General features: G+C 40.5%; 1 protein-coding gene across 2 annotated transcripts; it reads left to right on the top strand.

Moving 5' to 3' along the window:
- The first annotated feature begins 650 nt into the window (after positions 1 to 650).
- On the top strand, positions 651 to 36,663 carry EHF (ETS homologous factor). Of its 2 annotated transcripts, XM_054201478.1 has the most exons (10): positions 651 to 703; positions 1,559 to 1,576; positions 20,025 to 20,124; positions 22,910 to 23,155; positions 23,461 to 23,520; positions 25,888 to 25,956; positions 26,048 to 26,116; positions 29,153 to 29,212; positions 32,210 to 32,405; positions 33,226 to 36,663. In XM_054201478.1, exons 3-10 carry the CDS (start codon positions 20,028 to 20,030, stop codon positions 33,323 to 33,325), a joined length of 897 nt encoding a protein of 298 aa, XP_054057453.1. In that variant the 5' UTR covers positions 651 to 703; positions 1,559 to 1,576; positions 20,025 to 20,027; the 3' UTR covers positions 33,326 to 36,663. The 2 variants fall into 2 exon arrangements, with proteins under 2 accessions (XP_054057453.1, XP_054057452.1); XM_054201477.1 differs by lacking the exon at positions 651 to 703 and having other exon boundaries at positions 1,465 to 1,576.
- The last annotated feature ends 19,057 nt before the right edge of the window (positions 36,664 to 55,720 follow it).

The following is a 55,720-nucleotide window of genomic DNA, read 5'->3' as shown; positions in this document are numbered from 1 at the left end:
TGGTGTTAGCGCGGATGATAGGAACAAAGGTGACATTTCTAATCATCTTGAAATCAGGTTCGGCATAAATTACATGTATGAAATGTTTCCCCTACACTGACAATGAGCCTTGATTAATAATTAATCGTATCTCTGGATGTTGAAGGGCAATTCATTCCCTGTGCTTGGAAAATCTAGCATTGAGAATACTTGTCAGCATCTGTTGGGAGGGAGATTTATGATGAGCCTGGAAGCAAAAGTGGACAAAGACTGGAAAATTCACTCCACACTGATGACTGAACAGTCACTGTATATTCAGCACTTCTTGTGGTTTATGTGTACAAATTAATGAAACCTCAGAACCTTCCTACGTTACTACTTTTTTAGCTGTTTTCAGGTGAGATGCCTTTTCTGACTAGTGAAATAATGTGAGACAGATGAAGGTTCGTATTTTCATTTAGGCACCTTGTTTCCTGCTCAGGTTCACGGTTGCAATTATGGAGGAGTAACTCACACATGGTCAAGGAAAACTTTGGACTCAGCTCTTAGAACTGTCCTGCAAGCACAGATCTTCCATGAGGAAACAGCTTTTCCTTGCTCTTCACTCCGTTTGAGAGTTGAACTGTCGACTGAATCAGTGAAAGGCCTCTAAAGCAATGCCCACGCTGTGGCTCAGAGGAACAAGCAAAAATATTTTGCCTGACTTTCATGGACTGCGGAGCAGGTGTCTAAGGAAAAGTTTTAGCTTTCCTCTCCTGATTTTAACCTTCATAATTAGAAAGGTTAAAAGCAGAGAAATGTAAAACTGAGCACTCATCTACTGATTTTCTGCCCTGCCAACCTGCATGTAGCTGAGCTCTCATACTCAACCCTATATACACATATGGTGTGATGATTTTTTCCCCCATTTCGTTTTTACTTTCTCTCAGATACCCAGAGAAGCTGAAAGACAAAGAGACTCCCCTTCCTGCAGATTCATGCATTTCGCAGGATGCTCAAGAAAGAATTGAGCCCATGATATTGTGTCACCCAGTGCACTTCCCTGCCAGCACAGGGTTATTCCATACCATGCATCTCCTAATGTTATTTGCAGACTAATTTTAATTTAGGACGTTCCTACTTTTCAGTTCTCCTCATTCTAATTATAATCTCCCTATCTACCTGAAATAACCTCCATTAAAAAAAAAAAAAAAAAAAAAGGGATGGTCTTAAAAAAATAACTACAAAGAAATCAGTCCCTCATCCACTACCAGGTTTTTCTTTTGTTCTGGAGACACGCGTGTAACCTGGTTAGACCTGTTCTCTTTGAATACTGAGGACTGAGCTGGCCTTATGCAAATGATCCCAACCTCATCTTGGTTGTTGTTGTTGCAGACCCAATCAAATGAACAGGAAGTGACTTAAGGAATTTCCCTATTGGCTGCCAGAGTCTTCAGCAAAATGTTTTAAAATTAATATCACATCCATTTATCTTCACTCCTGGGAGTCTTTAGGAGGCATAACCTAGTACCTGTGTTTACCCAACCTACTGTTCTGTGGACAGATTTCCCATCGTCTCAGTTAAGGATTTCCACTCCAGAATCTGCAGCTAAATGAGGTAAGGTGTTTCGGGTATTTTTAATTTTTTTTTAATATACCTCCTTTAAATTAGCACCAGTGAAAAAAAAAAAAAAAAAAAAAGAAAAGATTTGTCTACTGGACTCATGCCCACCCTACCAAACCCCTCCCTCCCCACTTTGGAACAGCAGCTAAGCTCATTTGATCAAAAGGCTTTTTAACGTTACAATAAAGTCTTCTGTTTTTCTATTTTGAATTTGTGTCTTACTTCTGTGTCCTGGTTTGAGATTTAAATATTTCTGTTGGGTTTATGTTTGATTGGGGCCAGATCTACTGCCTTTACCTACCCAGAATATCACTGTCTTTGAATTGAGCCCGTGGCTTTGTCAGGATTACTTAAAGCTTCCTGAGGACCCTTTTTATTACAATGTATCTAATAATATTTTGGGTCCTAAATCTGCTGCTTTTGTCCACAGAGTTGTCATCTGTTCTCTAAGGCAAGGGGCGAGAAAGTGGACCTTCTCAATACCATTGAGAGTGCTGGTATCACAGAACTGGGAGACACTTTACAATGACGGTGGTTTTGTTGCTTTTAGCGATGAGGATCTTGATGGTGATCGTGCTGATAACAAAACCTCCTAAAGTACATTTATAATTTGTCTCGGTTTTATCCTCAAGGCAATTTTTTGGCAATTCCTGTGGTGAGGGGGTTCTGATGATCTTAGTCCCTTCTAAGCTAAAGCACCGCAGAGAACCCAGCTCCAACACTAGGTAGATAAATACAGTGTGAGTAGAGGCCTGCAATGTCTTTACCTGTTTAATTTGTTCCTCTTCCAATGGTAATTTTATTTGAATAGAACCAGAATTGGCCCCTTAAGGTATAGACACAGCTGTTTAAGTAATGGTAGAAGTGAATGTAAAGAAGAAGTTGCTCAAAATTATGTTGATTTTGTAAAATATGTGCAATGGCCTTAGTGATAAATGTTTGCATTTCGCCACATGAGACATTTTAGGCATATACTCTTGTGTATGTCGTTATAAAGTTACTGAATTTTATCAGTAATGTGCTTTTGGATTACTTGATCTAAAAATACAAAATATCCCCTTTGCTTCTAAAGTACATCCGACTATTCTTTTTTTCCTATTCTTTAGAATATGAAACCACTTCATAATGACAGAAATGAACCTTGAGGTACAAGTTCCATTTAGTGATTTTATTTGTACTTGTGTCACCTGGGACTGTGTTAAATATACCAATCTTGCACCAGTATTTCCTGTAACTTGTGAAAACTTTAGTGGAATTAAAAATGCGCTCCTAGTAAGTTGTTGGTTTTTTGATAGCAAATTTGCTGGTAGCAGTTTAAGCCAGTTTTCTGACATGCATTTGGCACTGTAGAAAATACCAGAGCTGGAAAATACAGCATTTTTATATTTAATGCAAATGCAGAAACTAAGGGAAACAGTTGCAATTAAAACTAGAAAAGCAACAGGATTAAAGTGTTTCACCAATAAGTATCACAAATAATGATGGTTTAATTCCTGGTCCCTACAGTTTTCAAAACCAGAACTGATTGTTGTAATAACAATGTAGGACTTCCCAGAATTTTTCAGAATTTAATTAGGTGTTCTGAAGTACAGCTTATCTTCCAGAAAACTTACAACCTTGACAAAAAAATGTCCAGAAGTCCAAAGATGGGAAATTCACCAGAACTTTTAAAGTGCCCCAGCAATTCAATACCATTAATATAAAAATATTTTATCTCATTTTCAGTCCGATGTAGTCTGGCTTCAACATTCAGCCACCTGATTTTATTGTCTTTTGATGGTTAGTGTGAAGTTCCTCTGCGTGACAAATTTCTGTTCAGTGTACAGGTAGCTGGGGACAAGGCATTCCTTAGGCTAGGCTTTGCTAATTGTGGTATTCTGAGCTCCATAGGCTCCTCTCATGGAAAAACACTACAGTAGTGAAAACCTCTAGGACCTCAACCTGTTCTACTGTAAGCTTTTCCATCCTTTAATGACTTCAATGGTCCCCTCTAATTTTTCAATATCTGCTGTGAAATTTGGATGTCGGGACTAGACACAGGTTGTAGGAACAGGAGTGCCAAACACTGAAGGTAATATGAGGCAGTATACTGGGAGTTCAGGGCCAGGGGTTTATAAAGTGTGTCCAAAGCTTGCTTAGAGTCATCACCCTCCAGAACCCCTTCTAGCCTCGAGCATTGGTCCTATATGTGGAGACGAGGTTATCATTAGTAGAGTTGATGTTGTTTGCTTGCATTTTTTTTTTCATTTTTCCTAGACATGGTGTCATTTGTAAAGCCTATAAGGATGGCAAAAAAGTATTATTTTTCCTATGTCATAGTAGTAAAGGATCTTGTATAGACCAGAATAATGCTTTGTTTGCCCCTGCACAAATTAAGTAGCCTTTCACAGCAATTTATATGGTGACAGCAATATATATTACCCCAGTAGTGCTGAGATCGGGTAATAGAAAGTAGTCTGTTTAACACGGGATATTATTACACTCTTGTCACCTGAGAGAATATGCCGTGGTATTATCATAGTAACTTCATATTACTTCAGATATTCTCAGGATGTTGTGAGTTTTCAGCAGTGGTAGAAACAGACAATAGGATGGTTGGACAAAGACAAAATTAAATCATTTGGCTCCCACTGAACTTCCTTATTTTTTTTCTATTCCAAATTAATTTTATGGTTAACATCAGTACTTGTTCTGTCTGGGAGGTGCAAGGTAACAAATTGCAATGGAGAGAGATAAAACTAAAAAGGAAAAATCATTCAGAGACACAGAAGAAGAGAGATTAGAGAGGAAAAAGATTTCTGTAGGTGCGTCTGTGTCCAGCCAGCACTGACGTGTTAGCCTCTTGCCAGTCCCACAGCAATTCGCATCAAAAAAACCCTGTGAGGATGATATTCTACACCTGCTGAAGAAGTGAAAATTAATGTACAATTTTGCCTCAGTGAACTCAGAGAACTGTCTATGAGCTGTGACGCCTTTCCAGAATCAGCGCTTGCCTTCCCTCCCTTGTTCACCCCTTACATGCTCTTTATAAATGTGTCTATCTTAGACTCAGGAACAAACCATTCAGTCTTCTCCCACACAAACTTTCCACTGGCTGCAGTGTACCCTGGTTCCATTCTCTGGAGTCTCCAGTTATGTGCTTTCTATTGCTGTTTACTTGCTTAGTGTCCGAGCTCTTTCTGCAATACGATTAATACTGTCTCTGTGAACTGGAGTGACAACCACGCTGTACAGAGAGACAGGTCGGAAAGTCGGTGCTACAGGACAGAGCTGCCTGGCTTAAAAATTGGTCAGTGAGCTGAGACCAAGATATGGATGGAGTTGAATGACCCCTTCTTACGCTGATGGTAGTGTGACCACCCTTTGCAGGATTTTCTGGGGTCTCGCAGCTCTCTCTTTCTCATCTGCCTTCCTAGAGTTGTAAAGTAGGTATTCTTGTTGAGGACTAGGCGTTCCTGCGGCAAGCAGCACATAAAAAGAAAAGGGTCACAAACTTAATTGTCAGTTGTCATTGCTAATGACACATGATATTAGGATGTGGTAGAACCAAATATAAAGGCTTTGTTGTACATGAGGAAATAAACAGAAATGCTAACGATTTTTGTAGCTTGCATAGTTTGTGATGTTTGGTGAAGTCAAGTCTCTGCCCAGCTTAGTTACTATTGGACTTTCAAACATAAACTCATGGAGTTTTCTTCTTAATAAGTGCCTTGTGAGGACCAGCTCAATACCAAGTCGAACACCATCTTCATCAAAGTGCGCTGGCTTCAGCTGCTCAGCCAGCACCACACTCAAGGGCACTTCAAGATCTCTAACCTCAAATGTCAGCTTCTCTTTCTCCCTGTCGCTGCCTTCAGCACACTCTGCAGCTTACACATATTCTGGCCCCTGGTGAACCAAGGATTTATTTCAGTAAGTTTTTGAGAAAAGAGTACATTGCAAACTTTGTAAGGGTGAAATTCATAACATTGCTGATAGAAAAGGTAAGGAAAGAAGGGTTTGTTCACATCGGTGGTATATGGAAAAGTAAGGATTGATTTGGTTTCTGTGGAAGTCATCAGGAGTCTGTCTTGGTATGAGAGCTGTTTTGAGGTCTACTGGGGATGCAGCTTGCACCAAATCCCTCACTGAATGCCTAAAATACTTGGGACATTTGTTGGTCATTGGTCTATAGACAGGTGAGAACGAGTAACCGTGGAGTTGTGTAGCCAGTGGAGCAATCAACTGGCATTTGGCGTTTTGAGTGTCTCCCTCTGAGGAAGAGCCCTCAAAGGCTCCCTTTCCAAAAGCTGACATTGCACGTGGTTATCGTTACCTCTTCCTCTGCTGACCTTGTGAAATGTGCTTCCCAGGAAAAAGTATGGGAACTAGTAGACAAAACAGCTAGCTGGGGCTGCATAATCACTGGTTATAGTCCAATAAGATGGGGCAATAAAAGGGAATTGCTTTGCAGTGATGAAAAGGCAGTCATTCTACTTACAGGATCTGCAAACACATAGAATAAAATAGAAGCTCCTGCCTATTATGGAGGAAGGATAGAGATATGAAGACTTGAGATATTTTCTCAGCTCACAATCAGATGTAGCCAGAGTAGCCTTCTGAGCCCCTACAAGTCTGTAAGGATTAAGTAATTATGTTTAAAAATATGCTCTATTGTCCAAATTACTAGTGCCATCAACAGAACTGTTGGTTTGTTTCTTTGTTTTTTGTTTTTGTTTTGTTTTGTTTTGTTTTTTTAAATGGTTCTGGGTTTTCTTTCATCTAGCAGTGAGGAGGTAACTAATTAATATTGCTATATAATTAATGAACCTGTGTAAAACTGCCCAAGATGCTATGGTCAGGAATCAGACTAAGTCCATGATATAATGATTACCCCCAAACTTTGTTAATGATTTTCATTGAAACATATAATTATTATTACACAACAGTTTAGAAGCTGGCATCTTGGTGATGCACTTTCAAAGCATGCTTGGTTAAGCAATTGTCTCACCGATTGGCATGGATATGGAGGGGCTTTATCAGGGAGTCCAATTCCGACACGTTCAAGGGCGCTGTTCTCATCTCTTTTGCAGTGGGATCTAACACACTCACATAAACCAGACTTTACTCGTAATATTCCCAGGTGGCTACCCTGATGGAGGAAAATGAAAAAGTTTTAGAAGACTGAATTCACAGGGGATTAGACGAGTAAAATATCCCTACAGACTTATCAAAAGCAGGAGGTACAAAATGAAATAGATACAGTTTTCCCCTCGTTTAGTGACTTGTAGATATCCTTACCCTCCCTAAGACTTTTTTTGATGGAGCTGTAATACTTTGTAAGAACAGGTAGAAACTTCTCTTTCTTCTTTAAAATCTCAAATGATTAAATGTTTTTGGATGATAGTCAAATTGTAGTCGATCCAGTAAATTTTTCTTAGTCTGCCTGCAGCCACTCCCGATACGCATACACTCACACAAACATCGTATTAAGTACATGCACATGCACATCCCTTATCTCCTCCACATGCTTTCTTGCTTTACTTTTTAAAATCGGAATTCAAATATTAGACCCAATTTCCACCGATTTTGTTCGCTAATCTGAATAACTACTTCATTTAATCCTTTAAAATGCAAGGTCATTTGTATTTGATGTTTGGTATACCTGTGTATTTTGTCGGCAGGTATAGAGGAGTGGCTAGCATTGTCCTGCGGTGAGTGAGGGGCTGCTAACGCCAAGAGCCCCAGCCCAAGCAGATTGTGACTTCTCCGCCTGCTGTTTTTGCCCTGTGCCGCAGCAGCTTTTCTTGCAGGAACACACTCATGGCCCGAGAGGTGGTGCGTCCAAGGCTGCCCTTCCCCAAATCCTGGACTATGAGCAGCAGGCTTGCAGCTCTAGCACCAGACAGGCTCTTTTATGCTAGCATTGATATAATGGAGGTTATATACATAACAGGCTCACAGGTGTTAACATAATCAGTGCTGCTACACATGAGAAAAGCTAACACGGCTTTGGGTCATTTAGAACCAAGGTATCAGCCTGCCTGCCTTATGATATGACACATCTTCCGTATTAAAAATCTTATGAAAATTTAATCATTAAAGATAAGAAGAAAAAACTTCCCAGCACCTGAAAATAGCTGTTATAAGGATCTCGTTAATACTGCCTTCCTAGAGCAATGTTCCAGTTGCTATAATTCACATGGTAATAAATCTTCTTTTGAAAAAAGTAGTTGTTTGAAATAGTCCAGAAATGTTTTTATTGGTTTTGTTGGTGGAACCTGTTCCAGTTACTTTGAGGACTGAGATACACACCTGTACAGGGGAGCAAAAAGAACTGAGGGAAGCGAGCTTTTTTCCCTGTTTTCGACTCCGCCACAGCCACAAAGTCCGCAGTTGCTGTAAGACCTGGCACTCTTATGCTACAGATAGATAATGGAATATGATGTTTTTGTCTGTTTTACCGGTTAAGGGCTTATGGTGGTGTTTGAAAGAAGATTCCTTGTCCACGTCAGCCAGACTGACTAAGTAGAAGGCAAAAAATTAGAGAGGAAAAAAATGAAACAAAAATTAAAAAAAGAGAAACGAAAGAAATAAGGAGGAAGAGAAGGAAAAGCAGTGATCGGTGAAAGAAGAGGATCAGGACTGCAAATTTCACATCCTTGGTAGCATTTGAGACAGTCAAATCTGATAGTCCGCAGACGCTGCATTTCAGTATTACTGTGGCGAGGCTCTGCAGAAGGTTCCCTGGTCATCGTGTGCACAACAGCCACGTTAGGCAAGTTTATTGCTTCCAGCGCAACTGCTCGGTGGTGACATTACTGCCTGCTTGCAGTCATGCCTTAGCTTAATATTTTATATTTTCTGTCTTTTATAAACAATTCTACATAACATGCTGAGTTGCACTTTTGTTACTTCGACAACTTGAATATAGGCTTTTACATGTCAATTGATTGGGATAGGGATCGTCTCTCTCTCTCACCAGCGAACGTGCTTTTTAAAATTCCTTTCTTTCATTGGGACAAAAAAAAAAAAGACAAAAAAAGCACCTTGAAATAGCCACAGTTCCACAGAACAGAAATTTTGAATTTCAGCCAGCTCTACTTTGGAATTTCTAGCTCATTTTCAGGACCTACATAGGTCAAGGGCAGCTTTTTTGATTTAATACTTCAAGTGTAGGTTTCATTGTTTGGCTAACTTAACATTCAAATCCCTACTAGACACATAATAGCCGTGATGGACAGAATCATCTTGGTTTCAGTCTGAACAGGTCTCTTTTTATAGAAAATTCTTTCCCTTATTTCATACCTTCTCTTTGCCCTCAAAAAGCGCACGGTCATCCTAAGTCATCTGTGTGTTGAAATTTTTGCTGGACACTGATGCAATGGATAGCAATGGAGCTTGAGCTGGAAGATATGAGTTGGACTGACTTGTCCATTGACTTGTTATATGACTTAAGCAAATAGTTTCAGCTCTGTGTCTCAATTTTCCTATTTGTGATAAGGAGTTAATGTTAGTTCTTTCCTTCATTTCTGTGCTTTGTGCTATTTACTGCCTTTGCGGCCTGTGTGGACTCTTCTTTTCTGCTCTATCATTGTCAGTGTTTCAGGAGTTCTTCCATCACTGTAGATGCTTTTACAGTAGATGAGTCCTGCAAGCTTAATTTTCATAACTTAAAAGCAGCCCAGTTCCCACATGAGTACCGGCTTCTTGTGGACTTATTTATTTATTTATTTATAACTAGTAGATTAAGGTTTGGAGTGTGCACAGGTTCATACGGGAAAGCAAACCCTCACTGTGCTTCAGGATTTCTTTATCTCTCAAGAAAGTTCCTTTACTGCTTACACCTAATTTGTTGCTTTTTCCTGCTAATTTTTGAACCACTGTGTCTCAGCTGATTTTTCTTTATGTATTTTGTATGACACCTCTTCTGACTTTAGTGTGAGAACAGTGTGTAACTTTGACCTGTTGAGGTTTCAGTTGATGGAAAAATACAGTATTGAGCTCTCCTCTGAAACCAGGCTATTCTGTAGCAAAGGGCTATTTATGAAGTGGGAGAGAGTTCATGTAAGACTCAAAAAAGTACATTTGTACAAAACCCAATGGGAAAAACTCTATTGTCAAACCGGCCCAGGCTGTTGAGGCAGATGCCTGGCTTTGCTCTTTTGTTTATGTTCCAACAAATCAAAGCTGACCTGTGTTGTTATCGGAGTAGAGCAGCAGGTGCAAAAAAATAACTCTGCTGCCAACTCAAACGAAAGGGTAAGACTAATACCCTCTGGGAGGTATTGAGAAGATAACAGAGCGCCATGCCAGCAACTGAATTAACGGCTCTATTTACGATGGGTTTCACTTAATAACCTGCTCCTAACACTGACACATAAATACTCCATTGTATTGTTTAACACAACCACTGGAGAAATCGATGGAAACAGGATGGGCAGCTCTTGCTGTGCCAGGTGAGAAGGAGCAACGCCATGGAAGTTTTGCTACTCTAACCACAGGCAGGAGAGAGGCGGAAACTGTTCTCAGCTTTTACAAAAGCGGGGAGACGTTGTTGCCCACAGCTTACAGCTTCTTGCCTTACCTATAGAAGGTGGCTGCAGAACAAGGAAACTTCATTCCCCTCATTTTCTGGTTGCTTTTAATGAGGGCAGGGAGCATAAATGAACCCCAGCATGTACATCAGCTACTGTCCCAGTGCCGTGTGGCTCCGGAAGGCTCAGGGCTTCCTCAACGTCCTGGGTGCATGGGGCAAGTAAGCCTGCTGCTACACCTAGGGGCGAAGCAAACACCTCTTGTGCAGCCAGTGGAGTGGGATGCCAGGGCAGTGGTCTTGCGATCTCTTACTCTTTACACAAAAAATACAGTATGAAGAAATGACATGGGTATAGCTGGGCTCCAAATAAACATTTACTAAAGACACACAAACATGCAAGCCTGACAGTAGGTTTCTGAAACAGGGTCAATGAGCTCCATTGAACTATTTCAGCGATAGCCACCCACTTGGGGACACATTTTTTTGCAAACAGCTGCCCACCTTGGGATACTTAGTAGTCTAGAGAGGAATGCAGGAGGAGCAGGCATCCTGGCTGGAGCTACCATGCAGATGGAATCAGTGAGTCCCAGCTCGGCACTAGGGAATGTGGCTGACCTGGGCACAGGAGTTAATAGTCATCCATATAAACCCTCCCTGTCGGCTGCACAGAATGATCCTTCCCACCATGAGCCCTGCACTGCATCTGCTATGTCTTCTTGAAATATCCTTTTGCTATCGTGGTAGCAGAGTGTGATCAGATTGCGGTTAGTCAGGCAGTGGGTTGTAACAAGGTATAAACACTGCTATTGACTGGGTTAGTCCTCCAGCAAGCTACCTAGTTTAGGATAAAGCGCTTCATGCTCAACTTCCAGCTTCCCCATCCTAGTTAATTTGTGCTGTGTCCCTCATTCATTTAAAGAAGAAACACAGAATTACAGGATCACAGGATGGTAGGGGTTGGAAGGGACCTTCGGACATCATCTAATCCAACCCTCCTGCCAAAGCAGGTTCACCTAAAAGCAAGGTGCACAGAATTGCATCCAGGCAGATTTTGAGTATCTCCAGAGGAGACTCTACAACCGCTCTAGGCAGCCTGTTCCAGTGCTCTATCACCCTCAAAATAAAGAAGTTTTTCCAATCAGTTTGTTGATTGAATGAATAAATTCATGTAAAAAATAGCAGTCACAATGTGAAAATTTTCATGTTCCCTAAGACACTTTCCTGGTTTTGGTCTCCATCCCATGTTGCTTATTCTGTTTAGTTCTCACTCAGAAACCAGCCCCAGAGAGGAAACCTGCAGTTTCCAAGCAGATGACCTTTATAGAAACAGAGTTCAGGAAAAGAGAAAAAAAGGATCTTTTTATTTTGCAAGTAGGCAAATTAATGATTGTTACTGCTGAAAACCAGACTAGTCCCATAACAAAAGAGAAGTGCTGGTGGTGACAGTGTTTAAAATAAACTTCTCCATAAAATACTAGCTGCTGCAGTAGCGTATGACGGAGTCTCTGTTTCTGAGTGGCTGTTACGTCAGAAAAAATTCAGCACCTAGTGGGAGCCAAACAGGAATACAAACACAATTATTATTGTTATTATTATCGTTATTCATTAATAACTGAACAGTCAAACAGGTTACATTAGCAATATGGAAAGCAGCTCCCTCAATATGCTGTTAGTATTTAATGCAATGCAAAAAGAAAATGTTGTGGAAGGTAGAGGGAAGTGGTTGGGGAACCAGAGCCAAGGGAAAAGGAGAAGGTGTTAGAACATGATGGTAATATTTTCTTAGCTGATGAGGTTCTTGTCTAATTATAGACATGTGGCTTGTCAAGCTACAGGGGCATCTAGAGTGCTTTTTGGCCATTTGTATATTTAGTGTATTGTAAGCAAAAGAAAGGTGTTTAGCAAAAGGAGATTAGGGAGATGAGCTGGCTCCTGGTTAGAGGAAGAATGTACCAGAGAGATAGGAAGGACATGAAAGGAGGTGTGGAGTTGTTCTGTGAGGTGTGGTATTAAGTGCTGAAAGAAGAATAAAGAGCAAAGGCAGTTTTTCCCATTACTGTATTTTCCAAGACTCTGTATCCCTGAGGCTAGACTGATGAATCTATGGCAAATGACTACTAAATATTCAGGAAAAATGGCTGGCCCAAATTATCATGAACTTGCTGATGTGGTGCAGACAGTAGCGAAAGGAGTGCCATGTGCCGGTGAAAGCCATGTTTTGCAGCACCAGCCCCAAAGAATAAAAAAAAGAAAAAAGCCTGCTTTTCTTTGCCAGTTTTTAGCAAATTTGTCTACTTGTTACACACATTGTAAGGATACGTGAATGCAAAAATGACACAAGCATTTATCACAAGAAATAAAAACATTTTTTGCCTCGCATTTCTCTTAGCTCTAAGAGTAGCAATTCCACTAATAATATACAGATCTGTGCACAGATCTTCTGCAAGAGGAGAATGAGCTTATTGGCAGTAAAATAATGATCTTTTTTTCATATTCAAAAACTAGTGGCATGGCAAGAAGAGGCACATCTAGCCTGTGATGTGGCAAGGAAGAATGGATCCCACACTCTGGATCCTTGTTAAGGGGCAGGTTCTGGTTCACTGCTTCCTCTGCTAAGGTAACATAACTATGGGTAAAATTTGCAGAAGTACCAACATTTGGCAGTTAACACTGTCAGACATGCTTATGCCTTGAGGACTCTCTGTTCACAGCTGACCTTCTGTTTGCTTCTGATTTAGAAAAACAAACAAACTAAACCTCTTTTAAAATTGTCCCTTTTATTTTCATTATACTAATGAGTACCTTGAAAATTGAAGACAGTTCATATGAAGATTGTTGATTGTGAAGAAAAAGGGTCAGAGGAAAAACAACCTATGAGACTTTGCATACCATCAAGTAATTTATTTTTTTTTTATTCATAAAGTGAACTTTGTTCTTTCTCAAAAAGGAAACTGAACTATGGTTTTGTCTTTAAATTACATCATTAAGAGGGAGATAAGAACCAAACCCTGGAGCGGCAGGGTAGCTCAGATACATATCTAGATCCTAACCCTTCTACCTAAGCTTCTCTTCAGTTAAAATATATATACAAGATTTTGAAGCATCCATATGAACATGTTAAAACAACCACCACATATCTGTTACAAAAGTTGCCTTGTAGTGCATCATGAAGATCTTTAGTAATAAAAGATTCTAATCAAGCTTTTTTTGATTTTGTTTATCATGATCCTATCTGTAATGTAGGTAAATGTTAAATGCTCCTTTTCTATTCATCTTCCTTTTTCTGGTCTTTCAGTTTACCTTCATATATACATTTAATATGCAAGGTTCAAAGAAAACAAAAGAATAAACCCAGCTCTTCCTTTCCAAAAGCCCACAACAGTAAACGATCAAGGTCTCAATGTAGTCTCTGAAAGCTCACCAAGAGTCAGTTTTGCACATGCAAAAGTGGGTTTATGCATATGAACCACAGCTGTATATACCAAAAATACAGAAGCATAGGAATGTGCAGTTCTGAGAGATGTAGAAGGGAAAAAGATTGGCCCTAAAGCCCCAAACCAGAATCCTGAATACAAAGAGTTTTGGCGATTATGTAGAAAATGTTCTTATAAAAATGATTCCTTGAGCTTCACACTCTCAATGTGATTCAGTAAACACATTTTGTTACTGTGGCCCAAAGGTACATATGATGGACTAAAAATGAAATACATCAAACGCAGTATGTTATACAACAAATATTGACTATGATCATGTTGCTTCTTCATATGAACTTTCTTCAAAGCTTTCAATGAGCTGGGAAAAAAATTTTTATGGGGTATGTTTGCAATGATATTACAGGCGAGTCTTGAGACTATCAGTCAGGCCAAGCTGCATAGGCATCTGAATGGTATCTTGCAGGTCATAGCAAAGGGGTCCAAAGTAGAGCTTTGTGTTGTGAAGGGGATCCCCGCTGGGAATCAGCCTGCAGATGAGTTGTTTCTTTTGAGGCTTCTCTCTGCTTCTCGGGCACTAAAGCAAACAAATGGAAACGAGGAAGTGTGTGATGGCTACATGTGGGTCTACATGTCCAAAAGAGATCCTAACACACTGCAGAAAAGGTCATATCTGAAAGTGAGGTGTGGCAGAGATGATATTTTACCTAGGACTTTGGCACAGACACCAAAGATGAACCCGAGACCTTTGCAAAATAGGCAGATAGAGGTCATAGGGCAATCTCAGGGTCAGCTATAACTGTATGTATAGGCACACTGCCTCAGAATACGACCCTGCAGCCCCGGCAGTAACACACTCTGAATGAGAGGGGGGAAAAAACCAACAACTCAAACAAAAAAAGAAGCCCCGAAGCTCCTGGTAACATGCAAACAGGCTCTCAACATTCATAAATTCAATTTGTGCCTGCGCTTACCCCACTGGAGATGTAAAATAGGTCATTGGAATGTAAAGCAGCTAATTGATCATATACATTACAAGTGCAATGCATTTATGTTTCTGAAGTGACAATAAAAAAGTGTAAAGCAGGTCCACCTGCTTTGTTGTGCATGTCCTTTGTTTCTGGTGTCTTGAAAACTCAGCCCACTTGGTTGTCTTTTGATTTTTCAAGAAAAAGATTAAAATCCTGATTCTGTTCCTCTGCAGCTGCAGTTATTACCCGTTATAATTTATTTTAGATTGCTGTTTAAGTGCTTGATTGTAATCCAAGGTACAGTAATGATCTAAAATATTTAACATACTCTGTAGATACTTGTTCCATAAACTCCAAGCCCTGAAAAGCAGGGATTGTGTCTTCACTGTGTACATAACATACTTCAAAGAAAATGAGCCCAGGTGAAATCTACATTTGAAGTTCAGACATGATGGTAAAAGGGGAAAAATAGGGAAGGATCCCATAGGTAAATGTGCCAAAAGAGATCCACCCTTTGGGACATGCCAGGAGGAGCTGCACTGAGCTTGTCTGAGCTAGAAGTCACTCGTAGACTTTGCATAGCTTATGGGTGGAGTCATAGTTTAATAGTTTCAGTCAGTTTTGACTTAGACGTCTTTTTTTTTTTGAGTTTTGCAGAGAGTACATAGCTTTACAAACCAGAAGGCTGGAGACCTCCTTCCCCTATGGGCTCTACCCCAGCCTCGTATTTGTAATAAATGAGACCCTTAGTTCAGTTCAGTGTTGCTTAACTTACAAATCAATGTCAGAGCAATCACTCTGGTTGTAGTACTTCAGGATTCGCTCATTTTCTTTCTGCTAGTTATTTGCCTTTCATACTGTGTTCAGCATTTTCCTGTCATTTAATATGAGCTGTTCTTGAAAGATTCTTGTTCAAAGAAAGGCAAAGCTCATTATCTGGATGTTAAGACTTGTTGGGTTGAATGTGGAAATGGGGATCAGAGTAATTTATTTTCACAGCACACCTGTACTGCAATAAAATAATTTGCATAGAGCGCACTATATAGTGTTCAAGGTTCAAGGATTTGTAAATATGTTTTTCTGCAATGCTCCATGTTTTGATCCATGGGCAGGCCATGGCTCCCTGCTATTTCCATTACTGCTGTTTACTCAGAGTGGTCAGGCAGTCAAGAAAGACAAGAAGACCCGAGCAAATGACCTCCTGTTACCGCCAAGTTGCTGGGTTGTGGCTCTGTCAAAGCTGCTCCTGACTCCAGTGAGAGCGTTCACTAAGAGAGGCCTTCAGGGTTTGATCTTTGAATACCAGCCGATGTATTGACTATAGGCAAAAAATCTTATGTTTTTTTGGATGCATTCATCACTTCTTATAAGACTCTCTAGAAAGAATGTTGGCGAACACCAGTGCACAACCTTGCTGACTGAGTAAAGTATTTTAAAAGTTTTTTAAAGTTATGAGAGGATTGCTTCCTCTCATAACTGTGCAATGTTCCTAGTAGTGTTAAAAGATTTACTCCAGAGGTGGCTTCTCTTCAGTGGAAAAGAATGGAATTGTGTGTACACATACCTGCAATGCACACACACAGAGGCATATACATATATATAAATACACGTGTGTGTATATACACATTTGAGATTTCATGTTTGCTTTCATTGATAACGTACCATGTCTTAGTAGTGAAATAGATCCTAATATCTTTATATTGTTTTCCAAAATCTCAGCTCAGCTAAAATCCCTTTTAAACATGGTTTCCTGAGGAAATTAGGGTTTTATGGTTATTCTCTGTGTGTTGGCTTTTGCATTTGGCCTGTAACAATCTTTTAGTCCCATCACTAGTTTTAATTAAATTTTATATGGTGTAGACATCTCAAAGATACGACGTTCTTACAGGATTAATGAAAACTGGCTGCCAAGTACAGGAGGAAAATCTATTAATACTCCATCTGAAAGAAAGAGTGAAGCTTGAGCTCACTCCTTTGAGACAATGAGATATTATGAATGCCCCAACCGTGGGAAAAACTTCAATCAGCACTCACATCTTACTAGACACTAGAGAATCCAACCACAAGATACACATTCATAGGAAACTAGGCTTCATCCACCGTTCACTTTGATATATGGCATATGATTAAAAGAAAACTGAACATATGTGTCCTTCCCCTTGAGGCTTCACACCCTGTAACCAGGTTTGTCTGTACACAAGGGAGATTTGAGGATTTGGCCCTAAACTAATGAAGAGCACGCTTCTTCCAATATCCGGATTCAAACTCTTTCCAAGTATGGGATGATACACTGCTATAATCATAAATCTGCCATGAACTTGTATCAAAGAAAGGCATATACAGGATGAAATGGAGAAAATCACAGTTTAGTTTTTGTAGGGAAAATACTCTTGAGCATGATTCTGTACATTTCCAAGTAAAGGCATGGAAGTTATATTAGTGGGACTTTATACTCACACTGAACGAAGTACTAGGGTGATTTCCCACTAAGGAACACCCTTGCCCTAAGATAAAGGAGGTGACCTGAAAATTTTCAAGTCACCAAAAAACCAGTACCTTGAATAATATGCAGAACTTTGGGAAGGGTTGGGTCAAAGCTAAGCGCTCTTCCTGTGATTAATGTCTGCTTTTTATGCACAATTGTTCCCACAGGTGATATTGGAAATTAATTAAGTTATTCTGTTTGAGATAACTTATATAGCTTTCAAAAATTGGATGTATTGATTGATTAATTTATGTAGCAAGTTCCATCCACACTATCTGAAAATATTATTATGTTGTTTAGGGATACTGTAGAGAGTAATTGTATGCTAGATTGTTAGACAGAGGAAGAAGAGTTTAAAGGAAAATAACTGAAATCCAAATCTAGGCAAAAGGCTGTCAGAGTGCTTCTTCTCAGATCTCTAACATGCATTGTTTTTGGTTACTGCTGGGGTGGAAAAACTATTTGTTTTATTTAACTATCCATAGCTTCAGTTGATAAATCAAAGTGTCATAGGATCTTGTGGGTTGGAAATTCGCCTGGTTAGTCACCTGATTAGGAAAAATGAGAGTTTACCTGAACTGAATTTTCAGGGCAAAATTACACAGGAGTGTGAACACATAAATCATTTCAGTTCATATGCACACATTTTCACAGACACATTTTTATTTGCACAAGTATCAGGCACAAAAATTATGTAGAATACCAGAAATTGCAGAAGTTGCAGAAGACAAAACCACACAACGCAGTCCCTGAAATTCTGAGATGGCTTCTCAAAATGTGACTTCGGATCCATAAATTGAACTTCAATATTAAATGCATACTGTAATTTTTTTAAAAGAAGTGAATTTACCAAACGAAGTTCTTAAGAGTGTTTGGTTAATCCTCAAGCTTTACAGTTTTCCCAGAATAGCTGGTATTCTACCTTACCTCTATTTGATACTGTAATAAGGTCTTTATCATTAATGCTTCATTCATTCATACCTAATTGTCTTAAATGATTAAAACCCAAATTGAATAACGAACTTGATACATCATCAACCTGTATAATCTCAGAAGTCTGTTGACTGTCAAACATGCATTATTGCTTAAAAGTTATTATATATCAAGTATATGAGATAAATTGTATTCATGTTACATACTGAACTTCTTTATAACCAGTATAATAAATTTAAATGCTTCCTTACGCTTTCTCCCTCACAATACTAAGTCACTTTGATTTAACATGGGACTAAAAAATGTCTTCTCTTTTAACTTGCAAAAATTTACTGACTGATATGACTGTCATCTTTTATTTGGCTAGAGCAGGACAATAGGTATCTCTCTTAATTGTTAATATTTTATACCCCCACATACTTGCTATGAGAAATTAAATTCTTCTTACCAGTGGTTACAGATTGGATAGAATTAAGAGGCAAAAAGCACTGTTAAAACATCCAGGGTTTGATTTTCCCATTCTATATAGCTACAAAAAAAGTCCCTGAACTAGGTTATGCTGTAAAGCACTATTCCCTGTAATAAACTTCCCAGGGCTTTGGCTTTTTAAGCAATTCTCAGTAACCTCTCTCTCTCCCCCCACCCCTCTCCAGTATATATATATATATTTGGCGGTGAGAGAAGAGACTGAGACTTGTAACTTTATCATATTCAGGCTGTTTTTTAAAACCAATGCTGTGAGTGTTTCTATTGACGACTCTTCTTCTACCAAAAAGGTTGCTGGTATGAGCTTGTTGGGGGTCAGGATGTGCCCTCAGTGGAAGTTTTCTCATCGGCCTCAGTGGGTAAACAGCCAAGTCCTGTGACTTTAACTTTCACAACTCCATTTTGTATTTCATCCTCTTTTTAATTCCTCTGTGAAGTCTGTCTGCATGTACCCTGATGTCTAAAGTTTCATTTTTACAGACTTTGGGCCTTTCGATTTAGAATATTTTTGAAAACAGGTTTGGGTTTTTTTTCTGTGTATTTCTGTAAGAATAACAATCTGAGGCCTTTATAATATCTAACAGATTACTTTCCCAAACTCTTGAAGAATGTCTATAGTTATAATGTATATTTTTAAACTTTGCCACTTCAAACCACTGAAAGATAATGTAAAGTATCAAGAATACCTGTAATTGGGGAATTTTGTATACCTTCACTGGAATGATTATGCATGTGATAAATATGTGACATTTTTCTAAAATATCATATAAGTAGAGGGTTTATTTACAGTATAAATAAAATAAAGGACAGTTTTACTCATGGGGCTAATGCTAAGATAAATAGAAAGGAAAATCTGTGTCACTTAAAAGAGGGAATGCTGTCTTGGGGGTGGTATCCCTCCAAAATGCTGTTTCTGTTATAAAAATAGCTGACTCATTTACAAGATCTTTGACTGTCTAATTTTTCAGTGGTGTGAAATGTATGATCCGTGATATTTATTACTGAGAAGTGTTATGGACACGGATGACACAGATCAGATTAAGAAACTGGGTCAGCAGACAAGATACTGCCTAGAACGTTACCTCCCTGTAGCATTAACATGTGGGTCCTTCTGTGTGAGGGAGTTTCTGACCATGGTTTGTTGTCAACTGTATAGTTTCATTCGCAATTATTGAGATGTCTTTTCTCTCTCCTAGACAAGAAAACAGACAGGAAAAAAAGTTAAGCATGTTTAAACCACATTTCTCTTTAAATTAGAAAAAAAAAATTAAACTATTTAGTATGTAATTTCTCAGAGCTTGGCAGTTTTTCTCTATTACTCTGTCAGGAGCCTTGTCTTTTCATTCAGTTTCATTTATGATTACAGATTATTCATTTATGGATGGGCAGCTGTAGAAACTTGCTCCTTGTATATGCAAATCAATCATGGTAATGTTTATCATAAGATTTTGTGTCAGTGGAAAAGGGGTTGTGGCAACATGTTTTTGATTTCAATTGTATCTCCTACAAATGGAATTGGCTTCCTCACTTCACGTTCAGTGGATTTTATTTTTTTTTTTGACATTTACCTCTTGGACTAGACACCACTCACTAAGCAAGGTGTTTGATTCACCTACAGATCATGATTTTGGAAGGAGCTGGCAGAATGAGTATCAATTCCAGCAGCAATCTACTCCACCAGCAGCCTTCCTGGACAGATGGATATTCCAGTTGCAATGGTAGGACGAATTCAACGTCTCTGAACCACGGGTTTTGGGGGAGATGCAGGGGGAAAGGGGCTACTACACCTTTAAGCATGCAGAAGTATTATTTTTCAGTAATGTACATTTTCAATGTACAGGAGTTTCACTTCTGGTGAGAAAAACTTCAATTTTTTATTTTATTTGTAAAAAGCTGAACTCGCAACATTAAGTTTCAGAAAGTTTATGGTTCATTTCATTACCGGTTCTTTTTCTTAAAATGAATCTAGTGGTGTTGAAAGTGCCAAAAGTTCCCTCTCCTCCGGTCCAGAATTCTCTCTCTCTTACCTTCACCCCTCTCGCCTTCTCTGAACCAACATTACTCTTCAATGCTAATCACCCCCCCAGCTTTACAGGGGAATAGTCTCTTTGCTCCTTTACTGTATTTGTTTTTTCAGCTCAAATTACTAGATATCTTTCTAATTAGACTGGCATTAGAGGACTAGATACCTTGTGATCTGAGGACTTTTCTTTTGTTTCTTACTGTTTTCTGATTATATGGCTATATATACACAAATTATTCATATCTATATATATAGTGTTTGATATAATTTTAAAATTCTTTTTATCACTCGATCTTTAAAATCTAAACAGACAAACACACACTGCCGTCGTCCTTTTAACCCAAATAATGCCACAACAAAACTTACAATGAACATTCCCACTCAATGAAACTCTTGATCTTTTTTATGTGTGATTTCTAAATACACAGGAATACGTAAGAGTGCACTTAATAAATGTGCTGACCTGTCTGTAACAGATTCATGGGAAAAAAAATCCTGGCTGAGTTTCATTTTGCACAGAATTCCATGAAGGGAAACGGTGGGGTCTATTTTCATGTTACCAGTCTGAAACTTCTCAGGATTCACTTATGTTTTGGAGGCACAGGAAGCCGAAAGCTCAGACAAGCCTCTACCACCGTTCACCACTTCACTTCTTTTTACCTAGCTACTCTTTCCTCTCACTAAAGGCTCTCCATTTACACTAGGCGTCTAGCGGCCTCTGAAATTCCTTTACCCTTCTGAAGTGATGGGAATACATACCAACCTCCTTTTCAGGGAATACTTCAAACCTTTATTCTCTGACATACTCTGACGTTCTCCATCAAATCTTTATTCTCTGACATACCACACAACCGTTTCCACACTCATTCCCCAAATCCTTCAACAGGAGGATGAGAAACAGTCCTGCAAACTCCCTAAGGCACTGACGCAGGCCTTGCTGCCCAATATTGATAAAGAAACCTAAGTAACTATGGGGCTTTTTTGTGTTTACCTGGAAACTAGCATTGTGCACTGTATCTCAACCAAAAAGACCTGAGGTCTAGTGGGACCTGAGGGGAGGTGATTTCCTAAAATGTGCCAGCTCTGTTGGTTGTGGGCCTCTAGCAACATCCACTGTTGTCAGTATTCCTCACAGCTGTGTGGGTGATCTTCTTCTTGGGGCAACTGAGAATGGACTGATGCCACATCCTGGACCTAGGCCATGGCAATCTTTTCTCCTCCCATAATTCAACCACCTCTGCAGTCTCTCATTCCCTCATCCTTAAACCCTTCATGCGCTTGTGAGCATTTTAGCATACCACCATCTCTGCCTGGAATACTCCATTGTCCTCCTTTCCCAAGCAATAAATTACACTGAACTCCTTTTGCCAGCCCTTCTGTGAGGGCAGACCAAAGCAGTCCTGCCTTTGCTCTTATCTTATATAATTATTCTATCCACACATACAACTTCTTTCATTTGCACACGTAAATGATTGTCGTGCAAAGACATACAACCGGGAGCAACTTAAAAGATTGCCAAGAAAATACTCAGGCATCCTGGCATGAAAATTAGGCAGCTTCCGTAACTAAAAATGAGTTTTACAATGCATTCAGAAATCACCTTATTTGACTACAGAAATCAGAAAACGAGCTCTATCATGAAGCTGTGAGCCATAGTGATAGGCTTTTACTGTGAAGCAATATGAGAGTGCCTTGGCTTTTACCGTTCTTTGATTGAATCCCACAATTCATATTCAGTCCTTATTAAGTCCTTATTCAAAGAAAATTTCCACATCACATTATGAGAATTTTGCAAGGCTTTTCCATCTTTTTCTGATGCACTAAAATTATTTTCCCACACAAGGATCAATATATGTTTTCAACAGTATTTCTGCAAGGTATCTTCCATCAAAGAATTTTGGTGTATTTAGCCAACATTAATAAACTAATTCCTACATACGTGATCTGCCAAGAGAGGTGAAATGTAATATTTCCCAGTTTTTAATTGGAAAACTGAAGCAAAAAACCCCCATTACCTTCTCCACCAATAGCTACTGAGCTAGTGTTAAGGACTGAGAAAAGAATATAGATCTGTGGACTTCCAGAGAATGCAACTTAGCTATAGATCTTTTTTGTCATTGACATAATCCTGTGGTCCTAACAGAGAAAGTAAATACCTATTTAGGTATTTACCTCTTCTCCCTGGTGACAAGTGACAGGACGAGAGGAAATGGGTTCAAGTTACGTCAGGGGAGGTTTAGATTGGATATTAGGAAACATTTTTTCACTGAAAGGGTTATTAAACATTGGAATAGGCTGCCCAGGGAGGTGGTGGATTCACCATCCCTGGAAGTGTTTAAAAAAAGGGTAGATGGGGCACTTAGGGACATGGTTTAGAAGCGGCTTTTGTCAGGGTAGGTTAAAGGTTGGACTCAATGATCTTAAAGGTCCCTTCAAACCTCAGCAATTCTATGATTCTATGATTCTATTCTCTTTTCCAGTGTCCAGCAGCTTCTATGGAACCCAGTGGCATGAAATACATCCGCAGTACTGGACTAAGTTTCAAGTTTGGGAGTGGCTGCAGCATCTCCTTGATACCAATCAACTGGATGCCAACTGCATACCCTTCCAGGAGTTTGATATCAATGGGGAACACCTGTGCAGTATGAGCCTGCAGGAATTCACTCAGGCAGCTGGGACAGCAGGGCAACTGCTTTACAGCAACCTTCAGCACCTAAAATGGAATGGTAAATAGATGTTAGGCAGAGACACATGTACAGTGGTCTGAATTCGGGGATCTTCAGAAGTTGCTTACGTTCCCCAGAGACCTACCTTACTATATTTGCTATACTGCTTATACTGCATTCATTGTACTGCTAAATTGCCTAGGTATGGCATAAGGCAGAAGTCTGAAGGACCAGGGAGAAGGGTATGTTTCCCACTCTAAAATGAGCCCTCTGGCTCAGCTGTAGCAGTTGCTGCTTGGAGCTAATACCTATGATTCTTCTGTGCTCAGTGTCATACATCGTATCTGTCATATACTTTCTTGCAGGCCAGTGTGGAAGTGACATGTACCAATCTCATAATGCCATTGTGAAGACAGAGCAAACAGGTGAGTAACAGTTCTGTGATGGTGACAAAAAGGGGAAGCTGCCCATTCCAAGAAAGTGTATCATGCAGAATAAAAGGGGTAACACAAATATCAGTCAATGTCTACTTTTTCGAGTTTTGAGTAGTACCACCATATCTTAGTTTGCACGTGGCCACTTTTCCTGTGAGGACTCTGCAGGATCAGCAGCCTGCACTGAAGTTCAGAGTTGGAATAATTTGCAGTGCTTAGCGAGTGCAGCTTAGTAGAGGATTTTATTCTATGCTTCATTCAGCAGATTTCAAAACAACTATTTTCACAGTATTCTCAGCTTTAAAAAAAGAGAGAAAAAATATTTCCTTGAGAAGTGCTCTTAATTTTTGAAACATGAGGAAATTTCCAAAAAAACACCCCAACTTTGAGAGAAAAAAACGTTACGAAAAAAAATGTTGATTGAAAAAAAATTCAATTTCTTCATATGTTTCAATGAAACTGAATTTCAGGTAGTATTTGACCAAATCTGCATTTTTCCTGTGGCAGCCTTTTTTCAGCGTTTTCATAGCTACGTCCCTTTTCTCCCAAGACTTTGTTTCACCAAGAAGAGAACTTCATCTCTGTTCAATCTTCCTCTTCAGGCACGACTGTCTTCCTGGTTCCTTTGCCAGATCACCTCTGTCTATATCCCAACACTCTCTATCCCACTAGTCCCCATCTCTTTGTATATGGGTTTGTTCATGAGCGATGTTTTAATATCTCCTGGCAGAACGAATACAGATTCGCGGCGTGTGGTGCCTCTGACAAATACTGCCAGCCCGTTTATGCAGCTAACCCAGAGGAGACCAGTTTCTCCAGCCAGGGACACTATTCACCTTCTTGCAGCAGGCATGCATTGTGGTCTGCAATGTACTCCTTGCCCGTGAACCTGTAGTGCAGGTGATGTGCATGCAGCAGCCTCAGTGCTTGCCATATAGGAAACTACAGTAATCCTTTAAGTCCTGATCTATGAGATCCTGGTATAATATTAGTTTCTCTTCCCGCCAGAGATAAGCAGTGCGGTGCAAAGTACCTCAGCTGCACATCCTGAAAAGGTCAAAGCCCAGGACTAACTGATGGTTCTCCTAGGTGTGCTGAATCAGGAGTGGTGTGGAGGGCCTCTGGCAGCGCTGACCGCAGGCGGTGGGAGCGGGTGTAGCGTCTGCATGGGGCAGAATGGTGCAGACTGGGGCTGCTGGGGAAGGGACTCTTTGTGAGCCAGCAGAGACAAGGCTGGTTGTTTAGAGGGGAAGCCTGCCTCATCCTAGCAGACCGTCACAATGGCAAAGACATGGGTACTGAAAAAGGCCAAAATGAGAAGACAAGCTGTCTCCCCGTTGTCTGGCTAGGTAAGGCCTGTTTTCAAAGGCAACATCAGGCAGATCAAGTGTCCAAGCAAGCAAAGGGTGTGTGCCCTTGTAGGAACACGAGCTCTGGGTGCCCAAACATGCAGCTATTGCTTAGCTAAATTCCTGTGTCATAAGTGGTAACTCAGCCAAACGTGATGATTTAGCTTTAACTAATTTTGGGGAGTTTTTATTTCATTTGCATGAAGCTGAAAAAAAACGAAGTAAAAGCTAGATTTGAACCTTATATCTCATCCTTTCTGACCCGGATTCAAAAGAAAAGGAGTTTTTTAAGGCTTCTGACCTCAAAAATGCACTCTGAAGAGAGTAATTTCCTGATCAATGTCCAGGTCATAAAGGCGATGCTTCTGTTCTGAATACATTGACCAGAAGGTTATTAAACATCATTCCTCTTTAACCGTGAAGGGTTTTTTTTTAGGTTAAGGATGGGGACTTGATGTGCCTGGAAAAAAATGGCCCTTCATCTAGGATTAGGCTTTGATGTTTCTCACTATGTGCTTAAACATGAAGCTATGTTTCAGAGGGAACTTTTGAGTTCTACCATTATAGAAATAATTATTATAATAATTATAAGCATCCTCCTCTTTTACTAGATATTTGAGAACACTTTCATCTCTATGACACCAAAGCGCTGCGATAATCAGCAAGGGCTGAGAATTCAGGACTGGATTGGGTAGAATTAGAGTTGATCTAGCATAGGAAACTTCCTTCAAGGGCAGACATAAATGATATATTAGCCAGGAAAAGGAAAAGCCTACTACATTATTCCTAAAAGTCAGTGCTTTGTGTAAGTACATTTGCCTGAGTATGCAAAATCCCATCCATAATTTGAGTGAAAGGAAATAATTTCATGCGTAGCACTTTCACTTCTTGGTTCCCTTCACAGCTCTTTTTTTGCACATTTCTTATTTGCTCCTTTCTCAATATTCAACTCTCTGCTAAAAAATGTTCTTTTAGTGATCTGATTTTCCTTTTTGTCCTCTACCTTCAGATCCGTCATTAATGGTGTCCTGGAAAGAAGAGAATTACCTGTATGACAGTGGCTATGGTAGCACCGTAGGTAACTAACATCACAATACTTCATGCATTTCTAAGATGGTTTTATTATTATCTGAGTCTGTTACTTTAAACGTCTTCTTTCTAATTCCCAGAGCTATTGGACAGTAAAACATTCTGTCGTGCTCAGATTTCCATGATGACACCTAGTCACCAACCTCCTGGTAAGGAACTTGTAATTATATTGTTAATTGTTTGTCACTTGTCCCAGAGCTACCGACGTATAATAGTCTCTGTCCAGTTCTGTTGTAAGACTGAATCTGAGCCTCCAGTAATTTTAAACCAAGCAATACTGATTCTGACAGCTCTTTTAGCTATCATTATTACAATAGCTTGATTTAAAGAAATGCTTCTCTCTTCTCCCTGTCAAAATGAAGAAGATCAAATAATCTGCAATCTCCACATATCTTTTAAAGTGACTGAGTCAAAGGGGAAAATGTTAGCGTCAGAGCGATGCGATGTTCCAGCTCCACCACACTTTTCTGTGGCATAGCTGGGTATGGGCAAACAAGTGCCATGTTCCTCCCCAGAAGCGTCTGTGTTTCCCTAGCGAGCCAGTGGTTCATGCCGAGTAGGTTTCTAGTTTTGGGGCTGAGGTTGGGGTCAGCCTGGGGGAACCGTAGGTCAGGCACCACGCCCTCTGCCCAACTGAACCAGCAGAAGGGCTTCTTTCTGGAGCTCATCTCGGCTGGCAGTAGGTCAGGCACTACACGCCTCTTGACCCCTCCACGGTGCTTCCATGAGGCAGAGATACAATCTGCCTGCTAATGAACAGGAGAAAGAGCAAACCTGTGTGCCGCAGTGCCCAGCAAAAGTGCAGTCTGGGCACATGTGTAGGGGCGCTCTGTGGGACACGTCCCAGGGGCAGGCACGAGGGGTAGAGGTGAGGGAGTGAAGCAGTGGAAAAAGAGGAGAGCAGAGATGGCAGGGGAGAGGGAAAGGGGACAGGTCTTTCTTAGAAGGCTGTTAAGCAAATAGACCTGAGGGACAAAGCAGTGGATGTCATGGGAGGACAAGAAAGGAAAGCACGTTGCTTTAGATGCAGCCTTGCAGGTGCTGTCTCTGCACTGGGGGCAATCCTGTGCCTCCGCACGCAGGAGTAGTCGCAGCCTCTGTGCCTTCTGTTTGCTGCATTCCCCAGCCTTGCAGCACAGCTGGACTTGCCAAGTGACATGCAGTTTAAACTAACGCACTCAGCAATAAATAAAAGAAAAAAAAAAAAAAAAGAGAGAGAAAAAACCTGACCAGAAGAAGAAAACCACCAAACGTTAAAGCTCTCTGTTTGCTTTCTCTGTCACCTCCACCCACTCGCGCAAGATGGCTACCAGGATTTCAGAGCTCTCTGACAGGACTGGGGACCTGTCAAGATCCTGGCTTAGTGTGTTTACCCACTGACTGCTTAAGCCTAGAGCTAGGGTGGCACGCCAAGGGCACAGCCTCCTGTAAAAACTGAATTTGTATATCCCGTAAAAAAATGGCTCATTCCTGAATCATATGCAAATACCGCACAACCTTTTGTCAAAAGTTTTGCAAGACAGCTTTGTTGAAACTGCATCATAACTCTTTTCATCTGTCAGGCCCTAGACTCCTAACATGGCATGTTTGAAACCGGTCTCCACGTAGGAGTGGAGAGAGAGCGGGAGACTATTTACACAGCTGAAATCCAGAATAAATCACCAGCCAGGCAGAAGGCAACTAAACTTCCAAGAATAAATCTCCAGCCAAACGGAGAATAATAAACATTTGCAAGTGCATTGTGGGATTTTAAAACAAGAAGGATTTATATAAGAGGGCAAATAAAAGAATGGGTCCTGCTGTTCTTGACTGGAGTTCCCACAGACTTTTAATAACATCAAGGGAATCATAATCTGAGGAAATGCAGTGAAATAAGCCCCATTTTACTTCCCCCCTCCCGCCCCCCCAAGCTGAATGAAGTTCAGACCAGTTCCTGCTCTTTGAGAATGGGAAGGCAAAATGATTCAGAAAGCGTTTGCTGCTTAGGGGTCAAGGACAATAATTATGTCAGGCTCAGAATAATGGAGGTTAGGCTTATCCTCACTGACCTGTTCAGTTTATGTTTCCAGTTATGTATGAAGAAAGCAAGTGTGTGAATATGTTTGCATCCACCTTTTCACATGCAGTTATTGCAGTTGCTTGTGCAACTCCAACAAGTTTCTATGCAAATGAATATTTCCTGTGAGTCATTTTCCCATGCAAATGCCTGGTTTCCATTAAAAGTATGATAATCACGCATTCATAGAAGCTGGGAAAACGTGCGTGGGACCTTAAGCTTTGCTTTATTGAATTCAGGCACGAAGTATTCTGAAAAGCAAACACAGAAGGGGCTCCCTCTCAGGACTATCCCACAGATTTTGTGAGACTTGGAGTGATCAGATGAAAGCTATTCATTAAAGCAGAGCCAGGCTGCAGTGGTTTGAGGGCAGGAGGGTTGAACGTGCAGACTGTGAGGTAGGTTACAGTCATAAACAGGGGGAACTTTTCTTTTTCTCCAGTTCTGAAGAAACACTTGTGCCAGAAACCCTACTCCTCCTCTGGCTGGCTGTAGGTGATAAAGTACCATTGATAAGAAATGGCTTGTTTCTATGGCTTTGAGCCATGGAACAATATATGCATGTCCAGCTGCCAAAAACTCCTACCAGCACAGTCCCGTTCCCAACCCCTGCACCGCCCCCTCCACCCCCCTAAACAATAATGCCGTGCCAGTTCATTATGTTTTAGTCAGGTAAGTATTCTGTGCATTGGTACCAGTGCATACATTTCACATTAGATCATCTCTTCAGAAACAAATAAGCCCCCAAAGATACATGCTTCTGCAAAGACTAAGGCATAATGGGACAATTCAGGATTCCTTTTATAGACGTGATCGTCTTATTTTTCTCTCTCTCACACATAACATGAGGTGAGGTATTTGTTAATCAAATTTAGGTTTCAAAAGCCAAATGTTTATCTCTGCATTCATTCTTTATTCATCAATGGTCTCTTTGTGAAGTGTGCTGATTAACATATAGTACAGAAAACAAAACTCTCTCCCTTCCTCCTCACTTAGATTACCTTCTGAAAAGTGATTATCTTTAAAAGAGATATTTGTTCTTTTTTGTGGTTTTATTTCTTTCAACCTGCTAGTCAATGGAAAGCCTTTAATCAAATTTACAATTAGGCTTCATTTTCCTTCTCTGCAGATTCTTCAGACGTGAAAAAAATGCAAGATCATACCCCAAAGTCCCACACCAAGAAGCACAGTAAGTTGACATCTGTGTTTATAATGGTTGGTTAGCTGAAGGAACAGAAACACGTTAAAAGCAAATCCCCTTCGGGAAGGAAAAGGAAGCATTTTGAAAGCAAAACTGGTTAGATCATTATTGTGATTGAGTCCTCCAAGGACCTGACTGTTTCTAGTACTGTTTGCTTATGTTATTTTTGAGTCAGTATTGTTACACTTTTCAAATTGTTTTTATCAGTGAGGGCTCATGAGGATGCAACCAGAAGACAGTTGCCTCTGCTCTGCGTTGAGCTGGGCTGGTGGTCTGGAGTAAAGGAATGATGAAGGAGATGTGGGCATGGCCATGATTGTGCCCATGCCTGCTGGGTGCAGCATGCATCGGAGATCCTGCTTAGCGTCTCCTTGCAGAGCTTCTCATGTACGGTGCCACAAGCAAGCACCTGCCCCTCAGTCCTGCCGCATTCTTCTCCTCTCAGTCTTTCCACTCCCCTCATCTGTTTTTTATGCTAGTTTTGAGTCAACCTGACTCTGAAGACAGGTTACCATAATTGTGATTTCTGACCATAGTCCCATTAATGTACTTTACTGAGATTTTTATGCTGAAAATATCTTGTGTATGTATTTTGCATCCTCTGTCATTCCCTATTTACAATAGCAAAGCTGAATATTGGTCCTTCACTGCATTTTGTAGTATTTCATTTCATCCTGTTTCAATATGGTCTCCAGATTATCTGTGTTTTCCTGACTCTTCATCTTACCCTGCTCTGTGACTTTACCTGACCAGAACTTCTGGACTTTTTATCTGCACAAAGATATTTTCTTTCTTTTTTTGTGTCTCAAGGTTGCTAATGAAAGGATTAGATAGGACTGGTCTGAAGATAGACCTGTGAAGAACTGAGGTCAGTTGGTTTGTTCAGGTTCGAGAAGAGAAGGCTGAGGAGTAACCTCATCACAGTCTACATCTTGTTCAAGGAGGGCAGCGGAAGGGGAGGTGCTGATCTCTCTCTGGTGACCAGTGATAGGACATGAGGAAATGTAATGAAGCTGCATCAGGGGAAGTTCAGATTGGACATTAGGAAAAGGTTCTTCACTAGGAGTGGTCGGTCACTACAGCAAGCTGCCCAGGGAAGTGTTCAGAGCACCAAGCCCGTTAGAATTCAAGGAGCATCTGGATGAAGCTCTTAGTCATATGGTTTAGTTTTAGGTAGTGCCGTTAGCAGGGAGTTGAACTTGGTGATCCTTATGGGTCCCTTTCAACTTGAGATATTCTATGATTCTAGGAACTCAATCACAGCCTTGGCATATAGAAACAGTCACTTTGCCATGCTGGGCTAATCCCCCATGTTTCCAGTTTCTTCAGTCCCGCTCTGTGTCAAGATTTATTGAGTATGTTACTGGTGTCCAGGTAGGCTGGGTCCACATTTTGTTGGTTTTAGAAAACAATTATAATAACAAAGAGAAATACTGGGTTAGTTGACTGAAATCTACTTCTACTTGTGTTGCACTGTATACCTTTTTATTGACATGTTTGACTAGCTTGTTTCCTTCTTAATTTGTTCTAAACTCTTGCATACTTTTGAAGTCAGACCAAAGGACTGCTGTCCTTCTGGCCCACCTTGTCACTGTGTTTGTTATTCTTTGTCCAGTCAGTCAGTCTACATCTGACTTGGATTTATTTAATCTTTTTTTTCTTTCTGACCTGGACTTTCTGGTACCATCTCTGCAGTAACTGTGGGATAGATTTATGCTTAAACTGGAAGGTCTACCTGTTGAACTTACTTAGAAATTTGGTTTTGCCTTTTCTGATATCACAGTCCAATTTTTTTATACCCTTTTCCCATACAATTTTGCCTAGTCAGTTTTGTCACTATCTCTCTGTCCACTCTGCACCTTCTTACTTCTTTAAGTCTACCTAAGAGACCTGGGACTAAAGACTCGTTGATGTGGAATGTCATTTCACCTCCTTTGCCTTCTGTCTGTCTTTTAAATGCATGGAGATTCAGTGCCTGCTTCACAATTACTTCGGCTGTTTCATTTACCACACGGTAATATCAGGTTACATGCCATGCTGTAGAAGAATATCAGGAAAAATGGGCAAATGACATGAGGGGAAAACTTAAAAATGTTATCTTGAGGGCAGAAAGGCAGAAGGAAGCAGTGGGTGGTTTGGACTCTGCTTCCCCTGGTTGCTAGGACTCCTACCTGCCTGCCATGAGGCTCAGATTGCCAAAGGCTGACACTCATTTCCAGCCTCAGTGTAAAGGCTGTCAGCATTTTTTGCCTATATATCTCCAAGGTGGGGGTCCTGTGCTCCAGGAACCTGCCTGTCCCTACTGAGTGGTCACCATCTGTAGGTGACACGCTGTGAAAATATGACAGCAGGTGGCCAGCAGGTCGAGGGAGGTGATTCTGCCCCTCTACTCTGCTCTGGTGAGACCCCCACCTCTGGAGTCGTCAGCACAAGAAGGACATGGACCTGTTGGAACAGGTCCAGCAGAGGGACACGAAGGTGATCAGAGGGCTGGAGCACCTATGCTATGAGGATAGGCTGAGAGAGTTGAGGTTGTTCAGCCTGGAGAAGAGAAGGCTCCAGGGAGACCTTATAATGGCCTTCCAGTACCTGAAGGGGGCCTACAGGAAGGATGGGGAGGGACTCTTTATCAGAGAGTGTAATGATAGGACACAGGGTAATGGCTTCACACTGAAAGAGGGCAGATTTAGATCGGATATCAGGAAGAAATTCTTTACTGTGAGGGTGGTGAAGCACTGGAACAGGTTGCCCAGGGAAGCTGTGGCTGCCCCATCCCTGGAAGTGTTCAAGGCCAGGCTGGATGAGGCTCTGAGCAGCCTGGTCTAGTGGGAGGTGTCCCTGCCCAGGGCGGGGGGGTTGGAACTACATGATCTTTAACGTCCCTTTCAACCCGAACCATTCTGTGATTCTGTGACATAAAAATGGTAAGCATAGCCCAGAGAGCTTTCTAGACACTCCTTCCTCCTGCCCCCTTTCCTCTTTCAGACCCTCGAGGAACTCATCTTTGGGAATTTATTCGAGATATTCTTCTCAATCCTGAGAAAAACCCAGGATTAATCAAATGGGAAGATCGGTCAGAAGGTGTCTTCAGATTTTTAAAATCCGAAGCTGTGGCTCAGCTTTGGGGAAAGAAGAAAAACAACAGCAGCATGACTTATGAGAAACTCAGCCGGGCTATGAGGTGAGCTGATATATTGCTGTAGAAGACTAGGGCATGTAAAGAGACTACCTGAATGGAGAATCTGGCTGGCTTTTAAAAATGAATTGTCAGCAGCTCCAATTGCTTTCTTTGGCAACTGAGTCTTTCCCGCTAATTTTGAGATTGTAACCTTATGTTCTTCTTTGTCTTTTCTTTCCCCTCCTGTTTCTGTATTCTATAATATATATAATATATATAACATACATATGTATTTTATATATATTTAACATACATTCCGTTGCTGTCCACTCAACCAACCAATGTAGAAAGGAAACATGGCTGTAGCAGGCTGAAAGTTCACGTGCTACTGAATGGCCAGAGACCTTATATGTTCAAGAACTAGACATACCCCCCCAACCGTTATCTTAAAATAGATTTACAAATTCTATGTGAGGATTTTCTGTATTCTTTGCTTTAACATTTTGAGTGTTTTTCCATAATATATGAAAGTTCAAAATGTTTTTTTTAAATGGAAGTAGAGATCCTTTCCTGCTCTGATTTCAGATCCTGGCAAATCTGGAAAATACCCCATGAAATCTCATAAGAGTGTGTGATAAGTACAGCAATATGCTATGACTTGAAATATGGTGAAATTAAACCAGAAAATAATTAATGTAAAGTAAAAAGAAGACATCAGTTTTTCTTTTCTGTCTTTCAGTTATAATAATCTTTGGTGTTATATACATATCAATAGAAAATAAAGACTTTTCAGCTAGCTGAGCAATTGCATAATTGCCGGTGACCTTTTAGGACCAAAGGTGAATTTGATCTTAAATATTTTTCTATGTTTTTATTTTAACAGATACTATTATAAAAGAGAAATCCTGGAGCGTGTAGATGGTCGGAGATTAGTATATAAATTTGGAAAGAATGCCCGTGGCTGGAGAGAAAATGAGAATTAAATATGTCAACAAAAAACATTTAGAACACCTGGATGTAAATATTCAAAGACTATTTTCTTATATTTATGTACCAAACTGGGGTGAAAAACCAATTCTACTTCTGTCGGGAAGAAGGAACATTATCATTATTGGTGTTAAAATTATTTTATTTGAAGTATGTCCTGTATGGGGAAAAAATGTACACAGTTTTCTGTGGTATAAGATAATATTATAGAATTATGATTATTTTCCCCTTCTTGTGAAGTTTTTTCTCTTTTTTTTTAAAATCATACAGGCATAATGTGATTTATGACAATGCTGTGAGTCACACAAAGAAAGGGAAGGAGCGAAATACTAGGGCATTTGGGAGTATGATAATCCACTTTGGAAGGCAACTACAAGTGGAGGAAACAGTAAAGCATCTCTGAGCCAAGTAGTCTTTTTCCATAGTGAGCTGGTTTATAGCTTTCATTGGCCAATATCACTTGTTCCTTCCCTCCTCTGATTTCTGAGTGTTTAAACACTTTGCTGACTTTCAGTTGCTTTTGTTGAGTCAGACAGTGGATTCCTCTTCAGTTAGCTTATTCCAGCCACAGAAAGCAGTGGCTCTGCAAGGTGGCTGTCACCATTTATTTGGAGAACCCATGCTACCTCCACCACTGGGACCTTCTTTTGTAGGCAGAAGTTTAGGACCTGACCTTGCCTGGTACTGAGTATCTTCCCTAATCTCCAAAGGGCATTCAGCTCATCCCAGGAAAAGGGATATTTGTTTTTAACTAACATCTTTGAGGTGAGCTGCAGGAAGAGAGTCAATCTTAGGGACCAAAAGGTATTGAAGGAAGATTACTGTTCTCTGACTGGGCAAACTTACTAAAAGGCACCGATTTCCCAGTAGAAATATTAATACTTCTCCCACCCTCTTATATTCCTAATTAAAGCATTCAAAACCATGTCATATGAAGCAGTGAGGAGGTGGGGAAGCAGAACATATATTAATCCCATGGCAGGAGGAAGCAGTTTCCCTGTTCCTTCAAGTAGTATGGTCCTCTTGGCAGGTCAAGTCTCACTTGGACAGATACTTTCAAAAAACCTTTCAGAAATGCAGAGCTCCATTGCATGTAAAATATTAATTCCCTTTGCTTTTCTCAAGTCTAACTCTACATTGTATTTGTATTTGTCAACCGTGCTTGGGATTCTTAGTTGGAGAAAAACCCACCAACAGAAAGACAGGGAGGTTTTGGAGACATTCACATCTGGGTCAGTATTTTGGGCTCATCTTTAGCAGTGCTATGTGGAGACTGAAGATTCATTGGCAACTTTTTTCTTTCTCCAAGTCACAAATGCTTCCTGCTGGCACCAAGCACATGCAGAACATGAGGAAATAAAAGCTAGAGGAGGCAGCACGTCACCAGGTCACTGAGTACATGAGGTGTGGGAGTTGAGAAACAGAGTTTTCTTGGTGATGTTAACAGAGGTGAAACCAAGATTGATTCCAACTCATTTTTTCAGGGATGGAGAATTTGGAAAACAAAAACAGGGGCTGAGAAGTTCAGGACAAAAAAAAAAAAAGAAAAAAGAAAAAAAGAAAGTTAAGAATATTAAATCCATCCAATACCCATTTCTTCGGGTGTCCCCTGGTTTTGAATCCATATTAGCTTGAAATGCAGGAAGGTGCAACCAAGGAGTTTGTATGATATTCCATTTTTCATTTGTCTTAAAAGGAAATAGAGACGAAACCAAGACACAACAGAAGTATCAATATAAAGGGTATAAAATGTGCTTAGCAACAATTTGTAGGCAAACATGAGGGCCTAACTTGTTATCTACACATGTAGGGCATGTCAAACAATAGCACCACCTCCTACGCTGTGTATGCCAGAACTGTCACTATCAATTACCCATATATAACAATTTTTACTTTTCATAACCTGGGTGGAGAGACGTTTATCTTATTTACAAATCAAATAACAGGCCTCTGTACTTCAAAGGACTTTTTTTCTCTCGGTCTTTCTCTCTCTCTTGTCTTTTTTTTTTTATTTATTTTTGACTGACTGTGTTAGCCTTGCCTGCTTTTACGCAACTCAGTAATTTCCTTTTTTAAGCTTGATTAGCTACATTCCATTTATTTCACCATCATTTTGTAGTTCATATAATAAGAACCAGGCCACCAGATGAGGAGAGCACCTTCACTTTACTCCAAAGACAGTTCCTTCCCACCACCCCACGGTTATTTGCAGTCCTTTGCTCCATGCTCTTCATACTCCCCCTCCCACCCCGAATCCACACATTGGGTGAAAACCTGAAATCAGTGGTACCGTCACAAATCCGCAAAACTGTTATACCTTATCTCAGGTTAGCATACATCTTAGAGCAACTGATTGTAATGCCTTCATAAAGCTGCTTTCTAACAGCTCTCTCACCAAACTTCTCGGGAGATAAAATGAACTTGTGATATACACGTGACACCACTTGGTTACCAAGCAGCAGCTAAACCTGCTTTTAAAGGTTTTGAAAGATAAAGCTTTATTTAGAAGCATACTCTATAAATCTAGAGGGTGGTTTACGCTGGTATGCAGTATAAATGCCAGTCTTTCACTGTCACGTCTTTTAGCATGTGGAAATCATGCAAATTTCTATTCCCACTCTGCAGAACTTTTCAGACGAGGTACTTGTCATTCAGAATTACAATAGCACAAGGTTGGAATAGAAGCCATCCAACATTTACTCTGTTTTACAAATATATTAAATTTAGCCCTAGACAAACAAAAGGACTGTAGTTTAAAACTACAGTTCTTGCCAAGGACAGATGCAACCAACCAAAGGGAGTCTTTTTACCAGACCTAAGCAAATGGAGAAAATGAAGAGATGAATGTTTATGTAAATTACTATTTAAACAAAATGCATTTCTGATTGCTCTTTTATTTTATATTTCAGAGGCTGAGCAATCATATTTTTAGATGTATTCTTTGAGTTAGCAGCTGCTGAACTGGTAGCACCATGTGTATAGATTTTTATTGTACCATAATTTTTCATATGTATAAAGCTCTAAATAGGAAAGTATATTATATTTATATAGTTACATGCAAATCACAATGTCAAAGGTTTGGCATGAGCACTCTCAAACTATATTTTCTGCACAAAATTAAAGCAACATGCTCTAAAAACATCCTGATAAACTGCATGTAGGCTGGTGAACTACAAAGACATTAAAATGTTTAGTTACATTTTCATTTTTCTTTCTGCAGCACATTGCATAATTCCTGCTTGCTTCTCACAGATTCATCTTCAATGTATATGTATGGAAACAAATCCACATTAGGTATTTGACTGTTGCCATTGTAAATCTCAGCTTGGAGACTATGTATCACAAAATGATTCTAAAGACTGTTTCTATTTTTGCTTATATGATATAAATTCAAATAAACCATTCATGAAAGAAATTTTCTGATGAATTCACTTTGTTATGTCTTGAGATTGGAAGTGACTAATATGGACTCTTTCAATATTGGAGAAAGGACTGATGTAACTACCACAAAATCCAATAGCTTAAATTTACTAATATGCTGAATAGCCCATCTATGGTGAAGATACCAGATTTCCAAACCTGTTTTATGTCTCACAGGCCTTGCTGGAATACTCGATTATGTTGACATAGATAGATTGCTTTTCTTGTTTGGCTGCTAAACTTTCCAAAGGTCTTACTTCATCACTGATTTAACTTCAAGGTGTTTTGAAGTGTGTGCAAGGGCTAGGCCGATTAAAGATGACATTACTCACACTAAGCATTTCCTTTACTGAATCAAAGCAGCTAAAACTATAAAATCCTATCCTTCGTGTTATTTTTCAGTCTAAGTGGTGGGTACAAAACCACGCAGTGAACAAAGAGAACATGTCTCCTGATTTGGTCTGCAACTTGAGGAAAAAAACTGAAAACCTCTAAAATGAAGAGAAAGCCAAAGTGGGCCTGTATGGCATTTACACTCTGTGGGGGACCGTGGCCCTCTCAGTATGGTGAGAACGTGCACTCCATGGACCTGCAATGAGCCAATCTGTAGCCTCTGCTGCTGTCTCGCTGGGTATCCTGAGCTGGTTGGCAGCAGGGGGCTGCCTGCTGCGGTGACCTATGCTTTGTTGCTGTGCCAGCATGTCTGGAGTTGGGCTTGAGTCTCAAACCAGGAGCTTCACTCCATTATGCTCTATAACCTGCAAACGTTCCTAATGTTAAGCAAGCGAGTGATTCCACTGCATTTGAAATTATGTATATGGATGTTTGAGGATGGTGGCTCTAGAAGCGTTTAGTCTATGTTGAATGACTATGAAAGACTGAGGGATTTGGGTCTCTTCAGTCTGGAAAAAAGACGGCTGAGGGGGGATCTTATCAACACTTACAAATACTTAAAGGGTGGGTGTCAGGAGGATGGGGCCAGGCTCTTTTCAGTGGTGCCCAGCGACAGGACAAGAGGTAATGGGCACAAAATTGAACATAGGAAGTTCCACCTAAACATGAGGAGGAACTTTACTTTGAGGGTGGCAGAGCACTGGAACAGGCTGCCCAGAGAGGTGGTGGAGTCTCCATCTCTGGAGACATTCAAAACCCGCCTGGACGTGTTCCTGTGCAACCTGCTCTGGGTGACCCTGCTCTGGCAGGGGGGTTGGACTGGATGATCTCCAGAGGTCCCTTCCAACCCTATGATTCTATGATTGTATGAAATCAGACTATACTAAAACACAGAATTTCAGGGGGCTGCAGAATTATGTCCACCTAAGTAGGAGAATATATTTGAATTTTAATCACAGGTACAACCCCCATGTTTAGCAGGCAAAAACAGGCCAGTGCGCTGAAAGGGTTGTGATAGTTACAGAGCTTGGGAGTCCCAAGCCAGATTTCAAAAGGAATTGTAACCATATTTCAAGCAAGTTCAGACTGAATTTTAAATAAGCACACAGCTGGTTTTCCAGTAAATGGTTGGGCCTTTTGTTTCAACCAATCTAAGGACAATATTTGATACAAAAACAAATGAGAATATTGTTTGGAAACACACACGTTTAAAAAAACCAGATCTCTTCTGAGGTTGTGACTTAAAATCAAGCAAAACTTCAGCTTTCAGCTGCATTCTAAGGCCATATGAAATAAAAATTCAAGGCAAAATTCAGAGTTTGCAAATCGTAGGTAAATTGAGAATAAGTAAGAGGAGTACTGTAAACAGAGTCTGTGCTAAGCTACATCTAAATCTGATACAAATTTGTGGGCATGTCTGCATCAAGGACGAGTGAGAATTACTTCAGGTAAGTGAAATCTGGTCCTGCAGAAAGATGAGCAATTAAGAGTTACCAATACTAATAGCTTCCAAGAAGTGTATGTGGGATAATTATAATAATTTGAAAGATAGATTATCTATTGGGTTTTCAGCATTTGCTCCCTTGCTGATGGAGCTTTGCAAAATGCAGTCTGTCCTGAGCTGTGTGCCAGCCAACAATTTCCTCCAACAACAACTCTTGCTGCCTTTCCCCGGATATTTAGCTCCTTCAGCCACGAGGCTGTTTCAACACATGAAAATGTTAGAGAAAATAATAGGGAAAGAAACTAAAAAAAGCAGGAGAAAGAGACTGAGTAGATGGCCAGAGCTTACTGCACTGAACAGCTCTGTGTGGAAATACAAAGGCTGTAGGCACAAAAAAAGTTGATGACATCCAAGTCAGTCTATTTATAGTCTTTCCGCCAGAGGTTGGCTGCAAAAATTAAACATAAATTAGTGTTTACAAGTCTAATTACAACTGTAAGGAGAGCAAGAAATTAGAGCAATATGCTGATGTGCACTGCATAATCTTGTGACCCTAAAAAAAATATTTAATTATGGAAGTAATATGAGCAAAGCACTATTTCTGCTGAAGAATTTTCCCCCTCTGTCTTCAGAATGGTGTGATATTCTTTGCTTTCATCTTGTTTTGAATTTTCAGCAATAAGGTTCAGTCTCAACACAGGGGATGAAGAGGGAGATGGATGATCTTTAATGCTGTAGCAGGTACTGCGAAACAAATAGGCATACTGATCTTCTTCTTCCTAATCTTTTTGGTTCCTTATTCAGCATTTATACTGTTCCTGGGAACAAGGTGCTTTGTGTGAGGTTGGGGGATAAATGTAGTCTAAATATATGATGTCACTAAAATGAAAAGGAAAAATAAAATTATTCTTAAGATTGCAAATGTTTCTTTTTTTACAACTGAGGTTCTAACGCATCTGCCCAATCAGTTACTATAACATGTAGTATTATTTTTCTTGAGATGAGACTGTTAAATTGAATAGCTAAATCTGGTGTAAAGAGGCTAATTATTTCTGTGAGAAATTTGAAACACACTCAAGTATTTACATTTCAATTTAAGTAACACTCTATTGTTTCCGCAAGAAAAGCCTAACACCAAAATACATTTTACAAAAGTATTTTCAAGTTCAAAAGCTCTCATTGGGAAATTCTGTTTTATAAAACCAAACAGATTTCCAAAATACCAGGAAAATAAACAACACAAAATAAATAAGGAGGAGATTTTTTGCCATTTTATTTTTAACTTTTGAGAAAAGTTTATGTAGTAACCTTCCTTTTATCATTTTGTTTCTGCCTTTTATATTATAGTTATTACACCAGCAACGAATCTGATTTACTGAATAGAGTCACCCTTTAAAAAATATTTTGGATTTTCTGTATCCTACCGAGCAGATGAAGACACAGGGAAATTTTAATTACTGACAGCACCTGCTAAATATCTTTTTCTGTAAAATAGACACATACATTTGGGATATGTGCATGCCGACATATCCTGGACAGGATGTTCCCACAGGAACTGAACTACATCAATACGATTTGACTAAAGATCTGTTAAGCAAACCATTCAGCAATGTTAATGTAAATTCATAGCTGGTGAAAAGCCCCAAAAGCAGACAGTCCTCAAAGGAAGGTCCAAGAGAAGTGCTGATGACACTTTTGTACTTCTTCAGTAACTCACCTGTTTTTAGAAGTTACAAAGATTTGTAACTTTATACAGACTTGTGATCAACTTTAATCACGAAGCTCGAGACTGTATTAAAATCCCATGCTCACTGTCGTTGTATCAGTACCTCAGCATTCAGCTGCTCCTCACTGGAAAGTTTTTTCCCGTTTGAAGTTTTTCTAGGACAACCCTATTAATGAAAATTTCTGGGTAAAAATCAACTGCCTCTGGAAGTTGGAATTATATATTGCTTAAAGTGTTATGTGAATGTTATCTGCTGTGAACACAGCAGATCTGACATAAACAATTATATTTTTTCATTAAAATTAAACTATTTAAGGATCTGTCCCATGAATTTCACATCCTGACGAATCATTGCTGTTACCTTGCTTACCTTTCTTTCTACTACAGGACCTCCATCACATTTCACTCTCATTCCTGATGCATGCAGAGTATTTGATCTAAAGTGTTCCTTCAAGTGCTAGATGGGAAGTGGGAAAATCTGGACACAACTACAAAAATCTCAGTAATGCCAATTTTTTTTCCTCTCAAATCTTGTCAAGGGACAGGTAGACAGGCTGTGCCAGAAGCGCAGTTTCTGTTCCTAGAGCTGACCTGCAAGGCCTGCTCAAGAACAACACAAAACATGCTTTTCCCCCATGCCTTTATAAAAAAGACTGCCCCATATGCAATGCTCATTGACCCTGGGGAAGCAGGAATGCTTCATAAATATTTGTCAACTGGTGTTATACATTTTATGTTGTGTCTTGTACTTGATTTTTCATTTGTATCTGAGTCTGCAGTTTTATGCTGCTCTGGATGTTGAGATAGATTCTTCTTCCAGTGGTCTAGTTCAAGTGGTTTAGTAAGTCTATCAGATCACAAAATGAAATAAGCAGGTGGACTATTTATTGCAAATATCACTCATTGTGAAAATCACTTTGTTTCCATTGGCAGACGCTTCTTGACTGATCCTAGATTTTTACATAAGTATATGATTTGCACCAGGATTTCCTTATTTCAGGCTATGGGTATTTCAGTGAGGATGAATGCCTTTTTAAACGATGATTTTAGTATCAGTACACATCTCATGAATTTTGCAGAGGAGTCTTCCCCTCTCTCCTCTAAGAGTGGTGAAGAGACCATGATAGTCTCTGAAAGCCTCCTTCTTTGAACTGAGGGTGTTCAGGGGCTGAACGCAATACCTTATAAGCTGCTTTTTAAGGCTCCTTTCTGAATCTTGAAAAGTTTGGGCAATAACATGACCTGCAGCATTGTGTGGCAAGGAGATTGTTGTGCTTCACAACTCTCTAGGGAAGGCTTCAGGACGGCTCCATAGCAACCTGTGGGTGCGGAGTAGTGCTGCATTTATCCTGGTTGCAGCCTCTGGAGACTAGGATTCACCATGTAGAAAGGTTTAGTGCCACCGTACACACTCATCTCCCAGGCTGAGGATCCTGAATTTCTTGGATGTGCCGGGCAGATGTAGGCTGAAGTTTTTTAATATTCGTGAAGAAGCACCCCAAATTCTGTGACTGTGAGCGTTGCAGAAATTTCAGGAGATTGATGGGAATGTCGAAGCTCCTGGAGGTGATGCTGCCATGCGGATGCTGAGATACAGCCCTTGACTGGAGATCATGAAGTGCTCTGGGAAAGTGGACTTATCCCTCAAGTCTTGCCACTTTTGCTCACTATTTGTCAGCTCCTGCCTCCAATATTTTCTCCCATTCTCTTTTCCCAAGTGGGGTGGTTATAACCTTGCTGGCTGTACCCACAGAAACTGCTCTTTCCCTGGAAGGGAATGTAAAGAGTTTGTCTGTCAGCCCCCTCATCTGTTGAGTCGGCTTTCATGGGCTAAGACCAAACTAGCCCTTTGGCTCTAGCTCACAAGGTTATAGGCTGTGAATTTGCCAAGTCAGAGAAATTTAAAAGAGCAAACCAAATCTACAACCAAGGGCTCTTTTACTGAGTCATTGCAGTTCTGAGAGAATAGAGGATCACACCACAGGTCTGATGTTTCTCTGTTTCCTGTGGACTACTGTACTTCTCCTCAACACAGTCATCCCACCAAGCCTGTTCCCAAACATTGACAGCCAGAGAAACAACATTTGCTACCAAAGACTCACAGACTGCAGTCTTATGCTGTCTAAGATCCTTGTATTTTCAAAGAAATCTTTAAGTAGACAGCCAATTAATTTTTTAAAAAGGAGAAGGGCGGAATGCCTTGAATTTCATCCGTCTCATGGAAGATACAATCACAATGTCTCAGATAATTAGCTTTGCCTGAAATGATGATCACTCATTTTAGGAGTATATGAAATCTATGAGTTGCAATGTGAGGCAACCTGCAAGTCTCCATGCACCCTCCTAGAGTTCCCTCTGTACTCTTATATCTCTCTCCAAATCGTACCTCCTCACCGGAGCTTATCAGATTCAATTACTGCTGTTTCATATCAATGTTCTCATGTGAAACCAGAATATAAATAAGCCAAGACTACCTCCATACTCCCAAACAATTACAAATGCTGATGATTCACCAGTTATTCATGCCAAACCAATATTTTTCATTATTTTATAGTTCATGAGTGAAACATTTCAGCATGTTCAGGCTGAAATCATTGGCATGCCAGGAGGCGTCTAATGGAGAAGGGCACTCTGCACAGGGATGCATGGCATATTCGGCAGCTGGCACACAATCACATACAGCTTATGGACACTCTTTGCTTTTCCAGTAGATTTGGGAGTGAGGGAATAATAAAAGTTATATTTGCTTTCAAGGAAATTTAGAGTTAGATGATAAAGCTAATCCAATCTATTACCTTGCTGCCACTGCAGAAGGGACACACTTTACACTTCCACCTCCCCAGACTATGCCTGGTGCAGCTTGGCTCCTGCCCATTGCTGTGACCCCTGCCCAGCCACACTGATCCACAGCTGAGAGGCTGCCTGAAGGCTCTGCAAGATGATGCTCTTCTGTAGAGCTCTGATTGAGCTGGCGCAGGTGAGGCAGCAAACCACACCATTGTGTCAACCGCCCTCATAGCTGCCGTTGTCAGCAGCTGCAAAGGACTGGCAGCATGTCAGATGGAGCAGTTCTTTAATTTTGCTATGAAAACAGAGACCAGCGTTGATAGTGCTTAAAATGTGGAAGATTGGGAGACTGCATACATTTTGAGGCTGACAATCACTCTTTGGCTCCCTAAAACCTGCTCTCACTACTTCAATGAAGGACAGTAACTCACACACTGGGCTGTCTGCTCGTACTCGTGAGGAGCAATGCAGTGCTATCAAATTTAAGGTGGCAGAATACAAAGACCCATTGTCGGTGTCCCGGGATCTGGGCAAGCACTGTCTCATCCCAAGTATGTTTTGTTGCCACGAAGTTTGGTCTCTGTGAACAGTTGAAATGAGACCTGCCCTTTATCTTGGCTTCCATCAGATGTAATTTTTCAATACACACACAATGAAAAGTTATGTGCTGGAGTTTAAACGCCTTTTTTTCTGGTGCACAGAAAGAATTTAATTCACTATGCATGGATAACCCATTTGTTTATACTCAAGTTAAGAACAAAGCCAGCTAATAAGCTTTGCTGTCACCTTTAATAAATGGTTTCACAAGATAATAACACCATGTGGCTACACCCAGGGGCCATCAGCAGTTTTAAAGCCTCTTTAAGTTTCAAGAAAAAGTCACACTGTAATAGCCAGCAACACTGTGGGAGAAAAACTACAAATTGATATTTTGTTCAGACACCAAGGTTACGAGTTACAGGGGACCTGTGGGTGAAGAACCTTTCAGCAGATCCCCCACCTCAAAAAGGATGTACGTCAGCAAGCCTTTCCTCAGCTTGGAGGAAGGCAAGGCTGGAAGTAGGGCCTCATCAGAAGCTTATGTCCCAGCTTAGCCACCATGTGAAACACCTTGAGCTTAATTGCAGATTAGTTTAGTCATAGCCTGTTTAAGCTGACTTGAGATCTCTGCTGAAAGAGCAGCTCTGGCTCCTACTTGTCTTGTTTCTCTGTGCCTGTTGGGCTGGCCCCCCTCACTGATAGATCCCAAAAGTAGTCTGAAATGAAAAAGGATAAGTTTTTTTCTTTGGATCTGCACATCCTGAGGTCATGGGATCATCAGGCACAATTCAAGGGAGAATGTAGAAACCTGCAGACAGAGAAGCAGGAGAGGGAGATAACTTCCTACCCCTCTATCAGCCATTTCCAATTAGATCAGTATAAGACAATTTGTGAAACCTGAACTGATCACCTGCTTTATGGAGAGGACCAGGTGGGACCTAGCAGGTGTATAATGCTCTGATAAATATAGCAACCCCTTTCCTTAAATTTTGTATGGTAATAAAATAATTTTGTAGTTTACTTTTGCCATGATGTTTCTCTGGCTTTAAGAGCGCTTTTGTGTGCCTACCAAAGCATGTCTCTCCAGGGACTGGTGAGACTAGAGTGTGAAACTGGGGAACTGTCCCCCTGCCCCACCACTTAACACAGAATGTGGGACTCCAGGAAAATTGCAAGTCTCCTCTGCTAAGCAGTAAGGACAAGTTTGTTGAGGAGCTAGTAACACAGGGTGTTAGTTTGGGTAACATACCTCCCACAAGCGAATGTCCTCATAGGATGATGAGGAGGTCATATACGTCACAGGGATCTCTGAAACTCTGACATCCGTGCTGCCTGTGAGGGTATGTATGGCCCCTGCTGCTCAGGGAATAAGGGAAGAAAGTGGATCAAAACTACTGATAAATGGCTTTGGGTTTTTTGGGGGGGTGAGAGTGTACTAAGATGAAAAGATGTGTTGTAAGTGTTGGAATATAATTAAGAAAAGGAGAAACTGTGAAGATGAGTTTTGTGAATTACTTCTTGACCCTGCAGTTTGTCCTTCTGAAGGGCTGGTTGTGTAGTTGGAGGTGCTTGGACTGCAGAGCTGCACTGTGCTCACCATACTGCAGTGTGTGATCAGAATTAGAAACCATTATAACTGTAATGACGGAAATAGCAGTGTGATGCATGTAGTCCTTTTGAACTCTGGATGCTGCATTTACATATTCATATCTGAGAACAAAAACCTCACGTCTCTTAAGGGAAGTAGTTGAGGCCCCATCACTGAGCACCAGTAGGGCCTGATTTTCAGATATAGTGAGCAATCACCTATCCTATGAAAAAATTTTATGATTTGTCTGTATGTGTTCACCTGATATGCTAGTTAAAATAATAAAATATACTGTGTGATCAACCTAAACAGCTCTATTCCTTAGTAAGTTCCCACACCTTCATTTCCCAGCCTATTGAAAGGGCTTGGGTAAAAAAAAAAACCATAAAGAAAGAACAAGTGGAGCGGATCATCACAACACTGCAACGGCTTGGTTATAGACAATTATTTTCTTTGGGTAGATTATTCCCTGGGTTTACACATCTGTCCAAAGGAGTGAGGCAGAATAAAGCATCTTCCACCTAAGGCTGAGCAGCAGCTACATGTTTGGGTTCAGATGTGGTGCCTGGGTCAGGCATCTGTTCTGCACACATCTTCGCAAGAGCAAGGGTGTGCGGGTCAGCTGGAGTCATAGACATATTTCTCTGGCTCAGGCGGTGAAAAAGGGGAGGTGGTAAGTGCCCTATGAGGGGTAAAAGATGCTGCTTGCTTCCAGGAAAAGTCAGGAAAGAAAATACGACTGACACTAAGTGAATTTGAGGGGTTTTTTTGAAGCAAGACAGCTACAAGTATCCTTTCAATCTAGCCCTACATAAGGATCTCAAGGTAGATTGAAAGGATATAATACGTCTATAGTCCAAATGTTTGGTTAGCAGAAAGTGAACCTCTTTATAGCTAGGGAGGCTGAGATACTGCAGTAACAGCGTCAATCCTCCTGTGTCTGCCACATTCTGGTGAAAAAGCAGGCAAGTGCACTGAGAGTGCTGTGCAGTGGAAAGGGATAGCATTAAAACAGTTAAAGTTTTACTATTTTAAGATGCTCTTGACTATGTTGTTTTCTATCTACGAATTGCAATAATGCGTAAATATGACCTGGATCACTACCTGTAAGTGAAAACATACTCATGTGATCATACGTGAGTGGTTTCCCAGAAAAAGACGATTATCTAAACTATGAAGTCCAAAGTTGTTAATCAAACCAGCATGTGTCCTATCATTTTCTCATTGACAATGTCTAATTTTTTGTCTCCAGCTGTTGTCTTAAGGTAATGGAGCTGGAGGCTTCATTCTTTTTTCCTTTAGTGTAATTGTAAATGTATTTCTCCTAAATAGATCCTGCTTTTGATAAGCAAGGTAGTATGTTCATACTTCTGTGAACTGCTATGTGGTTACTTATTAAGGGACTTGTTGTGTGCAAAGAAGCATAAAATGTGCTGTATTGGTTGTGATCACTTGGAGGAATCTTGCAGTGGATGGTATCAGCCATTTCAGACAGAGACTCTCCTGTTTATCACTATGCCATGTTGTATTCCAGACACAAATCTTTCTCAATGCCTTTAAGTGATTGCAGCTGAAGCACTGCATGCAGGAAGCTGACTTATGACAAATGTATATGTGTGAGATGTGAGAGATCTAGCTGCAACATCTAGACACACTAAATTATTTCTGGAGTGTGAGATGCTTGAAAAGATTATTTCTGCAATGCCTTGAAAATAAAATAGATTCATGTTTTTCTGTTTTACTATGCGCCTTTATTTTCTGCACTAATATAGAGACAGCTATATTTTGACAAAGAGAACCAGTATAATCCACAGATGAGACAGCTCGGGTAGCGGTCTCTGGAGTTGTTTGCTCATAAACGTTTAACTCTACTCTGGGCCTGTCAATTTTATTTCACCATGTAGAAATCATAGCCCAGGTACTGACTACGAAAGGCATGTAAATTAAAACACCTTTTACATTTTGGTACATGTAGCATGGTATGGAACAGCAAAATTGCAGCTAGAAAGTTTTCCTTGATGTGTGTCCCAGGGAAAAACAGAAAAGAAAAACTAATCTTCTTAAATGAATCAAAACTTTTTTTTTTTTCAGGAGGTATGTTACAAATAAGTAAAAGCAGCATGACTTATAACTTCTAAATTTTTAACATATTTTTTAAAATGTATTACAATGTAAAAAAAAAATTATTTTTCGGTTTGAAATAGATTTGTTTTCTTTTTCCATTTTTCTTGGTTGGCCTTGGTTGGACTTCTGATCAGCATGCCCACACAAATTAACGTCAGCAAAAAAGAATAAACTTCAGACTGGAAAGGCAGAATATGAGTTAGATGTTTCACATCAACTGATCTTTTCGAAATCCATTCAAAACTGCTTAGGAAGGTGGCAGAGGCAATCTCTAAGTTGTTAACAATGACGTTGAAAAAAGAAAAGCAGAGGTCTGGTAAACAGAAAGATATCAATACAGAAACTATACTTTAAAAGGGGGTGGTGGTGAGAAGATGACCAAGGCAATATAAGTCAGGAAGTGTAACTTCAGCTTCTCCAAAACTATTGCTACAAATAATCAATCTATTTGAAAAACACATACAAAAGCCACAATGGATTTCCAAGCACCATTCCAATGAATTTTAATCTGTGATAGCATGACAGGCTGGCATTTCTTTAGGAATAGGAGACAAAATGTTCTTGGTTCAATGTGCTAGGCTTTCAACTTAATAATACTTCATAGGATACTTTCATAAACAAGGTATGGAAACATGGTCTTCATGAAGTTACTCCAAACTGTGTTCAAACTGGTTGTAAAATTGTACACCAAGAGTGGTTATTAGTGATTCACTAAGTTGGATTTAATGTGGTTCCACTGTGATCTGTCATGGCCGAGTACTATTCAATATTTTCATTAATGACTTTGCTCATGAAAAAAGAGAGTCAGTTTACTGAGATTGTAGGTCATGCCAGGTGAGAGATGCAGTAAACCTTTTGAAAGAAAGGATGAAAATTCAAAATTACAATGACACATTACAGAAGTGATCTGAAACAAGTAAAAGGCCATTCCAACCATTGGGTGGTTGTTTTGTAGAAAAAGTAACATTGCAGTGGATCACAGGTTAAACGTGAGTTGGCAGCGCCACGCTGTTGTGAAAAAATAGATGAGAACTTACAAATAGGTGCGACAACTCTGAGATAACAGCAATGCCCTTTCAGCCTACTCAGCAGCAGTGAGACTAGCCTTAGCTACAATATCACATTCAGCTCTGTACTTCGAAAAAACCCCCAAAACCCCAAAACAAAACCAGGAACCTGGTAGTGTAGCAAGAAGGTCTAGAGATCTTGTAGACATGTTTTATGAGAAAATCAGGGTTATTTTACAGAAAGATGGTAACAATCTTCAAACATGTAAAAAGTCACCAGAAAGGAGATGAATCTTTCCCCATTTCCAGTGAAACAAAACAAGAAATAACAAGCCTAAACTATAGCAAATGAAATTCAAGTTAGATGTACGTGAGAGATTTGTGATGGTACAGATAGGAATACCAACAATAGACATTTATAAGAACAGGTTAGACCAACATCTTTAGGGAATTTTATAAGTGCAGCTGATCATTCCTTTGGGTGAGGGATGGACTGGCTTGATCTTGGATTTATTCCAGCTTGGCTTTTTATGAATCTGCAATATGTCTTTGCAAGTCATGCAGATTCTGATGAAACAAGAACATCTCTATGGAAAAAATATTTTTTTCAAAAATACATTTTCAAAATATTTTTGCCAAGTTGCATGCATTGACAGTTTATAAAGTTGCCTTTTGCTAAGATTTAACTATTGTATTCAGTCACTTGTTTCTATATTCTGCAAGAAATTATAGACATTTCTGGGACAGAACAGTAGCATACGGACATACCATTTAAATTAGACTATGTGCAAAATTCAAACTGGCCACAGAGGACAAGGAGGAGAACGGATCTGTTGTTCGTTTAATGGCCAGCCCAGTCTAAACCACAACAAGATCACAATGACCTACTCTGAGTTATGTTTGAGCCTCACCTATCTAACCTGTTATGTAATTGTTTACTGTGTACTGCTTCCCTGCAGGTGAGTGATAAAGCAAGTTTTAAAAGGAATTAAGAGAGGTTGTTGATGTCATTAGATTGTGCGGAGCATTAACCTAGATTGGTCTATACTTCTTCACTGGCAGCATCGTGTAACTGCCTTTCTATCTACAAAAAGATAAGATAAAAATTTTCCTGCATTTAACAATTATATAGCCCATCCTCGTATAGTATCCTAAAACACTTTTCATCCTGTCCTTGAAATATTCCTGTCAGAAACAGCAGTACAACTACCCTCTTTTTACACATCATTTATGCACAGAAAATAAAGTCAAGATCTATATGGTGGTTTTGAGATGCTTATGTAACTGTGTAGACTTGAGTGAAGCAACTTCCTCAAAGACATAGAAATGGAGAGATCCTGAATGCAAACACATCTGCCAGATACAGGCCGCTGCACTGCACTGGGATTGTTCTTTCCTTTCATTTAGCTGTCATGAACCACTAAACTGCCTAGTAGAGGCACTCTCATTTCTAGTGAAATTCTTTTGGTTTGGATGAAAGTGTTAAAAAAAGGTTTGATTATTTTCGTTTGTTTGTTTAAAAATAAAATCTTATGAAAACTTGCCAGTCTGTGCAAAATGGACTGCGGTAAATGAGTAGTGCAAGATTATAGCAAAATAATAATAAAAAGAATATGACAAAACCTGAAAAATGTAAAGTAACATAGACTTTTCTGGTTTGACCGAAAAGCCCATCCATCTGGTTAATCAGCCTGCCAAGTTGGCTTTTTTTTCAAGGAAAGTTTTAGCCAATCTCATTCTTGTGGTTGACCAGCAGGAGACAAAGGAATAGAAACAGTTAAAGGATTTTATGCTATTTTTTTCTTTTCACATACCACATGTAGGTCATCTTCTTTGCAACACACTTTCATTTTCTGGTTTCATTCTCTGGTTTCAGTCTTCATCTGAGTTCTCAATAGGGAGCTAAACAGAAAAGAAGCCGAGAAATCTTACCCACTGCTGAACTTCCATATTACTGTCAACAAAACAACAAGAAAAGGAGACCTAGACATCCAGAATACAGCTGATACAAAGAAAATACACTATCATCAATCTTCTAAGGTGAGTAATGCTTGGTATTTAGGAAGGTAGTTACAAAAGGCTGGCTGCAGCCTACTAAGACAAATCATCTGAGGATCGTCTGTAGTCAATGAAAGCTTTGTGCTTGCATTTGGATTTGGGACATGCAGGATATGCGATGCCTGTGTTGGGAGAGTCAGCAGACAAACTCATCGTGGCTAAACAACATACTCTGCACAGGAGGAGTAAAAAACCTATGCAAAACAGCCAGCATACCAAATATGCCGGCTCTGGTGTCGGACCAGATCAGTTTGTAGCAACTACAGATAAGTGCTAACAACTAATTTACTTAGTATTGCTAAGTTAGTCGACTCTACTACTTTGGACAAACCTCTCTCTACCTTGGTGTTTGAAGAATTTCAGCACAAAATCAAAAGAGAGAAGATGACCCAAGTGTTAACAAGATGAAAATGTCTTAATGAACTTGCCAGACCACAGCAAAAAGGATTTTGGATATCTAGAATGACTTGGCACCTGGTACTGTCATCCTCAGGCACATAGACTGATGTGGGATTTGGGTGTGTCAGGAAGCAAGGACTGAGCCTCACGCTGCTATCTTCTAAGGATAAGCAGCTCTCTTCCTGATGCCTAATAGGAACCGGAATATGACTAATCAGACCAAACGAAAGATGTAGAGATTAAACTGCACCATTAATATGCAGTAATGAGATGACTGGAGAAGATCCCTCACATGCAACAGCTTAATTTCCATGCTTAAACGATTTACATCTTTATTAGGTCCACTTGAATCAGCATTTCATCCAGGGAAATTAAATGGATGTGGAAGAACATTTGGCATCTTGACCACAAACTGCGCTATGGATGGGGATTTAAATACATAAGCCTGCAGAGTTAGATATTACTAATGAAAGAAATAGAGCAGAAAAACCATTTACATATGCTTACTCTTGCCAAAAATGTTACAGAAATCCTGAAGGGTGAATGAAGAGTATTTAAAAGATGTAAGAAAGCAAAGCAATCACCAAATATAATTTCTCACAGTAACTGCTGTTTCACTTTACAAGTAGACTATTGATTTCAGCAATGTAGGAAAGGTGGCAGAATTATCTGCTTATAATTGTGATCCTCACGGCTTTGAGACTCTGTTACTTGCTATCTGACGTTCTGGGAAAAAATATATAGCTTGTGAATACCCCTCTCGTCCCCTGCTCCAGACCAGAAGCAGTCATGATATTTTGGCATGAAATGTTCTATTTCTAGAAACTGCTAAGGTGAAGTTTTGCTTATGATTTCTCTATAATTTTAAAATCACTTTCCTGCCTTATCCCTCCTCAACTGCAGGAGACAGGAGGAGGGCTGGAGAGATGGTGCTGGAGACAGTGGTTCTGTTAGTCACTGTCTTTGTGCACTGGGAATGATGGCACTGCACTGGCACCATCTGACAAGAAGTTTTAGTCATTCCTAAAACAAGCGGTGAATTGGAGTTGACTGCTGCAGATGAAAGACTCCATATCCAAATTACTCACTGCTCAGCTATCCAACACACCCAAGGTTTTCAATTTGTAATAAAAACACATTTTGATCCTGATTCTCTGGAAAGAGAATCAATTTGTTAACCATGAACTGATAGGATTGCCTCATGTCATACCAAATAGTTCAGCTGTGTTTTGAGAACTTTGTAAATTCACTGAGGCACAGAAACTGGAAACTTCTCCTGATTAAAGTTTTCCCTAGCATTTACGGGGAATTCACATGAAATCTAAGATGTGATGTAACTTTTCAGCACAGATTTCAGTTGAATTGTCAGTAAAAACTGGGGCCAATTCTCTTTAATATCTTTATCAATGATCTGGACAAGGAGACTGAGTGCACTCTCAGTAAATTTGCAGATGACACCAAGTTAGGTGGGAGTGTTGACCTGCTTGAGGGTAGAAGGGCTTTGCAGAGCGATCTGGACAGGTTGGATCGATGAGCCGAGGTCAATGGCATGAGGTTCAACAAGGCCAAGTGCCGGGTCCTGCACTTGGGTCACAACAACCCCATGCAGCGTTACAAGCTTGGGGAAGGGTGGCTGCAGAGCTGCCTGGCAGAAAAGGACCTGGGGGTGTTGGTCAACTGCTGGCTGAATATGAGCCAGCAGTGTGCCCAGGTGGCCAAGGCGGCCAACAGCATCCTGGCCTGTATCAGGAACAGTGTAGCGAGTAGGACTAGCGAAGTGATCATCCCCCTGTACTTGGCACTGGTGAGGCCCCACCTCGAGTACTGTGTCCAGTTTTGGGCTCCTGACTATAAGAAAGACATTGAGGTGCTGGAGCGGGTCCAGAGAAGGGCAACGAAGCTGGTGAGGGGTCTGGAGAATAAGTCGTATGAGGAACGGCTGAGGGAGCTGGGATTGTTTAGCCTGGAGAAAAGGAGGATGAGGGGAGACCTTATCGCTCTCTACAGCTACCTGAAAGGAGGTTGTAGAGAGGTGGGGGTCAGTCTCTTCTCCCAAGTAACAGGTGATAGGACAAGAGGAAACAGCCTCAAGTTGCATCAGGGGAGGTTTAGACTGGATGTTAGGAAAAATTTTTACACTGAGAGTTATTAAGCATTAAGAGGCATTTCAAGTTGGTTATGGGAGAAATCTTCACAAACAATTATTTGCATTCATATGAAGTGCTTCAGATTAATATTTATTTAATTATGAACTGATAACAGATTTACTTTGGTGTTGTAAAATGAAGTTGTAGAGGCACGTGGAGAATCAGTCATCACAAGAGAAACCTTAAACCTTTCCCAGAAACTGACAAGAAGGGGCACACAGAAATGACAGGCGATGTGCTTTGATGCTTAAACTTAAAGCAAACACCCTGAAGTGACCCATATAGTTGGGATCTGAGCACATCATGGCTATCATCACAGCATCCATCACCCATTGAGCCTAGCCTGGCAGACAACAATGTATTTCACTGATGGCAGATCTGCAAGTTCGCATGTTTGTATACGAGAGGACAGGGGCTGTCCCGGGCCACCAGGCAGCACCACACCGACAACGTTCCTCTGGCTTCTTACTGTTAATCTGATACATTTCTGTTCATCGTATGGAAGAATACAGTTTAAACAAAAATCTGGCAGATGGGTGAAATTTATGAGGTCGTTCAAACTAGCAGTGGAAGAATTATATAAATAAGTGCAGGCAATCAAGCATTTGAGAGGTTTTCACAAGAAAATGTCAGCAAACCAGGAGGAAAGATTTTGCAAAATGAGCACAGGGGAGGTGCCCAGGAATAACACATGTATCTCTGTGGCCTCTTAGCTACCTCTGAACAAAATCCCAGCAGTGAGTGAGTGCCTAGTGGAGGCTGGGCGCTTGCTGGTACCATGGCATTTGCTGCAGAGTCCCTGTAGGTCACACAAGCTGTCCCGCTTCCCCAGTGTTTGTTCAGCAATGCAATGGTCGCTTTTGAATCAGGTAGCCAAAAATAGCTGCAGTTTTTTCCTGAGCTGACTTTGTTTCTCTTGGTTTACAAGCTGTAGTCACGCATGCTTTCAGTGGTGAAGGGGCACAGCTTTGTGCAGAAGGCATAGCTAATGGCTTTGCCTTCTTAGTCCCGTGTGTTCAGACCCTGTGTTTCCTTCCATGTAAGTTGTGAAATGTTTCGCTGCTCTATTGGTGGCTGGTGGTGTAACCCAATGGTTACCTTGAAATGGGGGTGCTAAACCAAGAACCTGGGACGTAAACCTTAGTCCCCTAGAAACCATCCCCTCTAGTTTCTGTATATAAAATAATTTCTTTATACATAAAATAAATATATATTTATATAAAGAAAATATATTACTTATGTATGTAAAATAATTTTCTTTGTATCTCTAATTTTCTTGTCTCTTTATGTTACATGTGGTGATGTTAGAGCAAACTTAATGAAAAGATGCTGAAGTTGCAAAAGGAGTCAGTTTATCTAACAGAAGGCAAAGGCAAGGGACTGGGAGAATGAGGTACTGCCCACTGGAGGAGAAGACCAAGTTCCAGACCATCCAAGGAACCTGAAGGTGCGCATGTCCATGGGACCTGATGAGATTCATCCGCAGGTCCCAAGGGAGCTGGTGGATGAAGTTGCTAAGCTACTAGCCATTGTATTTGAGAAGTCGTGGCAGTCCAGTGAAGTTCCCACTGACTGGAAAAGGGGAAACACAACCTGCATTTTTAAAAAGGGAAAAAAGGAACACCCAGGGAACTACAGGGCAGTCAGTTTCACCTCTGTGCCTGGTAAAAGCAGGGAGCAGATCCTCCTGGAAACTATGCTAAGGCACATGGAAAATAAGGAGGTGATTCATGAAAGCCAACATGGCTTCACTAAGGGCAAATTGTGCCTGACAAATTTGGTGGCCCTCTATGACAGGGTTTACAGCATTGGTGGATAAGGGAAAAGCAACTGATGTCATCTACCTGGACTTGTGCAAAGCATTTGGCACTGTCCTGTATGACATCCTGTTACGTCCCAGTCCGACTACGTCAGGCCTGGGAGAGGTTCACAATGATTCCAAGTGTGAAATTAAGACGCAAATGAGGTCAGATGCCGCTCACTGCAGGTTTGCAGGTTTATTGTTATTCCCCAGCAAAAGTCACTGAGACAAGTGATAGAGTAAAGGCAGAAGTAGAGGAAAGGCAGAAAAGAGAAGCAGTATTACGGAGCGTAGCAAGAGTATAGTCACCACCACAGGCCTGACGACATCTCAGCAGTTCTCCAGAAGTTCAGCGGCATCCCCTTGATCCGTGGTTGGTGGTGGTGGGGGTCTCAGTCCCAAATTGTAGTGGGTCACCCCACCAGTTATAGTCCAGGTAGCCCAGGTCAGTCCGTAGCTTGACCAATCAGCGTGACGGTGGCCTTTGCCCAGCTTATTGTCATTTTACACGGTTGCCATATAAGCTTTTCCTGCCCCCTTGCTGTTTGGGCAGCGCTTGGCTTCAGCAATTTTGGAGTTAACAACAGAGGCTCGGGTGGGCCCCAGGCTAGGCCGGGCCTGGCCACTCTGAGAGCCAGAGGCCTACACCCTCTCCAGCTGGGGGAGCAGCACACCCCCTTCAGCTGATGGCAGCCTTGGGTGGTGACTGGCAAGCAAGGGGATGGTCTGCAGAAGGTGCTAAATAGATACAAGCAACCTTCTTATCAGCCTGCAAGCCTGCCATCGATTTGCAGAAGCTTAAGCAAGCTTTGAGACAACTATTTTAAAGTTCCAGTCTTTCACACATCCTTGTCTCTAAATTGGAGAGACATGGATTTGACAGATGCACCACTCAGCAGACAAGGAATTGGCTGGTTTGCGGGATTGAGTACGGCCTCAGTAAATTAGACAATGACA

Source organism: Rissa tridactyla, chromosome 4, assembly GCF_028500815.1.
Source record: "Rissa tridactyla isolate bRisTri1 chromosome 4, bRisTri1.patW.cur.20221130, whole genome shotgun sequence".
Classification (NCBI taxonomy): Eukaryota; Metazoa; Chordata; class Aves; order Charadriiformes; family Laridae; genus Rissa; species Rissa tridactyla.
Note: the sequence above shows the minus strand (reverse complement) of the source record. Positions and strands in the feature narration are given on the sequence as shown.

What these genes read in the sequence shown, in the direction of transcription:
- EHF (XM_054201478.1), top strand. Translation starts at nt 20,028, where the DNA reads ATGATTTTGGAAGGAGCTGGCAGAATGAGTATCAATTCCAGCAGCAAT. An exon ending in TGGCTATGGTAGCACCGTAG is followed by an intron (nt 25,957 to 26,047) that starts GTAACTAACATC and finishes TCTAATTCCCAG; the next exon opens with AGCTATTGGACAGTAAAACA. An exon ending in ACCTAGTCACCAACCTCCTG is followed by an intron (nt 26,117 to 29,152) that starts GTAAGGAACTTG and finishes CCTTCTCTGCAG; the next exon opens with ATTCTTCAGACGTGAAAAAA.